The 72,089-nt window shown below is 41.2% G+C and overlaps 1 protein-coding gene across 5 annotated transcripts; it reads right to left on the bottom strand.

The window, feature by feature from the left end:
- Positions 1–12,004: 12,004 nt before the first annotated feature.
- On the bottom strand, positions 12,005–51,005 carry C13H8orf48 (chromosome 13 C8orf48 homolog). Of its 5 annotated transcripts, none has more exons than XM_035541833.2 (9): positions 50,868–51,005; positions 50,287–50,489; positions 48,443–48,701; positions 46,106–46,231; positions 39,620–39,852; positions 37,225–37,377; positions 35,275–35,365; positions 24,303–24,377; positions 12,005–14,073 (listed from the first exon to the last, which is right to left on the bottom strand). In XM_035541833.2, exons 3-8 carry the CDS (start codon positions 48,690–48,692, stop codon positions 24,319–24,321), a joined length of 912 nt encoding a protein of 303 aa, XP_035397726.1. In that variant the 5' UTR covers positions 48,693–48,701; positions 50,287–50,489; positions 50,868–51,005; the 3' UTR covers positions 12,005–14,073; positions 24,303–24,318. The 5 variants fall into 5 exon arrangements, with proteins under 5 accessions (XP_035397726.1, XP_035397727.1, XP_035397725.1 ...); XM_035541834.2 differs by lacking the exon at positions 12,005–14,073 and adding an exon at positions 22,829–23,700; XM_035541831.2 differs by lacking the exons at positions 12,005–14,073; positions 24,303–24,377 and adding exons at positions 30,528–30,558; positions 31,244–31,331.
- Positions 51,006–72,089: the final 21,084 nt, after the last annotated feature.

Below are 72,089 nucleotides of genomic sequence, written 5' to 3'. Positions count from 1 at the left end.
GAAACAATCTGACTTTGCAGGAATGAGAAAGGGAAAACAATTTTTGATCTTGCATCTAGATTCTCAGTAGAATATAACCTAGGTTAAGCATTTACTTGATTTGCACTCACTAGGATAATCCCTTGGGTGGTCCAATGTCACTGCTGGGGAGAGGGAAAGTGCCCAGCTCCAGGCAGCAGAGACAAATGCAGTCACACAAATACCTCCGGTAGATCAGTAAAACATACTCTGCTACAGATAAATTAAACCCTTCCTAAATGAGATGACAATCACTTCCCCTTGGAGAATAAATACATAATCGTTGTGAGGTACTAATGGGAGAGAATTATAGTTGTACAGTAAATGCAAGAAATTATTTGAGAAAATATGTGGAGAAAGCTGAAGCAAGGGTGTGGAGAAAGGGAAGAAGTGTTTTGGGCAATCGTAATGAGCCCAATCTTTTTGTAGAGCCATGCTCATTCTCTCTTCTCCGTGTTCTAAATCTCTTAAACCTCCCCATTTTCCCTGCTTCCCCCCTGCCCTGTGGTCGTCGCCATGGAAGTTGTGGCTGCAGAGGAAGGGGCTGTTAACAAGAGGACTGGAGAACAAGCTGGGAAAATATTTAGCTCTCTGGCTCTGCATAAAGGTAACAAAGACCTTCTAAAGCACAGCAAAAAAAAATGAATAAAATACATGTTTCATGCAGTGATCTCAAAGCACTCTGTACACAAAGTGGTGTGCTTTCTGCACATCAATACACTCAGCCTCGTGACACCTTTGTAAAGGTTGGCAAGTCAAGCTAGGAGCAAAGCAGCAGACAGCAGGCACAAGCCCCGACACTCTCCCTGTGCTGTAATCAGCAAGAGTGCCCCGCGCCCGGCCCCATGAACACTAATGGAGTATCCGGAAATTGGGAAGGTGGCAATGAATTACTCTCAGCAGGGTAAAATGCATGTCTGCAGAGAAAGAATTGTGTTCCGTGCCATTCATAATACAAACAGTATCAAGTCAAAGGTTAGCAGGTGGCTGTTTCCCTTGGAGCTGTAATTAATATTATCTGAGCAATGCAAAGAGATCCAGAGAGTGCCAGGTGTCTCCTCTCAGCAACCATCTGTGAAAAAGCAGGATACTGGTCCTGGTATTAGAAGCTTTTCCCGTGAAGCAGGAAATAGCAAAGTTAGGAGGATAAGGGAAACAGATAATTTGAAGGAGCATCAGTGATGAGTGTGATCCTGTAGCACGTCTCCAAGTATGAAAGGTGTCAGCAACAGTAACCAACAATCAAATCTGACCCTTCAACATCTGCTGCCATTCCTTCTGTAGATGGCAGACAGTTGCTGTGGGGATGCAGTGAATGGTTCTCATGCCATCAAAGAAATGTAATCAGCAGACCTGCCGACTGGGAGGTTGGGGTGTACCATTGTCTTGCATAATTTTCACTAGGACTTCTCATCTGTCCAAGGACTGATGCATAGAAAGCCACCTGTTTCCCTGCACACTTCCTTTATTTCATCCTGCTTCAGCCCAAAAACACCAGAGCACCCTTTTATATCTGCTCTTGGAAACAGCCCAGCCCCTGCTGACTGTCGTTGACATGAAGCTGAATGCAAACCACCTACCTGCAGACTTCGGTGGCACCTACATTACAGAGAATAAAGGTGCTTCAGACTATGTAACAGAGGAGACGGGTGAGAGAGGTTTTCACATTGCTTATTATATTTGCCTGCCTTGGGTGTTCTTTCTGCCCTTTTCTGTTGTCTGTATGGAGAAAAGACCCGGTGCTACAGGACAACCAGAGATCTGCACCAACCAGTGCAGCAGTGGGGCTAAGCCAGAGGCTTCCCCGCACCACCAGAAAGCCCCCTTTAATGCACTGACAGCAAAATTGCTTTGCAGAGAGACTGGAAGGATGAGAGAAGAGTATGTTACTGTCTCAGATAAAAGTGAACAGATCAAAAATGAAAATGTTCTGTGGATCTGACACTACCAAGCTGGAGTTCCTGCTTTGCACTGCTTGAGTAAACAAGCTCTGTATAAAAGTCGCATTTTGATCCCATACTGGTTTTGCCTACAACAAAGTGCTTGAAGGTGAACCAAAAGGCTTTTAACTTACCTCTCAACATGTCTGCATTGTTTGTGTCTTGCTGCTGCTAACATCTAAAACAGTTCAGGGAGTGATTCTCCTTCCTCTGAAAGCGTTCCTTTCAGTTCCACTTATTTGCTCTGTGGATATAAAGACGTAATCCTGCTAATGGCCAGTTTGCAACGAGGCTCAGCGGAATAATTTTCTTAGGAACTTTGGAACATCTTTCACAAGATCAAACTTTTACCTTCTCTTCCCTCTGAGCAACAACCTGCTACTGCTTGACATTTCTGCCTCATTCCCTCCCTCCCCAAGGGGCAATGGAGAGTATTAGGGGCTGAAGCAGCACCGCTTACAGAACAGAAGTCCTGTAACATGGGCTCTGCAGCGCTCTGCCCAGAACCACTTACTGTTCTCATCCCACCCGATTCCAGGGATTGCAGCAAAGCTGCAGCTAGAGATGCCAAAGGCCACATTCCTATTGACTAAAGAAAAATGCTTTTCATATGGGATCAAACTTAAAGGCTCAGGAGAGCAAAAATATTGATCTTGTGAACTATCAGCATTCAGAATAACTATAGTAAGCAGTGCTCAGCAGCTCTTGAGACCATACTCCAAAATTAATCAGCAACAGCAGCAACGAGACTTACCAAACTGAGAATATTGTGCTCAGTTGTCTTGGGAATGGAAGACCCAAGTTCTGCAAATTCCATGGCTGGACTGTGACTGTAAGTAACCTGTTCCTCTCCATTTCTCTTCTGAGTCCTGATTCACTGAACTTTGGCCTCACTCCAAATCAGTACAGTTTCTTCTACTATTTCTCTGTTGTCAAGTTCAGATGTCAGAAAATAATGCCAAATTCACAGTATTGTCATTTTCTTCTGTTTAAAGAAGAAGAAAACTATTTTAAACAAGTCTGATTTCCCTTGCTCTGTATTTGGCAGACCCTGTAAGAGGAAACACTAAGTTAACAAAAAAAATAACTTCATACAGCTTCCCTCTATGCAACTTCTTTCTTCTGTGCTATTTTCAAGAAGCAGATGAGAAAGGAAAAATGTAAATATTGGTTTACCTACCGTTTCTGCACTTTCCTGCAACCTCCTATAGGTTTTCTAGAGCGCAAGCTGTGTATCAATAGGCCTGACGTACTTATCCTGGGTGTGATCCTAAACTTTCTCAGAGCTCAAAATACTCAGTGACCAATGACAATATTTTTCAAGGAATGAGTGAACAAAGGGAAACAGCAAGTGTCCTCTTTTCTAGATGGGCCTGCTTGATTTATGGCTCCCCTGGCTGCCATCATACTGGTTCACTCAGAGCTTCCAGTTAAGAGTTCCAGTTATTCCAGTTCAGGCTTATTCTTTCCACATGCTCCTAGCATCCTTTGGGTGCAGTAGGGGAGCTAGGATACACCTTTCCTCACAAGTACCACCACAAAGCCAGCAACAACCATTCTGACCAACTACTGCTGCATCACAATGCTGACTTCAGCTCCTTACCCAACACCATCCTGTTCCACGGTGGCTAAGCTTGTCCTGCCAGAGCTAGTATGATGCAGAAGCCACAAGGCCCTCAGCCAGTTGTTGAAGCAGGTTTGATCCCATTAAGATCTTTCTGCAAGTGGTCAAACCCAGCATTGTTTAGCACACATGCAAAAAAAAAAACTCCATATAATTTATAACAGATGTGCCTTATTAAAGAACCCGAAGCTCTGTAGTGCAGATTCCTAACGTGCCTGCCTTGGTACTCGTTAAAATCGTTAATTATAACTTTATGCAACAACAAATTATGTAGGACAGCTGAGCTAGCAGTATAGTAATTTGTGTCAACCCCCTATGGTCACATTGCAAAAAGTGTTCTAGGAATGCATATGCCAAAAAAAGCCACTGATTTTCTACTGGCACGTCTCACTGAAGGTACCATTAGCATGGCCAGTGATTGGTATTATTTAGGTAGAACAAAAGGAGCAGCACTTCTGCTGCCTCTCATTCCTGTTGCCAGGATTCTGCAATCATATCCCAATAATGTCATTTTGCTGGCACCATTAGCACTGTTGAAAATGCCCCCCTGAACTCGTAAGGCACCTTGTATTTAGCCATGTTCTTCAAGGGTACAGCAATGAGAGGAAAATATGTATTACTGCTGATCAGATAATGAGACACTCCCGGATTATGACTGTCATTCCAGGCTTCAGCAGGTGCCACTTCACCATGTGCTTCTTTCTGTAAGCCAGCTGTTGGGAAGCAGAGAGGGCACGGACCGTTATCGGCAAAACGCACGTTACTTCGGCTCGAGCACAAACCCATGCATGCTGCACAATCAGGCCTGTAACAGACATTGTCCTCGGTGCAATCTGGACTGCCTGCTCTTCCAGAACCTGCTCCCCAGTGCCCAAAATATCGTACAGCCACCCTATAGGAAAAAGTTTCCACTGAAAAAGCAAATGGTGTACTCAGCAACATCATGCAATTTACACGTGCCACGGAACCTCTCTGCAATGTATGATCACGTGTACACTGCAGCAGTTAAAATAATCCAGTCTGCACCTACGTAACTAGTTAGATAATTTCACCAAATAGATATGAGTAGTTTGGCTTTCCTCACACTTCAGCTGTGTAAATTAGGAGGGGCTCTGTAGAACAGGCACTGCTGTAAAAACCTTGTGAAAGGAGAAAAAAGGACTGGAATTTTTCTATACCCACCAGCTGACATCAGGAATCCAGAGCAGCTTGCTCCCAGCAGCTCTTCTTCCCAGGCCAGGACATGGGAACAGCTCTGGGTCACTGCTGGTATTTCTGTACTCTGACACGAGAGAGTCCCTCTCACCTTCTGGCCTGCTGCAATGTGTCTTCAGATTATCCTGGAGACACCCACAAAAAATGAGGTCACCAGGAGTGGGCTGCTTTACCTGACACAGCTAATTAGGAATAACGTTCCCACATGGATCACCATAGCTGGGCTCTTACTCTCAGGGTACTCATCTGATACACAGCCTCTAAGGAGTTGTGTAGTGTCTGCTTTTCTCTTAGGCACAGATGAAACACTTTCCATGCCCCGTAGCAACTCCATTTCTACACTACAGACCCCAGAGCAACACCTTTAACATAACACAGGAAGCCAGACAGAAGCGGATGCTGCAAGTTTACTCCTATCTTAGGGCGCCATATGCTATACGGTAATATTTTGGGCTTTTAGCAAAAGCGTTGGTTTTCTTCTTTTTTTGTGCGTGCAAGGAAGTGTCTACCACCCAGTAAGATTACTCCACTGAGCTAGAAGGAATACGCCCGAGTATCCCCCGAGAATGATCGTTTTGGTCAAGACGGGGTATTGCATCGCTTATTCTACTCCCTCGCGATGCAGGGGGCACCCAGCAGCCAGCTCTGCAACCAGCTGATGATACAACATGAAAGATGTGCTGGAGGAAGCTTGGTGACTTAAATTCCCCAATACCCACGCCGTGTCCCAAGGTGCAGTGTCCCATTCTGGACAGCAGGACCAATTGCGGCACGAAGGGACGCGCCGCACTGCACCGCAGCCTAACGCAGAGTGACAAAAATGCAAACTCCCTGAAATAGATTTCAGGAAATCGCTCGTTGGAAGGGTGAGCGGAGGAAGGTGGTAATCAGCAGACATGCAGCTCACCATGGACTCGGTGCTCAGCTGTCACTCACCCACTCATGCACTCCTGGGAACTTGAGGAAGACATTCCTGTCTCTTGGAGATGGCATCCCTCCACGTAACATGCAAACGGGCATCCGTGAAGGAAACTCTTCTGCTTCGGTGGTCCTGCAAAAGCAGAGAACTCCTCATCCCTAGCCAACTGCCTCCAAATCTACCCAGAGTCAGGAGGGATTTCTCCTCATAGTTATAAACCTGAACCCCAACCAAAGATCACGTCACAATTCAACACGAGGGTGTTGAGGGGTCCATGAAGAGGACCGTGACATCTGATGACTTTTGCTGGACTTACTTTAAAACATTTGACTATAACCTATATTTATTTATTCATTTATTACTAAATTTAGTTCTACTGAGAGAACTGTATGCCAGTCTAATTCAAAACATTTATCACTGTAGTACCAGGGATACACAGACTACACTTATGCTACAGTAATTTAAGCTCTTTTCTTTGCCTTGCTTATCTTATATAGTACAGATAAGCAATGGATCATTCCTAAACTAAAAGACAAAAGCTCAGTTTTTGCTCTTACTTTTGCTCTTACATAGTCTTCTTTCTTAACATCTGAAATGTCAGTTCATTTTCAGTAATGAACGAAGACCGTGTGCACTTTTTAAGAGGGCTGTTTGAAATGTTCCAACTTTATTTATAACACCAACTAAAAAGCCCTGAATTTGAAAGACTTTAGTCTCTATAGTCTAGATCTGGATTCCTTGTTAAAAAGGAGACCTCAATATATTTTCTCATCTTTGAAATATATATGTGCACAAAGAAGTATGCAGACACTCTCATGTAAATGAGATATATATGAAAGTAACACACATTTGTACAGCATATAAAACAGTTAAGTTTCAGTAAAAAATCTGTATAGAATCTTTCAACGTGGTGTAAAGAGGAGGCCCCGTTCTTAATTACACATTCTCTCTACGGCAGTGATCTAGTGATCCAGAGATCTCCAGTTCCCTTTCATATTTCCCAATTTTTGACTAATAAGCAGGATGGCACATCTCATCACTAAGAAAGCTCTTGCAGCTAGAGTAAATCAAAGTCTGGAGTGAACTAGCACAACATCTGGGTGCAATGATTGTTGCTGTAAAGTTACCAGATCTGGGGGCTCTAAATCCCAAATGTCATACCCTACGTTATTCCTAATATCCCAGCTCCTTGAATCTGAAAGAAAATTTTAGAAGAAATACCAAAACCATGAACTGAGAATATATTAAAGGCTTGGAAATCATCAAAAAGATACGGGCTTATTTTTGAAAATCTAATGAATTTTAAGTTGGCCTTAAGGTTTGTGAAAGGCTGGCAGTGGCATGCTGCCATGGTGATATAAGGAGGTGAAGTAAGGTTGCAGAGACTAAGTGCTATTTTTCTTTTTGAAGGGCATGACAGGTAGGGTGATGTCATTCCCACGTTATGCAAAGTGCAGGGAAAATAAACCAGTTTAATACTAAATCTCCTGGCCTAGAGCAGAACGAAACAGCACCAACATGAGAACACTAGAGGGAGCAAGGACAAGAAAGCAGATGAAGAAGAAGAAAGGCAGGAAAGGAAGACCCACACCAGTTTCTGAAACAGCTGTGAGGAGGGGAGGGATGGACAGAAAGGTTTTGTGTGTCTTGCGCCTTGAGCACTGCATCAAATCTACTGAGAATATAAGAAGAGAATGCTCCTTTCTAAATGTGTACAACAAAGGAACCAGCTGGATTCTCACTTTGCACATACTGTTACGGATTCAAGTTGTTCAGATCAAGCCGAGTCCTCATGCACAGCCAGGTAAACACACTGCTGGCAATGGCTCTGACCACATTCAGCTGCTCTTCGGGAAAGGTCAGATCCAATCTCATTCCCCTGGTGCTGCACCTTGAGGGCAACCAGGAATTTAGAAAAGCACAACACATTTCATTGTCTCTCAGGGAGCTGTGCAGAGAAAATAGATCCATCCTAACTGGTTCTTCTCTTTCATCTTTGAACACCTTTAAAGCACACATGCTAGTTTGATGCTTTCTCACTAGTTTCTTCCAGTCAAAATACAAACAGCAATGCATCCCAACTATGCTCCTCTCTAAATCATCAGAATATGACACAGCCAACCTTTCCACAATTTAATTCTCTCTCTTTTAACGTTATTAGAAGTTATTAGCACTTCAGGACTCATTTTACAGCTTCGTGCTTTGATCCTCAGCTTACCCAAGTCAGTTCCCACTGAGCTGCTTCATAACTTGCTTAATAGCTAATTTGTTTGGACATCATTAAAAGCGTTAAGGCTTCAGGCAATGAGGACATGCCAATTACTGTGTCAAGCGATTTAATTCTGAGGGGCCAGTAGGAAGCAGCAGTTTAAACCGCTTAAGGCTCATACCTCTTGCCACTGAGAAACACGGCGAGAACCCTAGCTGCTCAGAGAGCCTGCCGATTTGGGTTCAAAGAGGTGTGCTTCTGGATCCTTTAGTTTGGGTGCTCAGCAAATGCTGAGGCATGAACTGCGCATGTGACATACCAGCTTAAGCAGCTCTGCCATGCTGAAGCCTGCCTTAGCTCTAACACAACTTGAAACCACTACGACAGAAGGTTGGAAAAACAGCCTTCGGAGAAGTGGCATTCTGACAGGATCTTTTTAAACCACTGACTTTTGTTTGCTGGAATTTTCCTTGGAAAGTACTGGGTCTGCATCCCAACACACTGCAGTTTTATACAGAATTTCTCAGTGCCTCTTATTATTTCAAAAATATTCTGTGAGAATAGGTATCCAGACTCGTCTGCTCCAGGTATGTTCTGGTATTTAACAGACAAAGCCTTTGGAAAGGCTTTACTCCAGTGCTATACTTTATTATTTACATTCAGTTTTGTATTGATTCTTACCAGAAATCATTCGTAAGAACAACGCAATACCTTATGTACTGACAGCCAGAACTATTCGTTACACCTCGCACCCTTCCAGGGAGGTGATGCTGACAGCAGCCAATTGCATCCTTCGGTGGGGCTCTTAAGGCAATCTCCCAGCTGTCCAATGCTCCTTTCGCTGGTACTAATTCCACCTCTGGTAGAAGTTGGCAGCTTGGCAATATTAAAGAAAGCAAACCTCTCAAGTACAGATTCATTTTTCAGGTTTAAACATGCATCCACTAGGGAACCCTCATAAGGTCAGGCCCACATTAGCACTACCTTACCGTGGTAGGACTGCAGTCTTCCTCGCTGGCAAAGAGCTCCAAAGCAAATGAAACAGCACCAGTAAAGCTGTATTTTGTACAAATATAATAAAATTAGCTGCTTGAGGAAAACACGCACCACAAAAAGCCTAGGTTTGCTGACACACGGGCTTCTGCATCATGCATCTTTTCATGTTCTTGGATGACACAGTTATCAGAAACCTCCTGTGCAGTCCTGACGTAGTTATTCCTGTATAAACCCTGTTGTTCCAGCACAAATGCAACTGCATTAAGAGCTTCTATTAGCAAAATAAAAAGAAAAAAATCGTACCATGGAATGACATGGTACACAAATAGCACTTTCCAGTTAGCTGCACGTAACAGCTATACAAAAGACATTGACAGGTTTTGAGTGGAGAGTTCAGACATCCAGAAAATACAGTAGCATCTGGTGTGTGGATCAGTAGGAACAAAGCTTTTCAGAATAAATCTGAAAGGGGGAGAAACGCTAGGGTCTGTGAAATGTAACAAGTGATAGATACGCAAATGAGCCAGCAACACTTTTCACAAGTTACCACCACCAGCATAGGTTTGAAGTTACTTTTTTTTTTCCCCCATGTGAAGAGGAAATTGTGAGTACACAGACTGAGACACATGCAAACATAAATTCAAAGGCTTATGCAGATATAAGGTACATCTAGCACTTGGCTATAAAAATCCATTAAAGCTCCATACCTAAACGGCTTCAGACCAACTGCTGTGAAAAAAAAAAAAAAAAAAAGACAAAGAAAAGAGAAATGGATCAAAAACTCATCACACTTGCTATGTTTCACAGGTAGATAGATACTATTGTGGAATTAAAACTGGGAATTTCCTGCTGCAGCACACCACACACCATGTAACAGACCTCAACACAACTGGCCACAAATCTGACTTTAACTGTGCTCACTTATCGCATAGCAGAAGGAGCATGTAGGTTCAGAGCTGAGATAAACTAGAGCCCAGGATTCAGACTTCCTCCCCTCTCGCTCCTACAAACAGCGAGGATTAGTCCAAACATTTTGCATTTGTAGTCCTCTTTCCTTAGGTGAGACATGTCCACCTAGAACTGTCCCACTGATAAAAACTTCTGAAGTCACTGGCCAATTTAAATCCAGTTTCAGAAGGATTCAGAGAAAATCACATTTCATGAGAACAAGAGGCTAAATAGGGCAAAGAGGCAGTAACTCACCTTATAGCAACATCTTATAGCAAGGAGATTCTGGACTAGGAAAGCAAACTCAGTGTCAGCTCATTTGCTCTATAGCTAACGACTCATGGAAGACAGTGATGAAAATGTACCCCTTGTCTAAAGAAGTATCAACAGAAGTATGGTGTAAGATTGTATTGTGGCTTAAATGACCTTTAATACAAATACAGCATTGCTAACAGAACCCAATAAAAGAGCAGTATGATCTCACTGGGTACTTTAAATCAGTTTCTAAAGTCCTGTCTGGAGCCCTACCCCAATTCCTCTTCTGTGGTGGTCAAATTCAACACTAATGCCACTTGTGCCTAGAATAAAGCCAAAACTGGGAAAAGATTGTTAAGCACTACTGTGATTGAATGCCACTGGCAGAAGCCATTGAGAAACCTTTTTGGTAACTTATAAATATGCATGATAGTTTCTTTTAAATACCCAGTGAAATGATACTGAGCACTGAATGACATCTCTTCCTACAAAGAGTCACCTTCTTTCTGATAAATATGCACATATATCATCACAAGATAGCACATGCAATTTGTGACTTTTCAAAACTCATCTCTAGGGCCATATTTTCTCATTCTCCCAGCTACAAGTCTTCTGCAGCAATCTAGTATTAACTTCCAGAAATGCAAGACATTCACTCCAGCAAAAGCACAGGAAATGTGACATTGGTCAAAGAACACCTTAAAAAGCATTTATGTAGCATTTGTTACACCTAACAGACCGAGTTTTGTACTGATCACTCAGTTCTCATTCTATTCTAATGAAGACTGTCTCAACGATATCCCCATCGTCACAACTGGTCTAAAAGCCAGTTATGTTTCTAGGATATGTTATTGCAGATGATGAAACCCACAGGAGAGAAAGGCAAACCTCTTAGGTAGTGCAGTGTGCTTGGCAAAACACTCCCTCCTGGTTCTTCCTGCTCCTCGTCAACTTGTATTCCACTCCTAGAAGCAATCCTAGATGAGCTCTTTGACCACTGCACACAATGAACACCCAATGACCATTAAATGGAAGATCCGTTAAAAGAACTCAAATGATTTATGCCTTACTATGGTAACGGATCTAATGGTCTTCATCAAGGAGTTAGAAATATATTTTCTTTTCTTTTGTGGCAATATGATGAGAAACAGCAAGAGAAACTGAACTTTTATATTTCATGTAACTACGAACACAAAACTACTGCTAGATCACAATTTCCTTAAGTAACTAAATAATGCCTTAAAATGTCTTTTGTAAACAAATAAAATAAATAAATAAGTAAATGAGGAATGTGGTTTTTTTTCTTCTTACTAGACCTGGGCCCTGTAGTCAAACATGCACCTGCTCACTGTAATGCTCACCATCCACTCTGGGTATTTTGTATTTCTTTAGCATGACGGAGCCCGCGCAGCGATCTGAGTGGGAATTGGATTCTGTTCTGGTCCAAACACAACAAACAGAGCAGTTAACCAAATTCGGATTACAGAATCTTTCCTGCTGCTAACATTTGAGCCAGCAGAGCTCAGTTTGGCTCTCAGATGCCACACTGAGCTTGCAGCCGACAGTTATGAAGAACCCCAAATTTCTGTTTATAAAGTGAGAACAGTGGACAGAGAAACCACAAGCATGGAACCCCACCAAGCTCCTGTTAGGGTTACTCACAGACTATGGACACAAAAAACCTCACAGCAAATGTTTACACTTTGCTCCATTAAACACAGTGGAGAAAACAGTGGGAGTAATCTAGCAGACCAAAAAAGATGACATCTTCTGTAAATATCTCCCTCCAACCACTCAGTTCCTAACCTTGCAGGATTTCAAAGTCCATAACTTCTTTTAGCACACCAGCTGCTTCTCCTTTAGAAATGGTGACAGCAGGCAGTGAGAAAATGACATGACTTGGAGACAAACCAGTTTTATTTAAAAACAACATTTATATATATTACACGCAATATTCCAAGTTAAAAGCGCATTATAGAGAATGCTAAGTCGAATAGCCAAAAGTTAAGAAATTGCAGAATTAAAATCGCCAATGCAACCTTAATTTGAATCTTTTGCATTATGCAGTGCGCTACCGCCTTCACTTACATGACCACATTATTTTTTTCCACAGGACCCTTGCCTCGTTCAGTGTAAAGGGTGGATGATTCTCAGTTAATGAGCAGCTTTTCAGAATTTGTTTTCTTCTTGTTGTTTAGCGTGTAGCCCATTTCTGATGGCTTGCCTCCACAGGGGGTTACTCAGAAACAGTTGAACAACTCCCTGATTGAATGCTTTATTATAGAACAAGATCATTTCATCTCTGCTTAGTTTAACCCACTTTGTTTCACCAAACTCAAACTCTACTCTGAGAGCACATGATAAATTTATTCATGGCTTTTCTAAGGTACACATTAGTAATACATTTTTGATTAATTTATTGTCCCAGCACTTCCATTTTATCTGGATACACTGTTGAAAAAATGATTAAAAAGTTTCTGTGTTGTAAAAGTATTCATTAATGTGGATGTCCAATTTGGAAAATGAGAGCATTCTTTTTGTAGCATGCTTAACATTATATGGTGCTTTAAATGCAGAAAACTCAGTTCCAGCTGAAGACCTAAGTATACAGAGCTGCTGCAAATCAGATATCACCTTAAACTGAGTATCCGGAAAACGGGGAACATGAAGTTAACGAACACTTCAAAAAGATTTCATTTTCAGCAACTTGGCATTAGAATCTCAGTAGTAAAGGCAGAAATTAAATCAAGTTTTCAAGACTGCATTTAACTGCGTTAACAATGAGACTTAGTGATGTGATTATGAAGAGAATAAGCAGTGCAGATGAAAGCTTGGACTTAAGGGCAGGCTGTCCACAAGGCTTCTACGTTGCTCCAGAACACCTAGTTTCCTGACATTCCTGCCGCTGCATAGAGAGAGCTGATTCCTCTACGGTCAATTCAGAGTGCCTAAACCAGGCTTGTCCCTACAACTGCCCTCTGAAGGAGGCTGTGTTTGCCGTAAGTTGTAGGACACTAGCCTATTGATCCTCACAGGCTAACGTTAACTTTTTTGAACAACTCACTGTCTGTACTGTACTAGTATGTGTAACTTGGCCAGACATGCACAAATTTTAATTGAGGGAAAAAAAAGCTAATAATGGTGACAAACGTTATCACTGTCAGCTTTCAGTTCCACCCTTCAGGACTAGAAGCACTAGTACCTTAGAAGGAAAGACCAAAAAAGCTGGAGACATGGGCAGCTGACAGTGTTACGTTTGGCAAACTGTTACCAACCAATTGCAATTGAAAAGCAGAGCTTAAGCAAAAAGCTTGAGGAAAACTCAGGAACAGAACAGTTAACCGATAATTAGTCAAGTGCTAAGGGAAGGCATACAGATCTCTTGGCATGGGAAGGGAGAACAGAGACGGATGCACAGGAAGCAGAAAACACAGAGTTTCTGTTTGCAGACTGCCCCCAAAGCATAAGAGAAAATGTGCTGGGAGGGTGGCATGGATTGCTGTGGGTAGAAGCAAATAGCAGGTACAGCTCGTTCAGTCTTCAAAAGAAACGATGCAAGGAACACTAGAATACAAACACACAGCTGCTCTCCAGAAGCAGAGGAGAATTAAAGTGGTTTGAGCATTCTTGGTACCCTAAATCTGGGCTCCTCTCAAGCTGGTGCAATCAGAACAACCACTAAACCCATCAGTGCACAGCTTTCCTCCAGAGACTGTCACAGAGATATAACAAGTTCCTCCTCTGTTAACTAAGACAAAATGTTAAACCCTCATTTCCAAATACATGGGTGGGTAGAAGCAAGATAAAGAGACGGAGATATGGAGTTGACCAGAACTCCCTTTTCCTGCAGTCCCATCCCAGAAAGCAGCTCTGCAGAAGAGGCCGGCCACAATGCCTCCTGGCTGGGCTTCCAGGCAACGTCAGCAGGGGGGTGGCTGCTGCCGGTCTCCTATTGAAACAGAAGGAGAAAGACTGTTAGCCTCAGTCCGCCAAGTGCTGAACATGGCCTTCTCACGCTCTGAAAGCTTCTGCATTTCCATTTTAAAAGAGAGGCGGAGATGGAGAAGAAACAAAACATGGGAGGGATATGTATAGCACACGGAAGTCCACTGACAAGAGCAACCATCTACTTCATGACAGGGAGGTATTGTCCAGAGACACGACTGCTGTTTAAATTTAACCGGCACTCTACAGGAGGCAAGACAGGCAACAAAAGAAAATCCAAGAAGTGACAAGGTAGAGATCTATTCTGGGATTTCTCCATTTCAAAGATCATAACAGCTTCTTTAACAGTTCTGACCTTTGCAATACAGCAGTGGGAAAAAAGATGTACCTATCCTGCGTGCATTAGAGTGTGCTTATTGTATTGCACACTTCCAGAACAGTCATATATGATTCAAGCTGTTTTCAGAAGAGTTTTGATCTCGTAGAAGAAACGCGTTGGCTCTTTACCTGCTAGGCCAGGACTATACACAGGAGTTGACCTCACTGGCAAATTCTAGATTTATACCGTTGTTGCCAAACGCGAAGTTATTCCTCACCTAGTAGACATGAAACATCATGCAATGAGGACAGTCCAGAACTGCTTCACGGTAAGAAAACTAAAGTCACAACACAGATCAAACGTGTCTGCGTAGCCCAGTGTTCTGACACTGGTCACTCCCAGATGCTTTAAAAAATGCTTTTACGCTTACAGAGAAAAGCCAGAACAGGAAACCTGCCCAAAAGGGAGTTTGCTCTTTCCATTTGCAAAGCAGTATGCATCTTACAACTGGAGGCCACAACAAAGATTCCTGTAATTATGGATGCTCTCATTACCATGTTAATATTGACACTTTTACTGAAATCCTTTAAGGCTTTCAACCTTAGTGGAAGTTCGTACCAACCAGTTCTACAGAACAACATGCTACGTACAGAATCATTTCCTTCCGTTACTATCATCTGTAATGCCTTTCAATTGCACTGAATTTCTCCCTACCCTCCAAAAATGGTACTGACTAATTAGGAATTCCTAATTTACTTCCTCAGCTTTACTTACTTGATATACTCCTACCGTACCCTCTTTTGCCTGCCTCCTTTCTGGAGCAAAGAACTCAGGGACTGTCCGCCATCTTCACGAGCCCCTCACAGATAGCTGTGCACAGTGCTGGCAGCACAGCCTGCTAACCCAACTGGCCATGCCTCTGAAATCTCAAAACCTGTTCCATATTCTACAATCAGGTCGTATTCAATTAAAATTAGCGATACCGATAGATGTAGCAGCAGTACCGTGGTATGCCATTTATGCTCACCAAGGAAATAGACTGTTAATTGAGTTTTTAAATAAATTTTTATCTCTCCTCATAAAATCAAACTTCCTAGTTAGGACTGAAGAAAAGAAAGCACCGAATACAAGCACCAAGACTTTTTGCATAATACAGATTCATTTCATTATGTTTGGTAACAAATGTTGCTCTTTGCTCTTCCGCTACAGTCAATATTTATAACTTTATCAGATGAAGAGGAATTTGATGGCCTGGCTTCAATGAGAAATTTTGCTTGTAATAATATATATATATATATATTTATTTTTTTTTAAATGTATGCCTGCTCAGTTCTAAATCCGTTCTCACTGCATCAAGGTGAAACGGTGACCTATTACATGTAATGGTCTTATTTCAATCTCTCCATAATGAGATCTTTTACAACAATATAGGCACTGAAGGTAGGAAGAGAGAAAACATTACCTTGGGAGTAATCTCTTTGTATCTGGTACCTACATTATGTTGGTATCTGATGTGCTTCAATTTGTCACTGTAGTTTAAATTTCTAAGAGAAAGGACAATCTGGAAGCATGAAAAATTACTAATTATAACATTTAAAATAGAAGCAGCAATGGAAATGTCAACAATATGACTGGGCCATCAGAGATTTTGCAATGATGAATAAGGAGCATTTCACTGCAGACTGGGGGAGAAGCTTTGGGCCATTTTTCAAAGCTTGAAGAAGTTCTCAAGGAGTTACAAAAGTTCATTTTTCTCCTATCCCTTCAATTACCATCAGAACGTTTTGTGGCCTTTCCGATGGCTCCGATGAACTTCCAATAGCATTTACTGTCAAGAGACACACAAGCACAGAGATACTTTGGCCTAAGTCCTTTTGAAATCAGCGGGAGTTGGGTGTTTATATGTCACTGCTGACTTGGATCTGTGGGCCTAACCATGACATGAAGTATTTACTGAACCACTGATTTCCTGGAAAATGTGTCTTCCTGGAGGAGACAGAGCTATACCACATAGATACTGGTCTTGTACTTGGTCAATAACCCTCTGACAGAGCTACAGACTTCATAATGTCTGATACGGTTTCTGACTGGTTACAAGCCTTGAAACAGAAAAGATTCAGGAAGTGCTAAATCTGACAGCGTGAGAAATTTCAGTTTATTAGACATACTGGATTAAGGACAAGTAGCTGAAAAAAAGACCTGATATAGCATTAAAATATATTAGACCATTTTCAGACATTCCATGCTGGCTTACTTATGAGTTCATAGGCAAAAATGTTGGGGAAAGTTAAATATAAATAAAAATAGAGGAAAAAGCTACCTTTGCACTAATACAAACTGGAAGAAATTTGTATTGCCTGGGCTTTGCATATATATATATATATATATATATATATTGATTGACTGTGCATGCATATATATGTATATGTGAGAGAGAGAAAGCTCTATGTACATTTACACACACATTTTATATATATCTTTCCCAGCTGACATAAGATATTCGCTAAGAAGCTGTGTGTAAAAAGAAATAAAAAAGGAAGCTTTCTAAAACACATGAGAGAAAACTTCAGTCAGTAAGAAAAATAACTGGGGGGATGAAAATATAAATAAGGATTAACCAGAGCTGTAAAAGCCTGTTAGCCACGTTTTCTTATTTTTCATTGCTATCTGGCAAAACAGAGAAATTATTAAAAAATAAAACCAAAGGAAATATCTCTAGCTACCCTTACAGAATGGATGACAACTCTGTTGAAAAGCAATTGTCTGTCCACCTGAAATGAAAATTACACATAGAGGTCAATCTCCAGGTAATAAAACCCAGGTTCTCTGCAAGACTAGCTCAGAAATACACCATTTTTGAATTTAAAGCCCAGGGACAGTTTCAAGCTGTGTTTTCAGTACATCTATATTGTAGTAAAGATGTAAAGTGCTTTTTCCTACACTCCATTGATTTGCCCTATAAAGGAACCAATCGCAATTCTTCTCTCCTCCAGCCTAAGTAGCTGCACTCCCCCGATTCCTTTAAGAGACCCACAGTAAGCAGGCAGGGCAGGGGAAATGAGAGCGAGGAGCCTCAGCTGCACCCTAAGGATAACACAGCAGAGAACTGCGCTGCACACCAAAGAATTCAGAGTTCCATATTTTGATTTATGCTGACATGAAGGCTGCTTTTCTTGGTGTGGTATCCTGACGGATATCACCTCCAGTCCAGAGGCTCCTACAGGCTGCACGGAGCCCTTCATTAAGATGTTGCCAGGAATCAACACTTTGACTGTTTCAGCCTTTAAATACCAAAGCTGGCTAATTTTTTCTGCAGACTGAAGGAAGGATACCTACTCTGTAGGCAGGTGCAACTCGTTAGATGACAGTCATTTCTGGGTGCGCAGAAGACAAGCTCTCCTGTAGCTTTACACTAACTGGACACGTTGGACGTCATGCCTTCACAGTGGCAACCCACCTGGCTACTGCTTTTCCCTTCGTCTGGTATCACGCGTCTAGCTTCTTTTGGGCAGGATGCTTCTGTAAGCAAAGAACAAGATAGCCTACTTTTCCAAGTTAATTCCTTTTAAAAAATGTGGACAACGAGGAAGGTGGCAGAGGGTGGGATGTGACGTAAAGGCGGATGGAAATGCAGAAGAACAGTTGCTTAGCACCTATGAAAGTCAGGCCCACTTCTTCACAAGATATATATGTATTTCCGTAACCACAGTTAGGAACCCACATTTGAGTTTTGGCCTCTAAATAACCTGAATCCATCACGGGCTTTTTGAATGTGCAACTGATAATTAAATAAACAAAGATACTAAAAGTCGCATGATTCTTCCTGCTGCAGTCCTGGCAGCGAGCAGCAATTCAGCACTCAGGGACAGCTTTTGTTTTACCTCTGCTCCTGTCGGGAGCTTTGCCATCTATTAATGAATGACAGACGGATCAGAAAAAGGCGCTGTAGAAACTTAATTTTCAGCCAGTGGGACAATATGGGATCAGGCAGCAGCCTTCCTGCCTTTGTCTGAGCTAGAGATAGAAAATAAAGCTTGGAGTCAGAAACCATTATCCAACCCTAGGCTGTTTCATGTGGGCACGAGTGTGTTTTGGAGTGGGTCCGTAGCATCTATTTATCAGGGACTAAATCGATACAGCACAGCAGGATAGAGACAAACCAGGCGTTTGAGGTATTAAAAAAAGCCTGTGGAAACGCCAGATTGACAGCCAAGAGGAACGTGCTCAAAATCATTTGGAAGCCAAAAAGATTTCTTTTATATTCTGCTCTATTTCTTACTCAATTAGGAAAACTCACCTGACAAAAGGAGTAAGAGATTACCCTGCTTAATGACACAGAGAAGGGAGGAAAATAGAAGCATTTAAATCCCATAAGCATCTCGTCTTTGTCTCAGCTTGCTTTTTATGCCTGGATTATGCTAACACTATTAATCTTTGTGCCTGTGACTAACTCCCAGGTTTTTATGTTAGTGACCTGATTCTGCACCGCCACGCTCCTCCCAGTTCGGTGAGGCTCCCCATGTGATCCGTTCTTCCCCCTAAATAAAGTTGAAAAATTTGGCTGGGAGCAGCGAGTGCTGCTGAGGCAGCGGGTGCGCGGAGCCGTTCCACCCTCCCCGCATCTGCAGCACAGACCAGGCGCCCGCTCGGCACTAGCTGCTTTCAGGACCGAGGGGGATGAGGCTGGCCACTTAGCAGGGGCGCGGGCTACCTCCATGCCAGCCTTCATCAGGGGCTCCCAGCCTTGCCGCCCCCTGCTCGCGCCCCCCTTTTGAGAGTAGCCCAGCAGGCTGAGGACGATGTGGCCGGAGAAGGTGAGTGCTGCATGGCTATGATGAATCCTTTGTGCGGAACCGGAGCCTCGTTGGCAGGAGGAGGAGGGAGGGGGCAGCAGTCGCATTTTTTTTCTTTTTTTTTTAATGGACATAGTCAAAAGCCTCCTTTCCTTCCCCGTTATGCCGAAGGCGTGAGCCTCTCTCCGAGGGAATCCACCTAACGAGCTGCTTTCCCGATGAAGCTGGTTTTCCCAGTACGGGGCGCAAAGCGCAGCAGCAAAAAAAAGCCCAAGCGTCTGAAGGCGCCTGCTGCAGACCTGTCCTTTGCCCGGCTGGGCAGGCAGGTGCCTCGCCGGGCACAGCTCATCCTGCTCCAGCCCTTCACAGCCTCCCACCGGGCACAGCACAGCACCCGCTGGGTGCCCGACGCGGTGCCCAGCACGGCATGGGGCAGCACGGTGCCCAGGACCACCCCACCATCCGGCTGTCCCCCAGCCCAGGAGCCCCAGCCTGGCCGGGGACCACTCGTGCGGCTCTCCCCCGCTACCAGCAGCTGTCCGAGCAGGAGCCAGCACGCGTCGCTCCTCCCAGGGCCGCCGAAGGTGCTCGCTCAGGCACCCCACCACCCCTATGCACACGCTCCTCTCGCTGCGCATCTTCCTCCCCGTCCCTCGGGGGGCCGCAGGTAGCCCTCAGCCTTTCCCGTTCATCGCCACCCGCTTCTCTGCACGCACGACAAGCCTCCCCCTCAACCACCCATGGCACTTGGCCCCCCGGTGCACAAACAGGAGCCCCCCGTCCCCTCCACGTGCCTACCTGGTAGGTGCAGCTCGCTCTGTGCGCATGCAGACCACGCGCTGGGGTGCCCCTCAGGCCCCCCGCACGCCCCGTGTCCCCTTCCAGTCACGGCTAAAGCCGTGCACCCACTGATCTCTGATGCATTAACTCATCTCAGAGGCATTTCACACAACTTCTCCCCTGTCTGGGTTGTGATTTCAAGCTAAAAGGGAAGTCAGTCCTCACTAGTAAGTGCTGAATGCCCGAAGAAAGTCTCCATTCCCTTCTCCCCAATGCTCCTCTAGCCTCAGTGCAGGGACCAGCTCCCTGCACACTGGCTCGTTACCCCCAAAAGTACCTGTGCTTGAATTCTGTCAGAGGGGAGAAGAGGGCAGGGAGGAGGATGGGTGCTTACTGCTTACCTACAACTCCCAGATTTGACAGACACTGTCCCAGTCCATGTTGGGAGGAAATAAATGGGATCTTAGTCCAGAAACGTACGAAGCAGCTGCATCTAAAATGACATTCATCACTCCACTGTCTATCCCTCCCTGCTTCCTCCCACCTTTTAACTTAGTATTTTTCTTGCACAATTTTAAAGATGAAATTCCCTGCGTACTGAATGTATTGTAGTCCTAGACTGTGACTATTCTTCAAGAACAGACATACTGGCTGGAAGGAGAAGAGTTTCTTTTTTAAATGAGTTGGATGAACATTTGAATGTTCAAGCAATCTTTTGCTCCTTGGCATGTTTAAAAAAGAAAAAAAAAGAAAGCTATCCCTGCGGGAGCTTCAATCTTGGCAGATTTCAGATCCAAGACAAAGGCTGCTAAGCATCCCATCCATTATTACATTCCTTACTAATAGTAGGGAAAGAGAAAAAAAGCAGAAAGATTAAAAAAGGAGGAGGGAGGGGGATAAAAAAGCAGATGTCTTTTGTTCATCCCCCTGTTATAGCCAATTAGCCCAGAATCAGAACCTTCCTTCACCTGCAAAGAAAATGAGAATGTAATGAAAGGGCCACTGATTGTCTTAAAATCTTATCTTATGAAGCTTCTTAGGATTTTGTTCTGTTCATTTTAATTCAGCTCTAAACTGCTTTCAAGTTTTCATTTAACCTGTAACTCAAGAGAACAATTAAACAATACACTTGGACCTGGACTGGTGAGTACTTGTTCTGACCCCAAAACTGTAATACAGAGCATTATGACAAAGTGACCCTAGAAACAGACAAAAAGAAAAAAACACTGAGTGAATTTAAGTACCAGTGTAGGCTAGGGAATTGTTTGTACCTCAGGATTTGTGTTTTCACAGAGTAACATTTAAAATGTAGACTCATGGAAGAATTTACAGCCTGCCTCTGCAATCACAAGATGTAATTGCCCCTGATTTTGAAAGGCGTGTGGGAAGAACAGGGTAGAATGTTGTGTAAAGGAAATGAACATGAACTAAATTAGCAAAAAGTTAACCACGAAATAAATTTCAAATGGAAAAAAAGAATCCCTATTTCATAGGATACACTTTTCAGTTGCTGCTATAAGATTGCCTCCTCTATTAGGAAAAACAAAGGGTGGCTTATCTGCAAAATCCATCCTCTGAAAAGAGGTATATTGAGTGCTGCTTTGAAAAAAAGAAATTTCAACATAGGCTTCACTGCATTTTAAAAAACTATTTCAAAGTGAACCTCACAAAGGAACAGATCCGTTCAACTGTTTAGAGAACAGCACCATGATACAGCACTGGTTTCCAAATTCAAGAGGAAAAAAAAGAAACCCTCCAACCCCTCCCCCAAATATGAGCACCTGAAGGGAGTAAGACTCTACATCTCTCCCTAACATGTTTTATTACAGCATTCATAAGCCTCAGTCAGTGTGCCTATTGGGAGCATTTAATACACAGTTTCAAAGCTACCCCAAAAACAGTATGCTAGGATTTCATTGATCATGATGATAAACTTTCTTTACACCACTCTATAGACATGGCATCTAAAATATGTATCACAGGTACATTTTGCTAGCATTGATTTGAGGAGGGAATTTGTCAAGCATTCAGTCTACAACATGATTTACTTGCAGTTTCTTCCTGGTAACAGGCATCAGCAGCATCCGTAAGGATTTGGACTTTGCACACACAAAAACCAGTGTTTACCGAAACATGCAGTTTTAAGAAGGCTGCAATCACACCTGAAAAACTACTGGTATTTATCAAATTATAGTTATACCAAATCAGCATCTTACACTATCACGAGAAGTCACCAATAAAATCAGTGGGATAAATATCAGTTTCAGAGAGTTTAAGTCTACAACACAACAGGTTTGTTGCTTCAATTACCCTACACTTCAGCAAGGACTTAATTAAAATGAAAACCTTGAGAAAACAAACAAAAAAAACCAACACACCAGAAGTAGCTCCATATAGGTTCTCTATAAACTAAATGCCCAGGCAAATAGTATGTAAATAATGAATGTAAATTCGGTCCCAGCCCACATTAAGCACAGACACCAGCCCACAGCAGTTATTCTGAAATAACTGAAAAGCAAATGTCCTGAGTAGTGCTCACAGCCTGCAACTTCCATCTGAATCCATGGAGGCTCTTTTGCTCAGCAACCCTCAGTGCAGAGGTAAGGGGGTATCAGGATCTGGCCTGAAGTCACTTGCTTTTGTTATACCCAGTCTGTCCCTCAAAGTTATCCGAGCCTATCACAGCTTTAAGGAGAATCAGGATCCCAGTGGATATCGTTCCTTTCACAGGAACAAGTTTAAATCTTCTGTTGACTTACAGATCTGATCAATGCTGGAATGAATTTTTGCCAGTGCTTCCAAAACTTGCAGTCTTTCCCTCCTCCTGAATCAGGGAGGAGGAAAGCTCAAAACAAAACCACCAGACAGTCAGGAACACTCACGTTGTATTTCCAGAGTATCATGAAGACAGAACAGGATGAACAACTGCTAAAAGCAGAGTTTTCTTGCTCACCAGGATATAAATAGGGTAAAGCATTTTGAGAGACTAGGGCAGAATTTTACAGCCTTAATTAAAAGACTAATTGACTTGCTTAAATCTGCATTTAAGTTGCCTGTTATATCATAGCAAGGGTATTATGCAAATTAAGTTTCTAAGGAACGATTAAGTATAAAATTTAGTCTAGATCAGTTTGGGATTTTGGTTTTAGATTAAGAAGGAAGACAAAGCCAAAAGCCAGGTCCTTTCATTTTAGGATCTCTCCAATAACTCTACAGTGTTTAACACCTACAAATCTGGTTACACATTACAAACATACGCGAAGTGGGCTGCTGTGCTTTACCAACCCAATGTTTATTATTTAAGCCCATACCCTCAAGGACACAGAACCTACTGGGAAGTACAAAGCCTATCTGGCTCTCAGCTGAAAGCTGAACAGCACTTTGCAGACTTGAAAGCTCAAGATTTCCAAATGTGTTTTAAGCACCCAAAGATAGACAGATCTGTACCAGTACACATAGGCATTTTGATAACGGCTATGGTGGTCTTATACACTTATTTAAAATACCCATAAAATCTGGCCCTTGGTTCTTACACAAGAGTTTCTAGAAGATGCAGTAAAAAAAGTGAGATATTTCAGACTTGCTACTTGTGTGCTTCTTGAAGTCCTTCCTCCCTTCTATCCTTCTCCCGTTCCTCCCTTCCTCCTTGTCCCCACTTTCATTTGCTCTCACTCCCACTCTGGCTTTCATCTCCAATTTTGTGCACAAGTGTATTAGTAGATGTCTTGCTACACTAGCTCTGGAGGAAGAGAAAAGAATCATTTACATATGAGGTTTAGAACATGATACATTTCATACAAATGTTTTCACATCAAAAAGATGCAAATCAGGAGAAAGGAGGCACATTCTTCTGTAATGCAATAAAAAACAGAAAATACACTTTGAAAGGCAGCAGAAAAATTTACAAGCAAGCTGAAGGCAGAAAGAAAGCCTGAAACTACATTAGAAAGCCAATACATATTAAAGATGATATAAACGCTAGAAGGAATTCAGCATTTGATTTGAAAATGCAGTATGTGTGTATGCATGAGTACTTGAGAGAGAGACATGCAAGACAGCAACCAAAGATTCTCCTCCTACTGGAATCAGAGATTCTTAATACTAATTCACAAGGAGCAGGTCTATAGTTTTATGCCAGTGATCTTTAAAAAGATGTTTTTGTGTTCATGTGAGAACAGTATCATAAAATTTCCTTGCTCACTACTGGTTTAAATGTGCTTGTCAACCTTTCTTCCTCAATGAAAGAAACCGGAAAGTCACAGACAAGAAGTCTGAGTTAACCTGAAGGTTAGGTATGTACAATCGGCTTCCTATTAAAACAATAAAACCACAGCACCTCACCTGTAATTTCTGGCCCTCATCCTTCCAACGAAGCTGAAGATTTTGGACGTTCACAGAACTCAGTCCTTCCTTCAACTGCAACAAAGAACCAGAAAAGAGAGTTATCCTAACAGAAAAAAGCATTGGCAACTAGAACTCCACATAAGCCTGGCTTTCCAACCCAGTATCTTGATTTTATTTGTTTTTAAGGATTCAATATAAGTTGTCATTATTCTTTTTTATATAACACAAATAGTATTATTATTAATTACCAAGTCACTATCAAACACAGAGGCAAGTTTTGCCCATATAAAATGGTAGGAGTTTCAGTGAAATCAAAAAAGCTGTTGATCCACATTTGTATCTCTTTCCAGCAATTCAGCATTTGATAGATATGCCAATAACCTGAATTAATCTTTGAGATCAATTTGTCCCTGTAATTTCCTTTGTTTCTCTCATGTAAATTGCATGAAACTTTCAGAGATCAAACTCAAAAAACAAGGGGAAAGACAATGGCCACCATGAGGACATTACAAAACAAGGAGCAGATTTTGGCCTTCCCAGCTTATACCAAGTGGTACTTCACTTTACATATTTCATACTTCACTTTACATATTAGCTTGCTAAAACAGAAAGGTATGAAAATATGAGCCACGGTAGCAAAGTCCATCTCTAGGTAAGGGCACATACCATGCATTCAGCTTACAGATAGATATTTTAATACACTTTCATGAAAAGTTTCTTCCAGGACAAAAAGCATTTTTTTTTTGGAAATACCTGAACCATTCTAATATGTTATTAAATGTTAATGGGAATTAAATATGCACATTCCTGAGATATTAGTTTGCATGTTCTTAACACTCAGACAAAATACACTGAAGACTTATGACTCACACATAAAAACAACCCAATAATGTAAGAATAATTTACTATCTATTTGAATTAAATTAGGGCATAGCTGTTGAAGAACATTTGGTTTTTTTTAATGGAAAGTTTCCTCACGAGAACGTGTTGACACTGTGGATGGAAACTTGAAATGTGCACTCTGTGTATGTGTGTGTAAGTACAATGATTAAGGATAATATGAAGTCTTCTCTAGATTTAAGCACACTACAAGAGGTCCACCTCTGTCTCAGAAACCGAAATCTCAGTAGGACATTGCAATCTGAGCTATGCTATTACATTTACCTCTGCCGCTACTGTGGTCTCTCCAGAGCTGTGTAGAAGTGACTAACCACCTCCCCAACCTGCTGAGGATGCTCCTCCTGATGCAGCCCACAGTGCCACTGAACTTTCCAAAAGCACACTGCTGGCTCTTGTTCAACTTGGCGTCCACCTGGGCCCCCGGGTCCTTTTCTGCAAAGCTGCTTTCCAGCTGGGTGGCCCTCAACACATATTTGGGCATGAGGTTCAGCTCAGTTTGTTTAAACATTCCCTAACTCAGCACTCCCATACCAAAGTTACGTCCTCTCCGTGCCACACTTTCCCACTGGTCTCAGGGGGCTGGGATAGCAGAGGGAGACTCTTCCCCGTAAAGACTGAAGTGAAGAAGCCACTAAGTGCCTCTTCATTGCTCACCAGGCCCCCTGACCCATTCAGCAGTAGCACATCCGCATCTGTCCTAGCCTCTCTTCTGCAGAAGAGGCATTGTCATTTACATTCTTCTCAAGATTCATCTTCTGATGAGTTTTGGCTTTCCTAACCCGACCCCCGCGTGCTCAGATAGTCGCTTCTCTCTGCTTTTACCACTTGCATGCCTCCTTTTCTGTTCCAGCTTTGTCGGGAGCTCCTCACTCATCCACACAGGCCTCCCGTGTCTTCACTTCATTTCTTGCACGTTGGGATGGACCATTTCTGAGTTTGGAAGAAGTGACCCTGGCAAGTCAGCCAGCTCTCCTGGACTTCTCTCTTTAAGACCGTCTTCCATCAGAATCTTCCAAGCAGGTCCCTGAACAGGCCAAAGTCTGCTCTCCTGAAGACCAAGGCCGTGATCCTGCTATTTGCCTTGCTCCCTCCTCTCAGGATACTGAAACTCCAGCACCTCATCACCACCACAGCAAAGGCTGCCCCCAGCCTTACCACCCCCAAGCAGTTCTTCCTTGTTTGCAAGTATGAGGTCCAGCAGAGCCTCACTGGCTCCTCCATCACCTGTGTCAGGCAGTTATCATGAACACAGTCCAAAAATCTCCTGGACTGCTTGTGGCTTGCTGTGTTGCTCCTCCAGCAACAGAGTGCTTGAAGTCCCCCATAAAGACCCATGCCTTTAAACACAACTCATCCTCCACCTGCACGAGGAAGGTCTCTGCAAGAGCTTCTTCCCTACCAGGCAGTCTGTAGCAGATACTCACAACAGATACAACAGACACAACGCCACCTCTGGTGATCTGCCTTCTAATCCTGACCCACAAGCTCTCCACTGCCTCCTTACACATGCTCAGCCACAGCTCTGTGGGCTCCAGCTTTAGGATTCCTAGCATTTAGAAAGACATTCCCAGTATTTAACATTCCTGAGGGCCTAGTATCCATCCACGGCAGCACCCTGCTCATATAAGCCATCTCTGTGAACCCACTGAGCTCACCGTCTTGTAACTTCACAAAGACCTCAACCCTTACATTTCTTCTCCATGCTGTATGCACAAGCACCCAGACACTCCTGCATCAGCACCCAGACACGCTCATTTCCCAGAAAAGCTGAGAGCTTCTCCCATAAAGCTTTCTTGGCACTTGCTCACTGTGTGCAGACACCTGAGAAGAGCCCCTTTTCAGTCTCTGGTCCACATCACCCTGCACCCTTTGCTCACCAACCTGGCCCGCTACCACTTGCCTGGGGGTCACCATCTCACTACCACCTCGTTCCTAGTTTCAAGTTCTTCCCCTGGGCTAGACAGTCTTACAGCAAACATGCTTTGGCCTCACTTGGTTAGGCGGATCCCAGCTCTCCCTAGCAGTCTTTGATCCTCAGATGGGGTTCCCATGGTAGTAATAACCAAATCTTTGCTGTTGGCACCTGTTTGTGCAACCAGCTGTTGATTTGCAAAATCTGTCAACTTCTCATCAAGACCTTGTGGTCCTTGCACGTGCGATACGAAGTGCAGCATGGATTAGAAAGCTCAGCTTTTCTTTCTTCTGCTGTTCCATTTCAAATACAGCACACCACACCATTACTGCAGTCTGAGGCTCTGGATGATACTGTAGCTCTCACTGGATAAGAACACAGTAATATCAGGATTGGGTGAAGCATTCTTTGCCCTCAAGAGGTTTAAAAGTAAAACATACTAAAAAGTAGTGGTAACAGATACTGATTGGTTTGGTCATAGTCTGCAGCAGAGCCGCAAACTGAACCCTCAGTCAATCCCTTTTGAAGCCCATCAAAGCAGCCTCCTTCTTCCCAAATGCAGCTTAAGTACAAGCAATACTTGGCAGATTTAGATTTTAAAAGCATTTTGGTTGTTATCTGAAGAAATGTGTACCTGAGCTGATAGTGAAATTGAGTTACAAATAACATCCACTCGCGTTTTTGGAACCTAATGATTTTACATTTTCCCTGTAGGAATCTGATAGCTGTGGATACAGATGAGATGAGGTACAGGTTCAGGCAAGTATGACAAGATCTGAATTTCATTAGTGCTGAGACATTTCACCCTCCTGGACTTTCATGTGGGTGGTAGACACTTAGCTACTCCATAAACCACAAGTGCATTTACTCAGTTTCTTCAATTCTTTACTTGAAGTTTCTTTCTTCAGGCTACCTGAGAAAGCTGCTGGATACATAACAAACCAACAAACTAGTAGTAAAATATTCTATTGCCCATAACCTCCTGATATACCCCTTGCCAGTAATACAATATGTAGACATTCATTAAAGTTATGGTTTGTTGCACTTGTTTTCTTAAATGTAAAATTTTCTATCAGCTTTACAAACACGTATTTTTTTTGTCTTAAACTACAGTAAAATCTGGCTTTTAAACTTTCTTTAAAATCAACAGTTATTTTTGACTATGTAAACATATTGTTCCAAACTGGCAAGAACTGCTCATTTACATCTTTTAACATCAACAGAATGCTAATTTATAGTAAACAGTCTTTATTACAAACAAGAGTGTGCTGCTGAAAATGCTGCTAATTAGTAAAAGAGACCTTAGCCTGAGTGGGATGAACCACAGACTTCTATAAAGAGGATGAATTACAATTGCATTCTATCACACAGAGCATCTCCGAACAAACAGTTATGCTGCAAGTTCTTTGAAACCTAATTTTGTCCTCAAAGCATTTGGGAGTAGGGTGGAGGGGGTTTAGAGCAATCTGTTATTTGAAATAAATAGCTTTGAAAGTGTTTACAGCTCCTCCAATTAAAATAACCTGGGGCCAAATCCTACTGTCCTGAGTGGACGCAGAAACCAGTAAGAACAGGCCCAGCTGTATTCCTCACCGGGTTTTAATCTAAGATGAGACCTGCAACATGGGGCAGAGGGCAGACCCAGCTCTTTTAGCTTCCGAGCTGCTCAGATGAGTAATTTTTTTAGAATTCGTCACACACAGCATGTATCAAAGGCAACTGACTTAAATGTGTTTGAAATTCTGTCAGAATTATTGCAGCTCGCTGCCTTTAGGGGAGCTTACCTGTTAAGTAATACTATGCCATCTTTTACCCAGGTCATTTTTCCAGGTTCCAGATTTGCAATCAGTGAGGACATCTCCTAAACTTCAGTATAACAAGGACAAAAAAAAACCCAAAGCAAAATCCTCTCTGGACAAGCCAAGTCTGAGGGCAAATAACAAAGAAGTGGGAAAAATTAAAAACAATCATTAACATGAGAGCTCCTGTTTTGTAGCTGATTTTGTTAATGCCTATAATGTTCGCAAAACCAAGCCTGCCCCTCAGCAAAAAAATCTGCCTTTGATTTCACACTCTTTGGGGAATATTTGGGGGAAGAAAAAGCCTCTTACTGAATGAATTCGTAAGATATAAACTATGCTTGTTGCAGAGCTTGTTTTTCTTTTAAGCCTGAGGATAAGCCCTGCCACCACAATGTTACTGGAAAATTGATGTGATTTTCTTCAATTATCTGCTCAAGAAAACAAAGAATCCCAAACTGGCAGTCAACTAAGCAGCCTCTCCCCAAAACACCTCTCAACAAAGCAGACAACAGTGCACGCAAGTTTCTGACTTACACAACTCTGGGTGTAGATGACCTGTGCTGTACGCTCTGCGACACATACTGCCATTCCAACGCTGCCTGGCTTCAAAGGCAAACAAAACTTCTGAGCCCCATCTATGCCTGGAAAACCTGAGGAGAAAACTGCCTTACGAATGCCACAGGTGACCAGGGAATCATAGCTCTTGCTTCTTCAGAAATTCTGACCGAGTGAGAACAACTACTGAATCCCAATGAGGCCAAAGTTCAAAGAAGTTCCTGTACCCACGCTTCTGGCCTCAACAGAATATGAGAACTTTGCTAAACTAAACACAACAAGAGACACTGAAACGAAGCAGCTAGAGGGGTCCCTCTCATCCACTATTGCACTGATAATAGTGCTGGTTATTATTTTCTCTTTGGTAATGACATCCCTAGTGACCTACTGTTTTCACAAGTGGAAACTGAGAGGTAAAAAACTGCAGAGAGCCCAAGAGGAGTATCAGAAAGACCACGAAAAGAGCATTTTTCAAAGTACTCCTGGACTTGTTTCATAAAAAAAAAAAATCCAACACAAAATATTCTTGCATTACCTGAAAATAATAAAAAGAATGGCAACTATGAAATTTCCAAGCAAATATATCCTTGTTTTATCTCATTTCTAAGAGTTGTTAGCAGTTTGGAGATTTCCTACAGCTTTATTATATATATTTATATATTTAGTCTCATTTGTGCAAAGCAAAACCAACACAATCATGTATTTTTAATCTCTATTGTATTACTGAAACCATAAATTAAAATCTAGTACTCCCATCCTTTCAAAAATCCAGAGGCCCATGGAAGGCAAAGGGTCAGATTTTGGTTAATGCTGCCAACACAGCTGCTAAAAATCAATGATGTTGTGTTGTCTCGCACTGATCCGATCATCTGGTTGAAGATTTTGAAACCCAGTTGTAGTCTTCAGTAAATCAGATTCACAGATGTTCAGCGAGTAGCAGCCTGGTGCTGAAGGTCTGTAGCTGAAGAGCTCTCCGTGTCTTCAGCAAGGGGTATGTGCAGAAAGTGTGCAGGATCAAGCCCCAGATTTGCTAGCAGGCAGTAAGTCAGTCTTTCTTTCACTGAACGTTCAGTGCTGAGAGGTGCTAGTGGCATTCCAACCACAAGTGGATTAAGGACATCCAACGTTAGTGGAACCTATCTTACCAAGAGCAAGCCTAATGCACTTTTTTAACTAGGCTTGTAATTATTTTTAAACCAACCATACAATGGTGTGTTTCTATTTTCATAGCCTGTAATACGTCACAGAAAATGACAGCTCTATTGTGAGTAGCATATATAAGTAATATTTTCTAACAGAGTGATGGATGTAATACTAATATATGTAATCGTTTTAAAAAGTACAAAACATGTAAAATTACAAAAACCCTGCTCAAGTATACAGCTTGCTTGCAATTACCATTGATGCTCTATGTATTTTTAAACAAGCTATAATACTGTGATGATGCTGTAAACTTACTTCTGTAGGCAAAAAATGTTTTATTTAAAAATGTCAAGATGAAGGATGTAAATGTTCTTAAAGTGCTATCAACTAAAAATATGAGTTTTCACAGAGTATTCTAAAGGATTCTGTTACATGCTACAGATATATTTTACAACGTATTTATGGATCATACACGAGTCTATGTGAGAACAAACGGTACTATTTTATTACAAAATAAATAAATGTATAAATAAGCAATGAATATCCATGCCTAGATGCTGGATAATGTTTTTTTAAGGCACCCTGACCAATTCTATAGACACTTTGAATGACAGAGGAGCTCGTACCTTACTGACAGCAGGAAAACACGCCCCCCTTGTCCCAGCCTCCCCCACAGATCACATTGCTGGTGGTGCTGACGAAGATCTCCAGAAGCTTAGTTGCACAGCAAAAAGGAACAGTTAGCTAGTTGCATGAAAACAATGCAAACTTAGTATTCATAAGATTATTGGATGTATTCCCCACTCCCTTTTTTTTTTTTTAAACAGTGGCATTCAGAACACCAACTCTGTTGCATGCAGTAGCAATTTGCATATATTATAGCTAGCATCTAGGTTAGTTCTTATTGAGTAGAGACAATAAAAAGTAGTTTTCTGAAAATCACACGGAGTATTAATAAAATCACAATCTAAAGAACACAAGTATATTTCCAAATGTTTTAAAAATACACAGCTGAAAGCACTCTTCTTCATACCCACATACATAATTTAGAATAGTCGCATGAAAGCAACAATTCAGATTTTTAGTGAAGAAGAATCTGGGTACTGTGTCAGCTAACAGCTTCACAGAGAGACATGATCCCTTCCAGCAGCAAAACTCATCCTCAAGGCCACCAGTTCAGTTTTTGTCAAGCTCCCAGTACGAATAAAAGGGTTCAGATCCTCTTCTTGGAAGCTGATCAAATTGGCTGTGCTTAAAGACAAAAAATTCTCGCTACGCAACAGAATTATGACAAGTAGATGGATTTATGAAAAGGCAGTGGCTCCAAGGGAGCCTGAAGCATTTCAGTTTCTAGTATAGCTTCAAAGAAAAGATTCGAGATTAATGTAAGGATTACTGGGCCAGTGGGACCAAGGCCCACCTGCTCTACATAACCCTGCTCAAGCCGTGGGTGGGTATGATGCCCTTCCCACCTCAACCATTTGGTGACTACATATTTCACAGGTAACTGGAAATCTCTATTTCTCTAGTAACCTATTTTGAGTGAGATTCTGGGGGAGAAACAAGTACAAAGGCCTGTTCCCCAACAGATGGTTGGGAACAAGACTAAGGCATGACTGAGCCTGGAAGCCAGGTTCAGTTTTTCCTCAGAGAAATCTGGGGCAAGCCAAAGTGGAAATTACATTGCCAAAGTCCGCAAGAAACTGATTCTAACAGTAATTTGAGGAATAAAACTTTATACTATCTTTCTTACTGGCCATTTGGATAATGAAAACCAGTTATCAGCATATATATAATATCAACATATATATGAAAAACCCTTCCACAGCTGTGCGAAGTTCACACGCTGTACCACATCACAAATCATTCCGATTAACTAATGCCAATATGTGTAGCATGAAAGCTAGAAGGCAAAAGCTCCAAGAGGACTTCTAACAATAGACAGATCAATTTGTTTCAGTACTTCAGCTGCTTAACATACGAATCACCCTTGATCCACCTCACTCCTTTTGTCCCAGCAAGCACCAACAAGGGAGCAGATTAATAAATATTTCTTGATCATAGCTTTACAGTGTTTCTTTGGATCAAACCAAAAACCCACTGCTGAGGAAGGTACAGAAGGGGGAACCTCCTGTGAGCAGAAAAAGAAGCGACATGATCTACTTCCCCCAACATCCTGCACATCAGAATTTTTGGATTTCTAGTCTCAAGCACTTCAGGATTATGAAATAAATTATTTAGAGCCCCAGATCATTCATTTTGTTGTACATCCTTAATAGCTGCTACAAGAAAATCAGAAGACAAACACTCAGATCTGAGTCACTCTCAATTTAAAAAAAAAAAATAATGGAAACTGTAGTGAGCAGTAGGAAAAGGCACACAACAGACATGAGCAAAATACGCTTTGACTTTTTCAGAGGAGCTACCTGAGATGCCTTTCTGACATTTATGCAAATGAACAAGAACTGTATAGCCTCTGTGCAGTGGGAGTATGAATACTATTTTACAGACACAAATGTTTTCAGACACTAGTCCAAATAACTCATACTTCAATGTATTTACATAAAGGTTTGACAAAAGAGTTGGAAATAAATATTTCAGTATTTTCAGTAAGGAACTATGTACTAAAAGCAAAATATTATGATATCTTTTTTCCTATAAAACTAATCAATTTATCTTTAGAGTCTCAGAACTTACTGTTTTTTGTTGTTGTTGTTTTTCTAAGGGCTGAAAGATGTGTTCTTTGGCAATAACAACAAAATTACATTTTCAAAGAATTCAGCTCCCAATTACCACTTCTGTATGTGACAGCCCTCACGAGGATTCACAGCGAATGCTGGGGGTCTTTAACCTAGCGTTAAGCACATCACAAGAGGCTTTGAAAGATTCAAGAGAAACAGGGAGTGTAGTCCAAAGCTAAATAAGGAGAAGAGATGGGGAATATAAAATGAATAGGCTTAAAATATTGGAAGGTAGGAGATTTAAGGGATTCAAACATTTCTGATGATCAGAGAGTAATGAGAAGAACCAAGCAGGAGCTTTCTCATTATATAAGCAGCTATGCAACCTGCGGTGACAATTTAAAAATTAAAGCCAAGCTTTGGGGAATATTCAATGGACTACTAAACCCACCGGCTTACAAGACAACAATAAACTGCAAAGGAAGCAGTGAGGACAACCAGCTTTGTGAAACACCAGGCTGCATTGCTTTCACATTGGGCCTGACCTGCTCAGGATGAACCCATTCAAGACAGGTTTTTAAGCACCAAAAAGCAGGTATCTGCTATGAGACAGGTGGCCTATTTGTACATCCCAACATTTCTTTTTAGGTTTTCCATTCGTTTGTGGGAAGGGAAAACAAGAGGCTAAACATCCCCCTAGCACTCTTAAAACAATATGAGCATATACAAGAAAATAATTAAAAGGATATAAAATACAAAACCAACTTCAACAATACATATTCTTGCCTAAAAAAGTTTTTAAAATGTTTTTATCCTATTTTTCATAGCAAAAAATAATTGAGCTATTAAGCAGTGAAATCCTTTATTCACATGGTTCATAGACAAGGATATTCTTCAAGATTTCCACAGCCATCAAGAGATCTAAATTCACAGAAATCAGGAAACTGAAGACTGATGAAAGTCAGTACCTGTGACTCGTGCAAGTCCAGTGGCCACAAGGTCACTGCACGAACAATGCAATGAGCTCTTGCTGTCAGCAATGGTCAGAAAGGTGGGGTGCATTTGTGCCCACACAGCAGCAAGCATCTTTCGAGGCTACAATGAAGATAATGATTTTGTTCCTTAACCCATTGAGCTCCCCAGCATAAAGCCATTTTATTTGGATGTGTACTGAATACTTAAACTTTCGTCTGGATATACTATTTGAAAGACAGTCTTTGCCATTTTGAAAATAGCATAAAATAATAAATACCAAATTATATTAAAGATCTGCCAAAAATATTATTTGACACCTTATGCCATTTTTAACCTATATTGTTTTATCTCCTTCTAGACAGCTATCCCACACAGGTTCTAAGATTAATTTATTACCATTTCTTGTCCTGTTGGCATCCTCGCTGTTGCAGATTAATTTTTGTTACAGTCTCATTATTTCAGTTATATAAATACCCTGTTTCATTTTACTCTTTTCTACAGTTACTTTGCAACCTTCTTCTCCTTCACCTGGGACTCTCACTTTCAATTTGACATGATACAGTGGGCAAAGATTGAGCTGAAACACAGTAATTACAGCTCCCTGCCCCAGAAAACAGAATCATTTATTTTTCTTATGGATGGAAGCTGCTCTGAAATCCCACAAGCACCCCCCCCCCCCACCCCCAGTAAATTACTTGTCAGACTAATAATAGAAAATGCAGGCTTTCGTAATTTGAAAAACATATTTAGTTGGATTACAATGAATTGCAACATTTGTATTTGGGGATGAGTAAGAAGTTGAATCTTAACCCAGACTCCAGCACACTGGGCATATCTGGTTCCACCTGCAAGAATATTAAACTGTCATTCCATTCATCACTGCCAAAACAAGTTATACCCACAATAGCTGGCAATCAGCAGGTAGCTGCCCAAAGAAGACTCTCCCACTACTTTATGTCCTTGTCTTATGTTTATTATTTTCAGGCCTTAAGTTTTCTGACCTTTGTCTTTCAGCCTTTGCCATAAGTTCCTGGGATCCTCTGAAAGTTTGGGAAAACTTCTGAGTGTTTCTCCTATAAGTGTAAGCGCATCCTGAAATAAAAAGGAAACAAAATTATTTGGATTTGGATTCCTGCCATTTGACACGGCCTGTGTCACAGGTCTGCCATCGGCAGCTATATCCAGTCCCTCAAGAGCAACTAGGTAGGCTGTACCCATCAGAACAATTTTGCCGGGTTTTTAAAACATCTTGTTTAAAAACTTTGTTGAACAGTGTGGCCAGTGATCTGCCCCATACAGCAGGCAAGCAGAAAGCTACGCTGGTCACTAGAGACCACATGTCATTTCTACCTTCTGTGGATGGCTGCCAAGAGAGATGACAAAGAGCTCAGTAATGCCATGCAGCTCATACACTGCACTGGCTACTGACCAAGGGTTTCTTCTCCAGGGAGGGGAAGGAAAGGCAACTGGCCTTTTCAGAGAAGCTAGGAGAAAAAAAAAAAAAAAAACAGAAAAATGAGGCCTTACTTGAGACTGAAGCTCTCAAATTTCATATATGGGGTAAATAGATATAAAAAAATAAATAAGGGAGGAAAAAAAAAAGAAATCAGCATTATTCGGGGAAAAAAAAAAAAAGCCTGTGGTACAACCCACAAATTCCCACCCTGCTCGTAAACACAGAGAAAGAGGCCTTGAGGCTTCAAAGAGCACTTCCTTTCCATTGCTCAGAAACAACTTGCTTTCAAATCTCACTCCCTGACAAAAAGTGGGAGAACTCTTCCTTGGAAACGATGATCATCCTAAAGAGTAGTCACAGAACAGCCAGGGAATTCCGTAAGTTTCAGCTTACATTATATACAATCTACTCCAGAGGGCTTTTGTAACAATAAAGCATGAATGTGTGACAGCAGACAAAGACAGAAGACAGTCCTTCAAAGAGGAAATTTCACCATACCCACAGAGAATGCTACAGACTAGCCATTTCCCAAGCCCAGTATATGCAGAAACACAAAAGAGCACGGCAGTAACGTGTGAGATAAACTATTCCTGAAGAACCGTCAGAAAACTTGCTGCAGAGCCACAGTTCCTCTCCTCCTCTGTAATTCCTCACAAATGTTTAACTGGACCTGACTTTCCTCTGCCCAATTCAGCGGGGAAGAAGTGACAAGCACCTGGCAAAATTTTAAACCAATTTAGAAGGGGGAAAAAAGCATACGCCACTAGAAAAAAAGGCCCACATCCACAAGCACATACAAAGTAAAAGCTCTAAAACTGATGTCACTGCCCCTGAGAGCAATAAAGTCTTAGGAACTCAAAGTGAGTGTGTGTGTGTCTCTGCTTGTATCGTGACAGGAAAACTTTGGCACTCAACTGCATAACCAGTAACAACATGCTGCCTTTACAAATGGTCAGATCTTCTACCAGAAGCCACCTTTCCAGTTTGCTCACATTCAAGTGACAAAAATGACATCACTGCCACGCTTAAGAAACAGCCTTAGAAATTGTCTCCAAGCAGCAAGCTTGAGCCTGAGCCTCCACAACTTGGTGCTGCATCTTATTCTGCAACTCTTAAGCCAGAGGACTGGGAGAAAGACCAGTACAGCCACACCTACTATCACACGGCTTTGTTATTTACCATTTTGTCCTGGACAGCCCATCAGAATTAAACTGTGGAGAAGTAATCAAGATGTACCCAAAACAGTTTCAGGACATCATGAAGAAGACCTTCAGCTTCTATAAATCAGGCAAGCTCAAATTACTTGATCAGCATGCTAGTCCCATGTCTCCATAACGACATGGAGCCAAATTCTATTTTGAATTGTTCTGCATTCAGATCAATCTGATTGCATTACCATAAATTAGGAGAAAATCTGGCTTACAAATTCTTTAGATACAGTACATATAAAATGCACCAAAACACTTTTTTTTTTTAAAAAATAACATTTGCTTACTCTGGAATAAATTTGTTCTTCCAATTTTTCCTGGAGTAAAGCGCTTTCCACTAGTGCCTTCTTTTGTCTGAGAAAGGTGATCTCGGCTAGCTCTGCCGCCTTCTTCGTACAGTCAGGGCACTGTGAAGATTGGTGCACTTGAGCTTCTGTCACCTGAAGGAAGAGACTTTGATGTAATGAGCAGCGTCTGTCCCAGCAAGATGACCACTCCATTAAAAATAATCAATAAAGATACAGACAGAGTGGCTAAAGACAAAGGTTTGCTTTTGTAGGCAGCTGCAAATTATTTCATCATTTTTGTCACTGTATCATCTCGATGAGCCCGTCTGAATGTCTTCACACTAAAAATATTTGCTTTTTCCCACGTATTGCCCCCTCCAGCACCGATAACTTAGTTTCAATTAAAATCACCTATCTGTATCTCAGACCCATTGCACTGAGCTGTAATACGCTGGTGCTTCTTGTAATAGGCAAGCTTTCCCTGACACTTGAAGCTATGTGCACACTACTGATTTCTTCTACAGTAACTAATGGTCAAAAAAAAAAAAAGTACTTGAGTGCTACCAACACGTAAGCAGCCAAAACCAATATTGAAGATGGTTTTAATGGGGAAAAAAAAGTTTTAATTAGTATAACTCCTTTGACTTGGGTGGACGCTCAGTATAAATTAGTTTTATCAGTGTAAATCTATCCATAGTTTGCTAGTATCAAATACATCAGGAGCACCAGCAGCCGTTAGTTCCTCTTGCTTAGTAAGTAGTTGATGTTCTAGAACGCCAGTCTGTGCGTGCTAACCAGCCTTCACGACAGCTAATACACTAATTCCTGAAGGCTTGATTCAGTGAAATGAAGATGCTTTATTCCACGTTTCCAACAGGCTAAGAGAGTACAAATACTTCATCATCACAACTCTGTAACAGCAACTGTTAATCAGCAATAATTCCACCGTATGTAACTGCCTGTCTGTAATGAGGTTGTCACCAAGTTCCTATGCTGACAATCTACATAAGGCCTTAAGTACAAACCATGAAGGTTATGAATATCTTCACAAATTTTAAGAGGAAAATTAACTCTGAAGCAATTGGTTCAAATATCTATATGCATCTCTAAGACAGAATACAAAGTTCAACAAGCAGCTGACTTTGTAAAATAAATGATACTTATTAATTCCTAGTTTACCTACCATGAAACTTTGACTATATTTAAAATTATAAATAAGCATACTGAGTTTTGTGTAAAGTATCAATAATTTTTATCTGATTTAATTTACACAGATTCCATCGTGTTATATAGACCTAATAAGAGCAGTGGAATCAATCCTAGAAAGCCATGACTCAAGCCTCTGTCGTCTTACTCCTTGATTTCTTCTCCTCCGCATAGAAGTATTATTTATTTTTGTGTTCACCACCACATAGACGTAGCAGTCAAAGTCACCTTTCTTAAAAAATGTATTACCACACTGTAATACAAATAAAGAGGCAGTAAGAATTCTACAGAATGGTGGGTTGGTTAATGCTAATAAAATAAAAGAATGTAGATTGCTGAAGTTGCAAAACAAATTAAATAGGCAGGAAGCCTGAAAGAATCATTATGCCAGGACTGACTTTAAAGCATTCTTCCCTGCTCACCTGGCACAGGCTTAACAGAGGAATATGTTAACAGTCACTTCAACCATGTTATATGGCAATAGATTAAAGCCAGCATACACGATAGAGAGAAAGTAAAATAAATGACTGTAATTACTATTTAAAGCTTTTTTTTTTTTTTTTGCTTTATCAGAAATACTTTCCCAGATGCAGACATTCTGTACCAATTTCAAACAAAGCACAGGCATTTGCCAAGGCCCAGATTTATGGGTAAAGGCATCTGTAGGTGATGACTGCTGTAACTACATATTCAAATCCCTCTACAAGCACAAAGCAAGAATGCGAGTATCACCAGCCAAAACAATACCAGTCTTGACACTCTTGAGAGATGCCAAGTTGAAGAGAAGACCTGTGTCGGAATGCCTGTCCTATGGGGGGGAAACAACAATGAGCACCATGCTGGTGAAAAAGACAAAAGCGCTTCAAATTGTGTAGGTGATATAGATGTTTCCTAATAAAGGGACTGATGTGACCACGATTCTGTTGGACATGCTTTAATTTTTAACGTTACCTAATATTAAGGGGGGAAGTTTGTATCTTCTGAATTACTTTTAATGCTAGAGTTAACATGCGATGCCACCTAATAATATGCAGAATACTTCTATAAATAACAGGTGCAAATGTAACCAGAAAACAAGACTCCTTCCTGCAGGCCCCCTTGTTCTGGGGCTTATTGTGGACTGCAGTAACTGCCCATCCCAGCCTTGTTCAATAACAGAAATCATTACCATTTTGTCACCAAACAGTACCTGTTTAACGGTCTCCCTGATGTTCTTCAGGCGGATTCTATTCATTAACTGACCAGGAACTGTGCAGTTCAAGTCACTTGTCTCTGATTTCTTTGATGTGAATCCATGCTGCAGCTTCCTTGACCTGACACCACTTGCCTGCTTAGAGATCAGCCCCTGATGCATCCTTCTGATCTTAACGGTGCAAAAAGACCGGAGAGCATCCAGTTCTTCATCTGGTAACTCAGTAACTTCTGTTAGCCACACATCAACAAAGCAAGTGTCAATTACTATAGCAGGGGAAGAGAAGAATTACTGGTCCTCTATCTGTGCAACCTCATATTAACTATTTAATAAAAAACAAAGCCAATGTCAAGCCCAGAGGCAATGACAGTAATAACAGAAATATACAATTTAAGTCAGAGTGTGGATAACAACTGCAGAAACTTGCACAACAAATGCTTCTTTGAATAGTCCCCAAAGACGAGAGGGGATAAGAACCCTAAAGATTTGGACAACTTAATGATACAACACAAATGTATTTGTAAATTTAGTTCTCCAATTCTATGAGTATTGAACCAGAGGCAGTGGCTCTTGCAGTAACTCTGGAAAACACCTTTAAATTTGTAGGTAGGTTTTGTTTTATGTGGTGTGTTTTTGGGAAGGGTGGTTTTTTTGGAGGAGGGGTAATTATATTAGAAAATATTTTCCCCTAAACCATCAATGATTATTTAAGGAATTTGTAAATGACCTTGTTTAAACAAGGTATTTATTTCACCACCTCCTCCTTTCCTAGTGACATGTAATAATAAAACCAAACAGACTACACTTCAGATGGGCACGTATGGATGGATTTAAAACCAGCCAATGCTCAGAGGAAGATTTTCCACTGACTTAAACAGAGCCAATCAATACAGACAGCTAACACAACTCAGTTTTTTGTGTTACTATTTCATTATTCCATGGGCTTAACTGTATAACAACGCTGTGCTGTTCTACATGGTCTTATGAGATTTTCAACTATTTAAAGAGGGGACAATACCTCTCTACCTTTATTATACTAATTTTGCTTTAATGCAAGTACTGAAGCCTAAGCAAACGCTTAAATGTGCATAATTAAACGAGAAGCAAGGAGGAGACAAAACATTCCAGTAAACATTACTGGAAGCCTTGTAGACACCTCTGCATATAGCTCATGCTAACACAGCACTCCCTTCTCAGGGCTCCACTCTGACTGCCAAAAAAAAGTAAGACAATAATCACTACACAGGTACGGTATGGTGAGTTTTTTTCCACTCGAAATACTCAGCTGGAGAGCATGATTCTATCACTTAAACTATCCTTTCCTTACTACCTGCTTCAGCCATTTTCAATGGCTTCCCTTGAATGAAATTTTACTTTTTCTAGAGAGGCACTGCCTATTTCAGGGTGCTTCTGTGACAACCCGTACATTGTCATTCGGGTCCTGTGGCGTACCGAGACATAACCACAATGTTGATCTTTAGTACACTGAATGATATAAACATAAGCCATCTCCTAAATATGCTGTGATTAATTTAATCTAAAGTAGGCAAGCCTTTGCTGTGGAATTTTGTAAGGAAACCAGGCATGTCTTCAGAGATGCAGTCAATCCTTATAAAGATTAAGTGGATCTACAGTTAAGACTAAGCAAAGTAGAAGTCGGTGAGCTTTGCCTTACGGACAGAGAAAATGGGTGATTGAAGTGCAACTGCCACAGTTCAGAATCAATCATCGTACTGCAATTTATTCCTCCTTACAAGCTGCTGTACCAAATTCACTAAAGACAAAGACACAGTGATACTTTATAGACAGATGAGTAAGAATTACTCATATATACATCAAATACTTGAAAATGCAATTTAAACATTTTTTTTTCTTGGGTAGGATCATGAACATTTGCATGGATAAACTCCATCAGGTCGTTTTCCTTGCAAGTGTAATACACACCCCCTGCAAAACAGTTTAAATCATGTGCCAGAATTGGGTTTAACTGCACTGATAAAATGGATGCATATTCATCTATGCTGCACATAGACTGAATAAAAGCATTAAAAAGCTACTGTTGTGGAAGAAAAAAAAGCAGAACAAAGCAATTTAACACCCTAACCTGAGTACTCAAATGCACAAGTAAATACATGGGGTCTGCTGAACATTTTGTCACAATTTAGTGCCAGCCTAATTCATTCACTGAAGTTTCTTCTGACATACAGAAGCACAATTGAATTTAGAATTGGTTTCTAATAATGCACACATGAATTGTGTGCTGCCAGACACCCACCCATTGGCTCATATACACCCGCAGACATTAGAAGAGACACTAGCAAAGAAAAACAGAAATTTTTAACCTTCAAGTTTAACAGTAAATAAGCTCAGAAAGAGTAAAGGTGTTCATGGATCTAGACTAGTATTTTACTGAATAAGAACTAAAAGTGATGAGAAAAGTCAGTGCACAGTTCAATTCAGAAAAAAAAAAAGTCATTTAACTGCACAATGATTATTTATACTTTCAGATTTTCTTCTAGGTATAGAAGTTTTGCTGGTCCTTCATCTGAAAGAAAAGAGATGCATACAACAGGATCTTTTTTGGTGTTAGTTTCATTTCTTGTCTTTCACATATTCTTTCCGTCTTTAGACTCACATTACATGCTCAAATGCTCAATCTCCATTTGTGGTGGCAGATTTAAATGTCACTGCACGTCTGTCTACAGAGAATCCCTGCCAGTGCCAATTATTGTTCCAGAAGCATGCCTTGTTGATGCTTGGTTGCCCTGAATCGTGCTTTCCCACACCTTTTTTCAAGAAGAATAAGGCAGGGACAGGTGACAAGAAGAACAAAACTAGACACTGGAACAGATATAAAATCAGAACCCTATATCCAACAGCAACAGGGCTACAAAGCACAGAATGTTTAGGAAAAAAAAGCACAAACTGAAAAAAAGAAGCTTCTCTGATTATAGAAGTAGTCAATGTGCACCACTGGAGATAAACTAATCTCCACATCTACATTATAAATCCTGCTGCGTGGCTTATAACTAAATGACCTACATAGATTTTGGGATTCTGTATGCAACTACATCCTTATGTGTAAGATTTTAAATCTATACGAGTGAGGGGAGGAAAAGAAAATCGACTGTTTTCTTGGGTTTCCTTTTCCATTGATGTCTAACCGATTAAACAGAAAAAACTTGGCAGGCAATTTGTTATTACTATGCTCTATCTTCTATTTTAAGAAGAAAAATTGTGAAATGAGTGAAGGAGAGAATTATGAAAGGCAATAACTGATAACTACTCTTCAGAAAGATTAACGCCACATCTCAAGACAACATTTTCATAATTATCTAAATTGCATTGTACAACTGAGTGCAGCAGTTCAGATTAACACGCTGACGGCCCAATCAGCAAACACAGCTTTTGTAAGGTTTGCGCAGATTGCTTGCATCAGTTGTGGGCTACCTGAAATCAAGCTATTTCATACAAATATGGATTCAAAGCCAGTGAAGTTCCTGCAGCGTGGTGCAGGATAACCTGTTTCCAATAAGCTATGATTAGAAGAGACAACACTAAGAGTCTTGCAGAACCCATGATTTCCAGAAGAAACTCATTCTTTCTCAGTTCTGTAAAGACTTTATTAACCAAGAAGCTCTTCACTAGCAGGAGTTTCCACGTGGATGCTGCTGGTTGAGACTTCCTATATAGGCTGTATCAACGCTGTTTTACTACAATAAAGTTTTTGCAACTTTTGCAACTACAGAAGTAAAGTTTTCTAATAGACTGGTAGGAAACAAACTAGAAGAGAACTCTGGAATCAAGGGTCTAAGCCTATATGAATCCCACACCTTGTGCATTTTACCTAGCAGTAAGTTTAGGTGCTGACAAGCTCAGGAATAAGAAAGAGCCAGCACAGACTAATGGATACCCGCTCCCTTCCGCAAACATAACGCTTAGATGATTTCTTAATTCTTATAGACAACTACTACTACCTTTAGTACACACTTTTAGCAAATTACTATTTGCCAAGACAATAATTAAATGCTTGGACATGCAGAAATTTGTTCACACCTTACAAATACCTTGCAGACAAAGGTGAGTGAATCTCTGAATACAGCACAAGTCAGAGCACTGAAAAGCCCCACTTGAACTTTCACCCACCTCTGAGCTGAACAACTGTGGCTTCCTGTAGTACATTTTAAAAACGACTAACACTCTTTGGAATAATTGACAGGGAGTTAGGGACTTCAAAGAATAGCGGGGTTGTGTGTGTGTGTTTGTTTTGTGTTTTCTGTTGTTTCTTGGTTTGTTTTTTTTTCTGTGATGCATTTGTCTAATAACAGCTAGTTACCACAAAACTGAGGTGGAGGTCCAAGGAAGAGACTAAGAAGCAATTATGATAAAAATTTCTCACTTTTCTTGAGGTCAACATCTAGGTTTTTCTTCTTTCAAGCCATAAATAAAACTATGAAAAACAAGAACCATTTTCCGGGGCATTCCCATGGACAAACCTGGATTTTCTTTTCCTTATTTAACAGTATCAGTAGTAAGATATGTAAAAACCCTCTTATTTTATTAGCTGCAGATGAATTCAAAAGTAACACGCATGCTCAGTGCATGCACCATTCATTTTGCTAAACTTACTGAAGGGACCAACTGTGCAGCAGCCTAGCTCTAGGTGCGCTCATCTTCTATTGTGCTTAAAAAGTTTCCAAGTTGATAAAATAATAAGGGGCTCAGGGTCCACTGAGCGATGAATTATTAAGTCAAAGAGAAGACATTTATAGATGTCAGCATATGAAAGTTGCTGTGCTTATGTTGGATATATGTCAATAGTCTGCTGTAAAAAAAAAAAAAAAGAGTAATACACACACAGCTAAGTACAATTGATGCTGATGAATTTGGAGATGACCCGTCCATCACTAGACTGTGTTCTATGTTTGCATGAAAGCAGCTTAAGCAAGAAGCTTCTTATTGACAGTGGTTGGAAGCACAGTAACAATGAATGTGCCTGAAAAGTGCTTAGCTGCTCCAATGACAAGAGACAGGACAGGTAGAAAACAATGCATCACTTCATACGTCACCACAAGCTAAGGAAAGAGCTGGCTTTTCAAGACTCAATGACCAGTCTGAGTCTTCCCATCCAAAGTCCATAAACCAAAAGCAGAATGTTTGTATAGCAGTACAGAAATACAAATTTCAGGAGGAAGTCTTCCCAACCAACTCTCAAAGAAAACCCTATAAAGAAGGAAAACCTCCTTAACGCTATCCTGTTGTTTTGTATTCGTTAAATGAATCCAAATTCATCAGGACCTCTTCAATTTCTCTGCATATCAAACGGTCACAAGATTCAGATGTATTTTAGGAAGACAACTGCAGAGGAGCTGGTCAGAAGAAGCCTCACTACTAGAGATGAGATAATCTACATTAGCTGCCTCTTCACTTGACTACGTGAAGTCCTAGAAATCCAGTAACAGGAAGATAAATGCTGAAGATGAGTCAGGAACTCATAACACTGACTCACCACTGTTGTGAATGAGCTATGCAATTAAGAAGAGCCTAAAAATAATCTCAGGTCATGTTCTCCTGCAGTACATGGAGTTTCAGGATGTTTGTATGTGAGTGCAATGCCACAAAGCACCTGGGCAATAGGACCTACTTGATTAATTAGTCTTAGAAGGGCCCTATAAAACCTCTGAATTTCTTCACTTTTCATACACATGAAGGAACATGAGGAAGATTCCTCTTCTGATTCAATTATTTTTTGCTCAACTACAGCTTTCTTGCTCTTTTTTTAATTAAAAATAGTATCTCTGACCCACTTTTCAGAAAGATTTGAGCAGGACTTCCATCCCACCATCTGCTCTCACAGCTCCTTGTATAATCAGTGCATGCGAATAGCATCCTTCTTCCCTCCCAACCCCTCTCCTCCTCCATGCACTACATCATTGTGTTGGTTAAAGCTGTTCCATTGTTCTTGTCGAAGTTGGTGCCCTGCTGCCTCCTGCAGCTTGGGAAAGGAACTAGAACATGGCAAACACGTCATTCAGTAATTAACACAAATGATCAACAGGGGGAAAACATTTCGCACATTCTGAAGGCATGGTGATTTTGGAGCAAAAAAATACAACCCTAGTACCTGTACAGCTATAGAGAAAAATGAGAAAAAATAAATAGCCCAATAAAATTTTGAGGTTTTCAGTTAAATTTAAGATGTAGATACATTTTTATGTAGATTTATCCACACCTTGTGGTAATGCATCACTAGTATAATGTCTCTGTGTCAGGAGCAGCAAAGCCGTGTGTTACAGTAGACAAACTGTTTTTCCAAGAAGGCATAAAAGAGAATCTTCATACTTAATTACGTGGCTAATTAAGTCAGGTTAATTACCTGGCTTAACTTAATAGCTTATACATAAAATTTTAGTCATTAAAAATTCACATCCCCTTTGTCAAAGAAAGAAGAATTATAAATTCTACTAAAGTTAGTGAACTCACCAGAATGAGTTTTGCTGACAGATTTGCCTTGCTTAATGGCAGCTTCTTTATTTTTTAGAACATCCATCCATTTTCTCACGAAATATCTTTCCACAGCTGCAGAACCAACTACTTCAGACTGCTCATCTACAATGGAAAAAAAAAAAAGTAGCTTTGGACATACATTGTAAAGAAACCAGGAATGAGAAAAAACAAATCAGGAGGTAACACAAAACAGGAGGCAATCACACTTGAATGTCATTGAGTTTTCCCTAGTGAGGGAAAAGAAGCCCCAAGCCATCGGCCTTTACAGTTGACATCAGAGTTTGAGGCTGAAATACAGAGCAAGCTTCTGTCACTCCACTGAAAGACTAGAGGATAAGCTGAGAAAACGAGACTCACACATTCTGTTTTGTCTGCAATGCTAACAACCTCAATCAACTCCCCCTATCACTCACTTTCAGCCCTACACAGGCTCTTCTCTTATGGCAGTACAAGTACTCATGGGAGCTTTGGTGAACTCTATCAAGGTATTGATCCAAGTGAAAAAATAATGGGAAGGAAAGGCAGGAGGAGAATGAAAATCTATATAAATTCCCTGTTCTTCAACTTGTTCCAGTACAACTCCAGTTCTGCAGTAACTAAGGATCCAGCAAAGACGTGAAAGTGAAGAGCTGGGTAAAGAAAAGACTTAAGAGGTCTGACAAGCCAGTGCCACTGACAGGAAGATACACGGTTCCAGTTCAAAATACTGAGCACACTGAGCAAGCACCTGACCTCTCTACTCTGTTTTCAGGGTACTAATAGCAAATTGAGAGGGCTTACACAAGGAAATAATGTGTCCCTATGGAGATACCAGCATGACAAGTCTTCTATAGTTCTCATTATGTATATATGCTGCTCTCTGTAAGATATATACTGCAGAGAGATATCAACTTCACAAAATATTTCCTGTGAATTATTCCCTGGTTTCCTCACTTAACTAGTAGCATTCAGAAGACTCCATAATTTTATGAAATATTAACCTTATAAAGATAATAAGTGTTAACACTTATTAAAAGCACCTCTATACACACAAGGATTCCTCCTAGCACATGCTTCTGGATGCCAACAATATGGATTTTAATGGTTAGACATGGAATAATTTCTAAAAGTTGCTATATATCAAGAAAAAAAAGGTTTATTAATACGTAGTCTTTGTAAAAACTAAAAATTCTGAGCCAAACTGTTAAATCTAATCCATTAGACACTGCTCAATTACATAAATGTAGCATGAATAAGACATCAAGGCGATGATAATCTCTTTATTCAGATTTTTGAAGCACTAAGGCTATACTCCATGCTATGACAAATAGGGGTTACATACACGTATATATATATTTGACAACAAGTTTTGGCCTGCATTGTTGAGATTTCATGCCTAAATGTTATTTTAAAAGGACTCCTAAAAAAATTGTGCTGGTTATTATTGCAGAGGTGGGGAGGCATAAAAAAAAAAAAAGCAGTAAAGCAGTAAGGTGCTGGCTGGGTGAGGAACAGAAAGAACATCTCTACTGAGCTTGTCTACAGTAAGAACAAACAGGTTGTCATTTTTAAGTATAGACAAGGTTAATTATATATTGGTATACAGCAGCTGATCAAGTTGGACAAAGAAGAATCAGATTACAACAATGCCAGCTAACAGACATTACCATATATCTCAAGTCCACGCTGTTTTTAAAAAAGATATTAAGTGCCTTAGTTTTAAAAACTATACTGTTTATACACGCTGACAAGCTCCCGAACTAAGAACAGATTTTTAAAAATCATGTCTTCAAGTACTCACAGTATTTCTCAGACCAGATTTGGAGAAAGGGAAGAAGAATGACAGAACCCCACAGACACAAAGGGAAAAAAGAACTAACAAACAAGACATTGAGACAGTTAGCTTATTTCCTGCTGTCTGCTTCTTTATCACTGTGATGCAGCTTTAAGGTGCTATCCAGCCCTCTTAAGTATTTCAAGTCTTGGATCTTTCCCTCCACCCTTGGAAGAATTACTACATAGCCCAGATGCTTCTCATACCTGGTTACGAAGTCATAGTATCTTGCAGAAATTTGGAACGTGCCAATAGAATTTAAGCATCACAAGATTACTAAGGAAGGGTTTTTATGGCCAATCCATAACCCTCCTACATGTAGTCATCAGTGAATCCTGAGAAACCAAGACACAGATCTAAGCATGCTGAGGTTCTTTTGCTTTGTACAGTGGCCACATTGCATGCAATTTTTTAAGTTTTTATTTTTGCCAAGTCATATCTCTACTGCACAGATCTAAAGCTGTGCAAGACAGGTCTCAAGCACGGTAAGTTCTGCATACCTGTGTGATTTTGGCCTGTTAGACATGACGTGCTTTCCAACCCATCCGACACGGCAGAAGACTCTACATCCTCTACAGAACAACACAGTTCAGGTGGTTCGCTCTCACGCTGGCAGCAGGCGGCTTCCTCCTCACTGAAGGACTCAAACGTATCTTCTGAGTAGTCAGAAACAGAGCTCCTGGAACTCTGGCTCAACTCCACCTGCCCCTTCTCACAGCTACCAGAATTATCCACTGAGGTAGTAGCCATGGTGCAGCACTACAAATGAAAACAAAAGAAAACCATCAACAGTTTCAGTTATACAGGATAAATGACCAGATTACTTACAGCTGTGGCAGGCATACAGAGGAATATCACAGCTCAGCTCAAACCCAGTTTAGGTGGCTGAAGTAACTGTGCTACATCAAGGCAACACCCGTCAAAGCACTACTGCTGATTAAAGTGATGCATCATTAAGATCTGCTGGGTAAGCTTACAATAACACTTACCACTGGGCATTTACAATGAATTTTGATCAGCACTCCTTTCAAGTCTGTTGTGAAATACAGGTAACACTTGGACAAAGTCATTTATGAAAACAAAAGGTGATTTTAAAAAAAATTGTTTCTTTTGCCTTAAACCTCTCACCTCTCAGAAAAGCAAAGCCTCCTTGTTCTGCTTAGATTTTGTCCAGAAAATTAGAAAAAAACGTGACAAGTATCAGCCAGATGATGCTCTCAAAATGATGGTCACACTCTCAGCGTGAAAAAAAATAATAAAACTCTCCAGAACCAAGTTCCAGGAATAAAACAGGCCTCAGATAGGTAGCTATAATGTAATGTGGATACACTTTAAAGCTGTGTGTGTGTGGTTTTTCTTTGCCCCCTCCGTTTCTTTTTTAAATTAGAATGATGTACTTCCCCTTCTTCCTTTGAATCTAAGGAGGTAAACAACTTTGTCCTAAACAATTTTGCCCTATTTTCTCCTCTACTCTAATAAGGTAAGAAGAATAAATGTGAGGGTGATATCCCTTTGGAAAGGTACCTGCAGCGGTGACAACTGTGGTTCCTCCATCAGAAAAAAAGGGAACCCAGTAAGTAATCAAAACCACTTTCTCTCATGCCTGAAGTTCACCTATGCCACTCTGCTTTGGTGTTTGTTAACAGTTTTTAGGCAACTTTGCTTTAAAGGTGCTGACCTTAGCTGTTTCTCTACTGAACACACTATGCTGCCTATTGGACGTGCCATGTTACTGCTGAGGTCTGTCTGTGCACTGAGTAAGGACCCTGTGCCCCTAACGCAAATTCAGGCCTTCCTTCCCAAGGCTAGACTCCAAAACCAATCTGTAGTGCCAAATTTCTAGGCCCGTAAGTTTAATTTTTGTTTTAACACGTGCCAAAAAGTCAAAAATAGTGCTTATTAATATTTACAGGTTACGTCAGAACTACGCAATTCTTTTTATTCACTGTACCAACCCTGAATAGGCTGGAGACTGGTTAATAAGATCAAATCTCCTGGAGAAAACCAGTAGGAAATGCAAACAGAGGCAATTAGTGCTGCAGCCTGCAGCTGGCCTGAGGAGCTGAGACTGCACAAGCAGCAGGGGCAGAGAGGTGGAGTGGGGCGAGGATACTCAGGTAACGGGACTGGCTGACTGAGGGAGCAATATTTCATAGTATCAGATATGCATGATAGTAGCTCATTTTCACAGTGAAAATGAGGTATTTGCTCCAAAATGAACATAAAAGATAACTTAGAGTACGTAAATATACTTGTAAATAATAAATAAAACACATTTACAGACTGCTTCAAAGTGCCACCTGGCGTCCTGCAGCTTTTACTCCTCACAAGGACAAGTCCGTACCTCACCAGAGTGCAGAAGGCGAGCTCAGCCCTGCAGCAAGGGCTTTGAAAACAGCACCTGCCCGAGCTGCTCCTCCAGCAGCCCCCGGGCTCCGGGACACACAGGGACACACAGCCTCGTCAGTGGTGTGCTTCCGGAGTGTCCCTGAAGAAAAAGGGCAGCGTCTTTGGAGAAAACCTGAGGGAGAGAAGCTCCATCTCCTCCTAGGAGGCAGAAATGTGAAAAGCTACGTTACCATCAGAAATGGGAAATTACCAAGTAACAACATTACCATAAGAAATGTGAAGTTACCGCCAAGTAACAACTAACTAAGAAACCCCTCTGCATCCACCTTCTGCTCAAAACCCCACAGCAGCAGACGTGGCATTTCCCTTACGTTACACACAGAGTATATTTTTACGATCCTTCATTTCCTTTACATTACACATAGAATATATGTTTTTACGATCCTTCGTTTCCAGGACAAAAACACAAGTTTTCCAAAACCACTTCCTCCATACTTTAACGGCCAAACCCCCTCGTAGCAAGCCGCCGGGGCCGTCCTACAGCGGAGGGCCGGCGGCCGGGGCCCAGCTCCTTACCCACGGCTCGCCCCTCCGCCAGCTCCGCGCTGCGCGGGCCCGGTCCCGGCTCCGAGCCGGGCGAGGCCGCGGGCCCGGCCCCTAGCGGGGAGGGAGCCGGGGCTCCGAGCCTGCCGGCGGGCGCTGAGGGGAGGGCGCGGGGCGGGCGCTGAGGGAAGGGGCCGCAGGGGAAGCGGGAGGGCTCCGCCGGCCCGGCCGCCGTCTCTGTCGTGCTCTGCCTGCGATATCGTGTCGCGACAGCGGGATCTCGCGGTGGAAGGCCGGGAAGAGGCCGGCGTTGCTGCTGAGGCAGCCAGGCCGAGGGAACAGCTGGCAGAGACAGTGCCCTTTGGGAGCACGTCGTGATATGAAGTTAGCTCGTGTCCTCTGCGTGCTGGATCCTGCTTTAATATTGCTATTACAAGGTAGCTGATAGCACTATATTTTCTTTTAGGGAAGTCATTTTATCAATAAATACATATACTTCAGTTCTAGGGTGCGTAGTGTTTTCTCTGTCACATAGAAGTCACTGAGGTATTTTACCACAGTAAGCACCTCATGCTGGATTTTGGCTGGCCTGCCCAAGGTCTATGCTTGATTTTAAGATCTTGTTTTCTCTCATGTTTCATTAAGTGCAGCACATGGTTTTTGCAGCTCAAGCGGTCTTTCTCTTGAAAGAGAGACGCCTGTGTGTTGCTCTTATAAAGAAACAGTTTGGACAGGGTAAGGAGAGAAATGCACACTTGCGGAAGAGTAAATAATTGCATTGATGCAATGGAGTGTAAGGCTAAGAGGAATAAGCACTTCATATTGTTCCAATGTTTTAACATTCAGTGCTTCTTTGCTTTCTGTAGAGTGGACTGCTTGCTGCTGGCCCTCTTTGTTTTCATTTGGCTAGCTACGACATATTAAAATAATTTACATGTGATGAGTATTTCTTTTATATTCTCCATTGTTGTGGTTTAGCCGGGCTGGCAGCCAAACACCACACAGCCATTCGCTCACCCTCCCCCCTCCCTCTCCGGGATGGGGGGAGAGAAACGGGAAAGTGAAGCCTGTGAGTTGAGATAAAGACAGTTTATTAAGACAGGGAAAAGAATAACAATAATAATAATAATAATAATAATAATAGTATTAATAGTAATAATGTGTACGAAATAAGTGATGCACAATGCAGTTGCTCACCACCCGTTGACCGATGCCCACCCTATCCCCGAGCAGCTGGCCCCCCACCCCGGCTAGCCACCCCTATATATTGTTCAGCATGACGCCAGATGGTATGGAATACCCCTTTGGCCAGTTTGGGTCAGCTGTCCTGGGGCTGTCCCCTCCCAGCTCCTGCTGCATCCCTAGCCTGCTCGCTGGCAGGACAGAGCAAGAAGCTGAAAAGTCCTTGGCTTGGTGTAAGCACTGCTCTACAACAATTAAAACATCAGCATGTTATCAGCGCTCTTCTCATTCTAATCCCAAACATAGCACCCTGCCAGCTACTAGGAGGAAAATTAACTCTGTCCTACTTGAAACCAGGACATCCATCAATAAAAGTCATAGCAGTAATAAGAGAGGTATGCAGCTGTGAACAGAAGCGGCATTTACCCATCCTGCAGGAAGTGGGAGTCAGCTGAATACCAGTCAGAGCAGAGATCTTTACAAAACTTCCTTTTCTTTAAGCTGCCGACATTATGAAAGGAGGAAAATGTAATTAAGAAAATACCTGCCATTTAGATGAGCAAAATCTGCATTGCGTACTAAACCTCTCCAGCATAAAGGTTCACCTTTCATTGATAGCTTTTTTTTATTTTTCTTCTCAGGAAAATAATGTTGGAAACAAGCTAGCAAGTACCCAAACTGAATAAAAACAGTCTGGAAGAATCTTAAGAGGTAGGCTGACAGTTCTCATGCTCTGGGTTATAAATGACTGTGAAATAGGGTAGGGAGAAGCATTACCTTTTCTTTAAAATTCTAATCAAGATACACAGAGAATAATGCAGAGTAAGTAAGAATAACACAGATCCTCACAGGTCTCACTAAATACCTTTCTGGCAGCTTGATACTTCATTATTTATCATTGTCCATTTTTTATGGTAACAGTTGACAGTAGATTATTACTGACCTGGTTGGTATTTGAATTTATTCCCCTGAGGTTAAAGACTTTGTAGTTTCGTGTTCTCAGTCCTTTTTAAAATTCATAATTTTAGAGCATGGAAAATATATTTTTCTATCAAGTTTATTTCTCTGACATTTATTCAGTGGAAAGTGTGATCCTAATATTAAAGGCATTTGATTTGAAGCCCAGGATACAAATAATTCTTTTTAACCGATCTTCCCTAAAACAAGTCATTTTATCACTGCAGTTCCTCTCATTGGTGTCTTGGAAGTTAATATGTTGAACAGCATAATTATTTGAACCAGTATTTGTTTCTGAAGGATTTGTGGGTGATAATAGATGGACCAACCCAGTTGTGTCAGAAGGTATTAAGATTTCTGACCGCTAATGTTGTGGTGTTGGTCCTACACAGAGCCATAAATAATATTGTGTGAGAAGCAGCGACAGGCTTTTACTCCAGCTCTTCTCTTTATCATGTTATATTAAATTTAAACATAATTGTTGAATTTCTGTGTGGGTAAATTCTTTTTCATGCCTCCTTCTATTAAAGTTGTAATATTCCTTTTTTACTAGAGGGCTGCATAAGAATTCATACTTGCTAGGTGTGTTTCTCACATAATCGTAATCTCGTTAATGTTGCCAGCAGAAGAACTAAGTGAGCTATCACAGTGAGGTTCGTTACCCAGTTGGAGAAGGATGGTGCGAGGCCAATGGAATTAAGCATATTCTGATGATGGCTAACACTGATGTGACTCATTAGTGAAGTGCTCCTAAAGCGTTATTCTCCGTGAAAATGCAGGTGTTTAGACTCTGTAAATATGAAGGTCAAATGCAAGAACTCTTTTGAAATTTCAGAAGCAAGTTGTTGATGGTTCAAGATACAATAAAAGTTTTCTCCTTTATCAGCACTGACATTGAAAGTACTGCCAAGTAGCACCTAGACACCATAAATCATTGATGAGAGTGGATAGTTTGAAAATATTACAAAGGAAATGCTGTAGGGCACAGGGCATGTAAAGAAGTCGTTGTCTAGGGCCTGCCTTATTTACAATGGTCATTTCAGTTCCCATTAATTCACATCTCTAATTAGGAAATGGATTGATCTCTTGCTTAAAGTTGCTAGTGACTGGCTGGTGTCCATGGCACATCAAAAGCGTGCATACAAATGAAATGTTAAAAGTGACCACTGTCATATAAGTTTAAATATATATAAACTGAATGAAAGCTGGGGGCTGAGTTTCACAGGCATAAACAAAATATATTTCAGACCTATTTTTGCACATGGGCTCTTGTTGCTTATGCCCTGGTTTGTGGTAGGAAACCACAATCAGCTGCATTTTCAGTAGCCTTCCTGGTGAAGAAAAGAGAACTAAAAATCTTTTTGGAAAAACAAAAGATGACTCCCTTGTCCTTGGTCACAACAGTATCTCTGCAGGCAGGTATAATTTCATCTGTGTCAGACCTGGTAACCATCCTGGGGAGAAATATCTAATGAAGAGCCAGGTTGTAAAGAGCATGGCAAGTGTCTTTTTAGGGCAATTTTTGTGCACGGTGGTTCTCTGAGTTGCTGGTTAGCATTGTATTCCAGAGGAAGTTTGTCCTTAGGATGAGACATAAACAATAATTAACACTTGTGCCTGTGAAGGAGCCACAGCTGTATTTCCAAGGTTTGGTATTAGTGCATAGGCTGGATTCCAATTAGCATAATTACACTCTGTCTTCCTAATTTTGCTTTGTACTTTAAGATGGATAATTATTCTTAATCACTGTGTGTCCTAATGTGCTGTTAAATAGCAATGTCCACCTTCCCACCTTTGGGTGCATTTCAATGCAAACTGCATACATAGTTTGCAGACTGCCTTGTGAGCCTTTTCTCATTAAAATTGCAATAACTACAATAAATTGCAATAACCTTAAGAGAAAACATCTCAAAATGCAACAAAGTTCCATTGGCCAGCATTCTAAAATGTCTATTCATGTGTGTGTGGATGGATGGATGGATGGATAGATAGATAGATAGATCAATCCATGCAAACTCCTCAGCAGAGACACAAAGGCCTGTGGAGAAGAGTTAGAATGAGATCCACTTGTGATACCTTGAAATACTTTACTTGAATTTTCTGTCTACAGATCTCAGTTGTATTGCTGTATGGGTTGGGGCTGAATCTCTTTCCTAATAGTCTTGATCTTTTTTTTTTTTTTCTGAATAAATTCAGTGCTGCTTACAGCAGCAGCCTGAGCTCAAGAAAGTTCCCATGTGTGATCGTTTGCATTCTAAGACACGCCAAGGTGTTGTTTGTTCTCTTAGTCTGCATCCTTATCTACTTATTGCATCAGTTCATTTTAATTTTTCCCCATGCAAAGTTATTGTAGGTGCCTTCAAGGAGACGCTTTAAATAGCTGGGAATTTCAGACAAGTGCTTTAACAATGTCATTCTGAGGAAAAATACATTCCCTTAGATGGACAGGTTGGGGTTGTTTCTGAACATGACATTAATTCATGCAAAAGAAGTGAACTGAGAAACTCTTATAGTAAATGTTTGAGATTTTCTTCATTTTGTTTTCCCTTTTTATTATGTTTGCTTAATGATTTCCATGTGGACCATCCTGAGAAATTGCTAGTGTTTTGGTGTGGGAAGAAATTTCCAAGGGAAAGGCAGACTCATTGTGCACTTTCAATAGATCGATACTAGACTTATTAATCAGTTTTCTTCGGTAATAGGTTGACTCTTTTGGGAATCTTTCAGAATATATTTCAAACTGATGAGTCATTTTGACATTTCAGAAAATGCCTTCATTTAGAAATTGCAGCTTTTCACATCAACATTCTATTTAACCCATCATGTATCCATCTGTTGTAAAAGCACGGTATTTATTCATTTTTCAGCTAGATTTTGTGATGCTAATTGTTGTGTTACTGAAGCGTCCTGCAGGTGTTGTAACTTGTCTTAGCAAGGTTCTTTCTGTTTTTCTTCTTTTAATTTTTCTTTGCTGAAATATTATTTCTACTGGTAGAGGTGGAGTGATTTTGTGGGTTGTGGACAGTGTTTTGAGATGTTAGTAATCTCCTCTGAAGATGGGTTTATTTCTGAGAAATCTCATGCTCCTGGAAGAAGAAATATTGGTGTTGCTGGTAAGGAATGAGTTGTTTCAGGTGGTTGTATTTATGGAGAAAGATCTTGTGTCTTAATTTTCTGGGGCTGTTTGAGATCTCAGCAAATGAACGCTCATTTTAAGTTTGGCAACCAGTTAGCACTGTGTGTGCATGTAGATGTTTGAGAACTTTATTATCCTAGTCTAAGGCAGACCTTAATAAATATAGGCTTTATAAACTCAAATAGTGATTTTCATTGTATTGGTAAAGCTGTTGTTTTTCTAACAGCATGCATATGCCTAAATTGTCATTAAAAACTTAAAATTACACATATGGGACCATATTTTGCACTGACTCATATAATTTCAAAGTGCATTCAGAACATTATTTGCTTTTAAAAGGCATGTAAAATAAATATTAGTGCTGCTACCCCATAGATAAGAAAACAAATGCAGAAAGAATAAATGACTCCTTTCAGGTCAGACAAAATGGCAACCAAGGTTCCTGGATTCTTATCCTGGCGCTTCTTGCTGGGATAAGATGTATCCTCTTATTCATCATCTCTTTCATTCTTATCCTCTGATAATGAAAAGTGGTCTCATTGGTTAAGTTATCATTTGGAGCGAATCGTCATGTCGTGGCATTCTCAAGTATGTACAAGATCAGGACTGTCTTTTACACTCTTTTCCCAAGCTCAGTGAGCTCACTGATGCGTGTTTATGAAATAATTATGCACCTTTTCTGTTTTTGAAGCAGCTGCAGGGGGAGGAGATAGACGGAAGGAAGGTGACATTGAGTTTGGCAGACAGGTTAACTGATGACGTGCACAGGGGATTTCCAGTGTCTGCATGAAAGAGGATTTCCAGAATAACTAAAGAGTATCTCACAACTACTGGCAAATGCAGTTAATGTCTCGTTATGTCAGCCAGGGAGATTTATTCTCTCTCTGTTATAGAAACTGAGTGTAGGCAGACCATAATCCTCTCCCTTTGGTATCGTATTGATCTTTGCTATCAGAGTTTGGGGATAGAGGGCACTCTGTAATGACAAAGGAGGGGAAAAGCAAAGATTGTATCTTCGTGTTTGATACAGTCATCTGGAGGCTCTGTGTCTGCTTGGATTATGGAGGAAAATTAGAGTCTGATTCTTTCTGACTCCATACATGGGCATAAGCCAGATTTCTCTCGGTGGGAGTTGCTAGCTCATCTCTAGCTACCAGAAGCAGTGCCCGTGAACCTTCTGCAACTACCGAGCTTCTTCCAGGCAGCTGGAATATCAGAAGTATTCAAAGACTACAGGCTTGGCTCAGCCCTGATAGGTGCTCTTGAGTAAATCATTCTATGCCATGCCACTAGACCAAGTCCCCAGTAGAAAATGAACCTGTTGATGTGATTCTAATTAAGTTCTTGATTTAATGGCAGTAATTTTATTTTCATGGTGGCAGTCATTGTCCCAGCTAGCTAGAATAATAGAATTGTTTTTTCTTAAAGCGCCATTTATGATGTATCCTCTGTTGAATCTTAAGAAACGAAAAGAAGCAGCCTATATGGCTGTTTCAAAATTATGGTGTTTGTATGATTAAAAATGTCAGGATATCTTGCCTGAGACTAGTGACTGGGAATTGCTAGTAGAAGAAAATGAACACTCATAAACTTAAAATATATTCTGAATTGATTCCTCTTCAGTCTAAGAGGGTCTTCTCTTTTTTAATTGTTGGTTTAAACACCTGGAAGTTAAAGTTCTCATAAAATTAAGAACAGGTAAACAGAATCTTTAAGGAAATTAAGCAGCTTGGGATGTGATATGTTTAATTACACCAGTATAAAACCAGAACAACTCCACAGAAGATAATTAAAAGCAACTGAAACAAACTGACTGATCTCCTTAATAACCTAATGGGCTGTGTCATTAAAGTATTCTATTTCAGTTACCTCAATTCCATATGCTTTTGAAAATTATCCTTAAGCTGGAGAGCTATAAAAACATCTAGCCTTAGTTACTTTCCCTTTCAACTTCTAAGGGTTTAGCTCTCCACAGCCAGATTAGAATTGGATTAGGTATCTTCACACCGCAGTACGTGTTGTATTGTAGACTTGAGAGCCTGGCAGTCTTTACTTGCAAATCCCATCCTGCTAGCAAATGAATCTCCTGAATCATTATAACCCACGGTTCATTATCAAAATGTTGGTGAAGAAAAAGAGTGGTGCTGCCTGGCAGGTCCGTGGTACAGGGCAGATATATGGAAAGGAATTTGGGGTGTATCAGGTCTGAATAGGTACGTTGGAAGGCATGTTGAACGTGGTTCAGTGGAAGGCAATTTTTTTTTGTCCCCATTAGCTGCACAGTCCATAGATGGATTCAGATGGGGAAAGTTACTTATCCAGCAGAACTGAGGGGTTTGGATGGTCTGCCAGCTTCTTGCCAGGTTTTAGTCCCTTTCGCCCTTCTTTTGTTCTGCATTAACTGGAATTATCCACGGTTGTTCCCTGCACCTATTTACCTCTATGAATCCTTCGAAATAAGGAACCAGTAAGAAGTTAGGAGGCCCTGAGCTTTCAAATCCTTTATTCATTGAACATCAGCTGACTCCTGTGATAGCTCAACGTAAAAACTCTGTTAGATTGACCCTGAATTTTGAAAAGAAACGTGCATTTATAGTCCCCTCGTAGTTATGAATAATAATTTAGACAGACCTGCTGTGTACTTCTTCACATATTAAGCATATGTAGTCCCTTGAGGAGCATTTATGAAATAAGGGTTACATTCATCCAGTGTTATCTTTTGTGTATCAATCATGAAATATTTAAAGTAAAATAACTGTAAGGATGGAGGATGCATTTTGAATGGAGCTTGTGATGAAAATACATGAAGTGGGAAAAGCATTACACTGCAATGTGCTGCTGGTTTTAATAATAATAAAATAAATAAATAAATGTAAAGAAGTATATTCTATTAGGAATTTGCACTCGTTCTGAAAGGTTTCCAAGTTCTGAACATGTTTAGGTCATGTACGCTCATATCCGTACATAATTTGTATGAATAGCAGTGAAGAGACTTTCAGTTTGCAATGCTCTGTTATAACCAGCTAAAGTGTCTCTAGCAATGTATTGCTCTGAAGTGCAGTTCAGAAAAACAACAAAGAACAAATCATAGTCAGAACAGAGACCAAGATATTAAAGCAATAATTCAGCTACAAAGTTGACAGAGTAAGATGAGACAGTGAAACTGTGGCACCATTAGCAGGTAACAGGAGCCCTTATGTGTGTTTGAATGTACTCTGCCTGAAAAGAATTGCTTGTCCTTACAGCGGTGTCTTATTATCGTTTTGGTCCTTTGCAGCATCAGGGAGCATTGAACAAAAGAGCAGGTTTGGGTATCTAAAAAAATAAAAAATAAAAAAATAAAGTGACTTTGATCTAGGCTGATATAGTGCCAGGAGCTATAGGGGTCTTTTTTAAAAGTTCAGAGCTCTTTAAACCTTATTTTCTTCCCTCACAAATAAATGAAATATTGACAAAGTCCCTTTAGCTGGCTGCTGCGATGTGCCAGCTGAAGAAGCTGGTCTATATCCCTAGCTGCATTCCTGGCAGAGTCCAAGCCTTCCGATGGATCTGCTCGCCCAGCTACCGATCCGGTTGGCAGAAGGACAGGCCTAGAGCTGCTTTCCACCTGAATTGCTCTGGTGTTTGCCTTTAGTCATGCAGATGTCCTAATCTTCCTGACAGATCCTTAGCAAAATTTCAGTTGTCTCCTACAAATTGCTTCCGCTACTGGACTGTTTGAAAGAAATCCCCGTTTCCAGGTGAGAATTATAAGGGCTGAGGGGTGCTCTCTGATTTCTGACTTCCACAGCAGCTCTTTCTGCAGCTCGATGGGCTAATGGGATGCAGTTTGGCGTTGTAGACCCTTTCTGGTCTGGTTGCTGGTTCAACTCCTGTTCATAACAGTATCAATTTAAAATCCTTATAATGCAGTAGTGTCTCAGCGAAAGCAGCTAAACAAGTCAGCTGTGTGAGTGTAGTGCCCAGTAGACAAATGCACACGATGAATTCAAGCCATGAATTAGGAAACCATTGTGATTGCATGGGAAGACCGCCCCTGTTGGCCTGATAGCTACAGCAAGAGATGGGCCAGCTCAGAACTGGCCTTGAAGAACAAACTCACACTGCAACAAAGCATCCCGCAGGGCTTGTGTTACACAGACAGCCATTAACTGCCTTCCTGGGGGGGGATTTCTGCAGAGGAACTGCAGCAAGGTAGGGCTGGTTTGCTCCCTCCGGGCAAAGGGTAACAGAGGGGTTAAAGAACAGTGGTGGAAGAGTGCAGGTAGTGAGGGCCGGCACAGCTGCTTCCCACTCAGTGCTGGTGTTGATGACAAGTGCAGAATTTGCTGGCTGTCTCCAGCAATGCCAACAATTTCCAGCACTAACTCAGCCTTTCCTTTTTGTTTTAAAAGTGGTATTTTTGCCAAGTTGCTGTGGATGCTTTCTACTTGGCGTACAGATGGAAATAATTCAAGAATTGGAAAAGATCTTTACCTTTTTCAGTACTGGGATCTTTGCCCAGAAGTAACATTGAAAGTTTGACCGGGGAACCTTTCTTATTGCAATTACAGCTATTACTTTGGAGTGCGGTGTCCAAGTAAGATGTGCCATTTCTCTGGTTTCCCCTGCTGACTGACAGGTTTGGACAGATGTTTCTGCAGACACTGCTGCTGCTGCTGGCAATTATGATCTTTGCAGCTACCTCTGAAACACTTTCCTCTAATTCATGCCTTACCTATGTGAGTCTATCAGACCTGATATTCCTCCCACGCCTCTTAGCACTGCTGCAGTCATGTAGTCAGTGTTACTACTACAAACACGTTTCAGTGTCTTTTAGTTATAAATATAAAGACATTGACTGAGTCACGGCACATTACAAATTAAGTGTTGCTTCTGGACAGAGATTCCAATGGCTTCAGGTGCCCATTAATAATTAAGTTTGCAGTTTTATTATTCTGCTGTTCAGCGGGCAGGGCTTTTTTATATATGACCAGTAATATATTTGTTGTCAGAGACTGAAAATAATAAAATCTGTCCTTGGAACGGCAATTTCCTCTTCATTTGCATCTGATCTCACCTCATTTTAAAGGTTCTGGGTAGACAAGAAAATAATTTATTCAGTGATTGTCGTGGAAGGATAATGAGTAATCCAGTTGACTGTAAATTAATGGTTGTATTATTTGTGAGGACAATTTGACAATCATTTGCTCACTGTTATTACAGAACTTCCATAGTCTCTTACAACTTTTTTCTTAGACATCTGTGCTTGCAGGTGCATGTTTGGATATTAAGAGTGCTGTAGCTTATGTGCCTCCAGTACTGGCCTTATGGGACTCTGCAGCATGTCCCAGCCAAATAAGATATCCACGTGTGGACCGGTGTTCATTAGCTGTGTGGTACCAAAACTGACAATGCCATACATTAGATATAAAGGGATAGATGGTGGCTATTCTCTTTCAATACAGACTGAGCACAGACTAGATTCTTGGAATTTATCTAATTTTGGATAGGGAAGGGTGTTAAACTTCCAGTAACATTCAAGCAACATCTTCAAAAGAGTGTTTGGCAAATTTTGCAAGAGCAGAAGAAGAAATTACCCCCATAATTTAAGAAGTCCCTATTTCCTCCATAGATGGTGGAACATGAGCTTACATCGGCTTTCAATGCTCCTGGTAATGAACAAAACATAAGGGTGACTGTCCATTCAAGTATTTGGAGATTTGAGAGCATCTTTCTGTGCTGTGTTGACATGCAACTCTCTTGGGACTTGTCAGTAACTTGGCTGAAGTTTTCAACTCCTTCAGATTTTACCTGGATGGCGGGCAGTGACAGGTGACTTTATCAAAGGGACATAATTCAAGACCTTGTTTAGCTGCAGATAGAGTTCCTCAGGCTCTGTCTTAGGTTCCTGTGCTCCTACGTCTCAAATTATCTGTCAGCTTGGAATAAATTTCCATTTTTATGTTGGCCAATCTCAGATAAGTTTTTCCACCCTTTTAGTAGTTTTTCTCAGCTCTTCACAAAGTCATCTCTTCACAGCAGTAAATAGAAGCTACAGCTGTATTTCTTGGTATTACAACATTGCGCATGTCCTGGGCTAAGCAGGAGGAGAATGAGATAGGGAAGTTGTAGTACAGATGTGTAGATACAAAACCTGTAGGTAGTTATTTTGGAGTATATTATTAATCTCCTAAAGCAATTTGCCATTCCTTCGTGATACCAGTCTGCATTGAAATCAGATAGCACTTGTGCTTTAAGATAATGAGTATCAGATACCGGCCTATAACAAAATAAAAGTATAGTAAAAAGGAAAATAAAAGTGTCAGGAGATATTCTAGTTTAAAATGAAAATGCCAAATATCGGTGATAAAAGGCAAAGTAAATATTATAACTTATGTGGACTCAGTCCTATCAGGTGCTCTGGAAACTTGGATGTTGTTTTAGAACAGATTAATTATGATGATACTCCTTTAAACACTGGCAACAACAGTCCTCCGTCACATCCTGTTGTCTGTGCTGTGTTCCAGACGTGTGGTCTCATGTAAAAATACGCAGTAGAGGTTTAAACGCGCTGCTGCGGATACTAATTGCAGAGTAGGTGCGGGAGCAAAGGCTGTACCAGACTGCAGGAGCCGGTCTTAGGGCTAAAAAAGGCAAATGACTTAGGTCTTAGGGCAAGCAGGAGCCTAAGCAGATTAATGTAACAGTGCAAGCTCTTGAACGGCAGCACATCCAAAGTGACCTGATTTACAGAGCCGTGGATGGTGCTGGGGAGATTAAACGAGTTCTCCTACATCCATAAATGCCAGTAATGGACCAGGATTTACAGTCCTGCCACTGTGCTCCTCATCCTGTCCTCTGCTGCCAGGACATCCCTGCATCTCGGGTAATTTCTCTCCGTATACATAAGACATTCCATGTGTTAGGGTGCTTGAAAGCCAGAATCAGGTCTGATCAGACTTCTTCAACGTGCTAAAGTAAGACTCCACATCTGAGCAACCCCATATTTTGTCATATCCAAATTTTAACGCTGTGACTTGAATGTATGTGTTTTTATTAAGCACAACATATTAACAAAGTTGCTTAATTGTATGTATCCCTTCTACTGTTGGTGCATTCCTAGCGTGAAGAAAACCAGGGAAACTGCTTTGCAATCCTAGTTAACTATTTTCCTGTCCATGTCTGCTTAATCCTTGGCAAATTACAGAAGAAATGGTAGGGTTGACGAGCGCAATTTATCAAAAAGCTAACAACGCCGTCAGTACGGAGCTGGCCCATTGACCTGTGGGTACGGCACCTTCAACATCTGATGGAAAAAGGGAAGTGCTTGGGATCAGGGTTAAATGCTAGGTGCCTTGGGGAAGTAATCCAGTCTACATTAAGCATTCATTTTAGGCCAACTTGGTGTGTGCTCGGTGGCACAGCAGGGGGAAAGCAGTGTCCTGACAGCGCCCTTCCCCATGTGTTTGTCACGCAATCTAAATCAAACTTCTCCCTAAACCACCAAATTCCCCTCTTCTGACCACAGTTGCCTCTGCAGAGGGGTTGCAATGAGCACTGTTTGCTGTAGTTCTCCCAAAGAAACTTTGTCTTGGCAGAAGAAATTGAAGCCCAAGCAATGCTGTTAGCCACGTGAAAAGAAGTCTGCTTCTTTTCTTTGTGTTGTTATGGATGTTTCATAATGCCGAGAGGGTTCTGTACAGCCACCTGAAAATGTTTGGCAAGATCAGCTCCAACGTTTGGTTTCTTTCTCTGATTCATTAAAGAAGAAAACCTTCCCTGGCTCGCTCAGACGACTGACACTGTTTGGATGATGATCGTGTGCAGACGTAAGAAACTCTACAGCATTGTTATCATGACAGCATATAGGGGATCGTGTTAGTGTTAGGATTATCTTCATTTATTTACCAGTACGACAGAAGAATGTGAGGGTATTTGTTGTATTAGTGGTGCTTGCCACAAACAAATGATCATTGTGATCAACCTGAAGTGACTTTTTTTAAATGCATTGGACCTGCGTTTAGGAGGGGGAGAGTCCGTAGGGAACTTTTTCATTGCTAGATAATTTAAACATGGACTGTTCAGGTATTAAACAGATACAAAAAGAAAAATGTTGTTATTCATTACAGTGGTTAGGTTTTACAGCACACTGTTGCTTTCTTTGATTGGGATTTTACATTCTGATGATACAAGCTTCATTTTTAAGCAAACTTTCTCTCTAAGCCAGTATCTCCCCTAGGGAAATTTCAGCCCTTTGGCTGGATGATAATGTGATTACAGATGTTTTTATTTTTATTATTTTTTAAACAGGTTACTAAGGTGGCTGAATGTGATACCAAGATTTAACAGTTGGTATTAAGACTTCTGTTCCTGCGTATCCGAGATGGGAATTTCATTTTAATCACTGCAAGTTAGAGTTATGAGGTTCAGATAAAATAAGTATTTGCAATTATGTGGCTGGAGCCTCCTGAGGGATCTAAAATTCACCTCGGACTATTATTGGGTAAACATACTTCCCAGTTCTCAACTTGCAGGATCCTCTCTGAAGGAAATTGGGTGCTTCTACAGCACTTTGCCAGCCCCAAGAGAGCTGATGATTTATGCAGATGCAGGGGGATCTGTGTAACCTTCCCAGCCCCTGCTCACTCGTGTAAGTTTCAGGAATAATCTGATCTTTGGGATGGAAATTTTCCAGACAGCCTGCCTCATTTATTTTCCTGCTTTCCTCGTCCACATGTTGTAATGTTTGCAGCAGGGCTTCTACTGCAGAGTTTGCAAGATCGGGTTCTGCATTGCTCGGCATTGTCAGCCTGCTGCGAGTGACCTACCAGCAGTTGGTCTTGCGATGGCTGAATGGGTTACGTCCTGTTGTGGGCAGAGCCAAGTAATACAGAACTGCTCAAAACCTTGACTATGAGAATATTTGGGGGAGCTCATACAGAGGGATTTTTGAATGATTTTACTTTAAAAAGTTAAGGAGTTAAAAAGCCTAACTGTTCTTAAGGGAGAGGTGGGTGATGGTGTGCTCATTTGCCTGAGTGGGGAGAAGATGCAGGAAAAAACCAGCTTGCCCAGAGTCACTTGGTAGCAGACAGAAGCAAAAGCTGGGCTGTCAAACAAGCTGGGTTGTCAGATTAGACTGCCTGAAAAGTGGTTTCATTTACAGCACTCTTTGAATAGAAGCAGTTCATTACTTGATGTTACACAAATGCCGTTGTACACACACACCACACACGAGGATTCGTGATGCTCAGGCTGGTAGGTAGCCCCTGGGATGGCACAGCTGTACTATCGCGTGTTCTGAAGAGGAACAGAAGAGTGCAGGTCTCTTCTGAACAATTTCCTCTCCAGAGCTGCCCCTGCTGCTCATAGGACAGCTTGCTATTGTTATGCCATATTCTTATTTTTTCTTCCTTTTTTTTATGGAAGTTATGGTAGATTTCTCCTGTTCTTATTTCTGTTCACTGATATATGCCTGAGGGAGCCGAAAGGTTTTGTCTTGTTCCTTCTTGTATATGGAAGACAGTTAGTGTATCTCACTGTCAGATTAGATGTAAAGTTACGCCTGAGAAATTTACACATTTAAAAAGCACTGAGAGGACTGCCCCCACACCTGGAACTAATTCCTCTAGAGATCAACAGTGGAAGCAACACCCTCACAATAAAATTTGAGGCCTTTTTTTCTTTTTTTTGCATAATGACATAGACAATTAAGACCACTCTGCTGACCAGGGGAAGAAGAGATGTAACTATAACTGCATTTCTTGGGTTTGGGAAGGAGCGATGAGCACCACGTGTTCTTCTGGTCAGAAGCCCTGTAGGTTGGGAGCTTGTAATTCTGTTAGCATTTTAGATGAACTCTGGAACTTTTACAGATTTGCATTCTTGCATGCACACGCTCACACATAAATGCTAAAATATCTTCTGTTTTCAGCGCCAGAGAGCTCACCTCCGGTAAGCAAAGCACTAGGGAACAGAGGCACCACTTAGAATAGATTAAATTCCAGCCACAAAGAAACATCATTTGGATTTTTCTTGCAGGAGACACTATGCTCTGTTTCTTCAAACCCCAGCATATGAATAAAACTTGTATTATTGAGGCAAATAGCTTAGGGAGTTTCAAATAAGGATTATACAATTATACGAATAAGAATAGGTAGGATGAAAAGAGAAGGGCCATCAAGCTGTCTGCGCCTGCTTATAAATTCATCACCAGTATGCAGGTAAGGTAAAAACCCCCTAAGTGTTGCCATCAGGGAGAAGATCCCTACATGAGCAGAGAGATCTCCTGCAGCAGTGGCTTTGGACGTATTTCTAGGCTGCTACCTAGAGATGTTTTGAACAGACCCCGTTTTCAGGAGGTGGTTGTTTTGCTCGTTCTGACACTCATATTCCGTTATTATGTTAAAAGATGATGCCTCAAATAGCTAAATGCCTTTGATTACCTGTCTCCTATGGAAGAAGCATGTTGCCAATCACCTGGGACTGATCTGAGCTCAGAATAGATTGTTTTTATTCCTAAGTTTTGAGTTCTGCCTTATTTGTAATTATTCCCTAGCATCAGAGGCGAAGGGAACCTGGACCCCTCCACTCTTAGCACCATGCAAGTGTTAGGTGTGCTACAAGATCTGGAGGAACAGTTTTGGTCTCTAAGTTTAACTTTAGGCTTACCTAAAGTGCCTAACTTAGTGAAATAGCAGGCTGCTCTTCTGAGGCAGGCAAAGGGTATGCAAACCTCTATGGGCTATTCACAGTAAAAGCATATCTTGGATGGCTTAAATCACCTTCTAGAGGTGTCTCATTCTTTGCAATGGCTCTGGAGAGAACCAAAGGAGACCGAATATCCAACTGAAGCTGTAATTCGTCAACGCACGGGCTTTGTTGGCTCTGCCTGCGTACACAGTTCCACGCTCGTGCCTTGCAGCTCCTTCCCAGCTCTGCTCCATCTCCTGCTTGTGCCAGCTCAGCTCTTTTTGGGACCATACAGGAACATGGCTCAGTGTCTTTTTAGGATGTTGCCCAAATATGCCTGGCATCACACAGTTCTGTTTTCTTCGTCAAAGAAGATGGTGGCTTATATGGAAACAAATTTGTAGATTGATGGGCGCTTCACAGATATCGGCAGCATGCCCACTGAGCCTAGTCAGATCCTTATAGTGCAAAAATAGTCTCATCCCCCCCTAAAATGGGGATGCTTTCCAAATAAAAGGGGATACATTTCCATTAGATTATGTCATTGTAGGAGCTGTGACACATAGATGAACAGTTTTGATTCTTTCCAGTAGAAAGAATTAATGCACATACACACTCAAGTGAGAATGACATCGCTCCCTCTGCGTTTTGTGAAATGGCCGTTACTGAGAGGATAAACCCAGGATGGCTCTAGATAAATCTTTATCTGAGTTAGCAACAAAGAGTTTCTCTCTTTGTCTCATTTCATAGACCATTGACCGGTATTCCCATGCAACCATCTTTTAATAGAAAAGAAATATTTCCTCCTAGGCAAGGGAAAAATAAATGAAAAGATTATTTGCTTGGACAGATCATCTGGAGCAGGGAAATCAGTTGGGATCATTTATTCAGCAAAAGAAGCAGGGGAACCAATGAGGAAAAATGACTTATAGCTCAAGTATCACACCCTGTTTGCCAAAATGCTTTTTGTACATACGGGACCTCTGCTTTTATTTTTTGTGGTTGTGATACTGAAATAAACGTGGTTGCCTTTATAACAGCCAGCTCTGTTGTTGTCACCTAGTGGAACTTCTGTGTACATCAGGGTTGCTGGAGGGGTGTCTTCACTCCTGAATTCTTCTCTGATTGAAACTGAGGACCGGTGTGTGAATTATCTCAGAATAACAGATGCCACCCATCTAGCCGATCAGCGCATCCTGTAGCGCCGAGACTGCCTTTCACCAGCTGGGGGGGTGCCAGGTACTGCTGGAAATTTCCCTTTCCTTTAAGATCTTTTCAGCACCCCTCATCACAACAAGCTGATGTGACTGGTTAGATTAGCAGTGCATTGACATTTTTTTCCTCCAGAACTAGCTTAGAAGAAAAGAGTATAACACATAGTTAAATTGCACAATTTCGAGCAGCACCTGCAGAGATAATCACTGAGTGTGTGCCCAAAAGCAGGTTGGCAGAAAATCTGTAGAGAATTTCCACTCAGAAGCAGTCATCAGCCCTAGATGAAGTCTGCAGAACACGTTCTGCATTCTCCTGTGCTAGCTACTGTAAATACAGCCACATAAAACCGGCAGTCCATATTATTAGGCAGACACTGATGTGATCTCTCACTGCTATATACATCCCCATCATTCCGCAAATGAGAAGATAGCTCTGTATGATCTATCTGTTATTTTGCAACGACATCCTTCAGCATTGAATCTGGGCAGAAGTGATTCATTTCGTTCTTCGTTGTAGTTAAGCCCCTTCTAGGGTTGTACTGCGATATTAGAAAATATATATATATATATATATATGTATATATAATGCCACTGTTTGGGCAGGAAGGAGACAGATGCAGACTGGTGAGCAAGGGGGTTTAGAGGCTGGTCTTCTCTAGCAGATGTTTGCCTACAACACCAAGATTCAGATTCCTCTGGGAAGCTCTGTGGCTTTTTTAAAGGGAGTTTAACAAAACCTACTTTCGCATTTCATCCTGTACTGGGTAGTTAAGCCACTAAGCACCTCTTGTTGGTCCCCAGGAGCCAAAATCTGGAACCTGATTGCGGTGCTTTGTGGTCCAGTAATAGGAGATAGATATTTTAAAATGCTTCTCTTTTGAAGCGCTATTTCTACAAAACAGGTGGGTGCACACAGCTTTGAAGCGATACGGGGCTTTTCACCTGGGCACAAGGTCTCCTTCTTCCCGAAGCAGAAGGGGAAGGGTGTCCGGTCCAGTGACTAGAGAAAACAGTGCGGGAGCAGGGCTGACCCTTCGCTGCTGGAGCGGGGAAGCCATGCAGGCACGGTCAGGGGGAACCGGGCTGGAGAAGCAAAAGGAATGGAGGCAAAAGCCCAGAGAGGTCCCCCAGCAGAGGTCAATAATCCCCTGGGATGGAAGAAGACATCCAAAGGACGTAAGACTAGTATCACAGGGCAGTAATAGAGGTATTGAATATTTCTGGTATTATCTAGCGTGGCAAAGGTTTAGAACTGCAATGATTTGTTGCAGCAATACCTGCACGCAGCAGATGACGGTACCTGACCATTTTAGAGCTACCTTAGCAAGAGGCATGCGTGTCATTCATGGGTAGCCAAAGAGCTAGTCTGTGAACTGAGAAATGAGTCTGCTGTCATCAGTGGAAAGCAGAGTTATCACAGAATCCCAGAATGCTAGGGATTGGAAGGGACCTTGAAAAATCATCTAGTCTAAACCCCCATCTCGCACATGATAAAATCAACTGCTTGTTGGGAATTTTTGTGCAACCTTCCACACAGAAAGGAAACTGTAATGTAAAGGTGGGCCTTCTTTTCTTCTAGAAATGTTGCCATTCACATAAAAAACATATTAATCTTAAAACAATACAGAAGGGAGGGTCCAGTCTTTATGTATCATAGACAAGTTTACAGACAGCCGTAGAAGGTTCAGGAAATTGTACTGATTTACCAGAGAGAATCTAAAACATTAAAAATAAGGTTTTTGTTCTGTCCAACGAAACAGAAGAAAGCTGTTTTCCACAGCTAACAATTCCTGCCTGATTCTCACATGCTTCTAGTTGCATGAGGATGAATAACCAGCTCAAGTTTTTTAAGCACAAACAGGCTTCACAAAAGCAAGCTCTTCGGATGACAATGAAAGTTATCAGGAAGCTCAAAAATTTCACAATATGAGTTGCATATGGGAAACTAAATGGTAATGAATTTTGTAATCCCTGGCTGAATTAGGCTGTTTTCAGAGAGGCATAGAAAAGTGTAACTTTTCCCTGGCTGTATATTTCCACCAATTCATCTGTTTTTATGCATAGCATTTTTCTAACAGGAGATTGATGACTACAGTTTCATATTCATACAGGGAAAAAAAAAAAAAAAAGGACCTGTGCATGAAGTACTATCCTCATCGCTTTAATTGTTAAAAGAAGTCCCAAGGATGTTGTCCAGCCATCACCTTTCAGAAGTAGTGCTCCGACTAAAGTTACATAGCTGATGACTGTATTGAAAATGTTTCTTTGCCAGATCTTAATTGTGTTAGGTTATTTTGGTTTGACTTGGCTTTGTGAAAAACATGACAAATGAATTGTACCTACCTGAAGGTGCTGTCTCACAGCCAGGATTGCAACTTCTTGGTAACTTCATTATTGCAGAAGTTAGTCCGAAAGCCAAAGCATGCTGACCTACAGCATGCGAAACATTAATAGGATATTTAATTCATGTACTTGAGATAAGCTATGAGATAAACACAAAATGAGGATTATGTTTAATTTGGGTGAATGCATATGTTTATGCATGCAACCACATCTGTTCTCTTCTGGAGGGAATCAAAACCATCCATCTGTTTATTTTAATAGCTTCCAGTCTGTGTATCTGGATTCTCTTTTATGCTGGATTTCAGGGCCTGTTTTTGTAAGCCAAGTGATTCAGAGAATGAGGTTTGAAAAGCCCTGGAATTCCAAGAGCTATAATACGCTATATATTTACATGCCATCGTTTCAAAATTAAGTCAGGTATGTTGAAAACAATATGTTGATTTGAATGATAGAGGAGATTTAAGAAAGGAATGCTGAAAACTGTATAAAACTACTGCCTGGCATAGCAAATACTGTCTGTTGTGTGACAGAAGAGATGCTGCACAGCCTGCACCCCTCTCCTTATCCGCTTGACAGCTGCCTCCAGAGTGCCTTGTCTGTTCCTAAATATACATGAATACATTTCTTCAAGTAATAATGCTGTATTTCCACTCCTATGTAAACTATAGTCTGAAAGTTGGCACAAGTTCATTACATTCGTGAATTTTATCAATGGAAAAATCATAGAAGAAAAGTAAAGCACAGGGATCACTGAGACACAGCTTGTTAAAAAGAATAACATCTTAAAAATTTCTAGATAAAGCATCCACCGTCTTTGTCAGATTCGCCATCTCTAGAAGGTTCAGCTACGGTTTGATTGGAGATCCCATCTCTGCTCCTGACAACACAGGTATGTAAGGTGGCCAAGCCATAAAGATGCTCTTCTCCTCAACCTCCTTGTTTGAGCTCAACAGCCCTGTTTTGCTTTCACATCTGCTGCTAATGTTGAGTTAGTGCCCCCCAGCACATTATCGACAGCTGTTGTGATAGGTAAGGTGATTCCTTTTTAGAGTCACCGCTGGTTTTGGAGGTAAGTCCTGAACACTCACGCTCACATTGCAGATCCTGTTATACTTGTCTGCTTACAGCCATCCTGAACCACTGTACCTGTCCTCTGCATTCAGTCACCATTCCTCAAAGACTTTATTATCAATGTAAAAACCTTGCTTAGGTTAGAGCCAAGGTCTTTGGCAAATTATCACTCTGTGTCCAATCTCACTAAGAGAGAATGTTGAGGTTGTATGTGTGGATCGTCCTGGTAGCACTTCTGACTCATGTTCTGCTAAAAGCCATACACAGAGACAGCCTCCCTAAAAATGTTCCTCAGGAGACTACTGCTGCTTGTGAATTGACTGTTTAGATCATATTTTTCTGGAACTACTTACTTGCATCCAAGTGTACAGATCAGACATTTTCAGTCTTGATCATGGGGATTAAGAAACTGTAAGAAATAAGGGACTTGGCAGAAACAGCTCTTTTAGTGAAAGCGAAGCATAAAGCTATTAAGTAGGGCAAGAGAATTCCCCCCAGGTTCTGCTGAAGGTCTCGTGGGTTAAAGGCCAGCTTGCAAAGCAGGGTCATCTGTGCAGTCTTGCATTTACTTTTCCTCCCTGGTGCAATATCAGTTTGTAAGTTACCCACACTATTTGAGCCACAGTGGTTTTGCTTTCAGAAATCCGATCGTTGCTCCTTAACGAGTGCAAGGAAAAT

This window comes from Cygnus atratus, chromosome 13 (assembly GCF_013377495.2).
Source record: "Cygnus atratus isolate AKBS03 ecotype Queensland, Australia chromosome 13, CAtr_DNAZoo_HiC_assembly, whole genome shotgun sequence".
Lineage (NCBI taxonomy): Eukaryota > Metazoa > Chordata > Aves > Anseriformes > Anatidae > Cygnus > Cygnus atratus.
The sequence above is the reverse complement of the archived record's forward strand: the minus strand, read 5'-3'. Positions and strand labels throughout refer to the sequence as shown.

Coding starts and splice junctions, on each gene's coding strand:
- C13H8orf48 (XM_035541830.2), bottom strand. CDS start 48,692: ATGGCTACTACCTCAGTGGATAATTCTGGTAGCTGTGAGAAGGGGCAG. Junction 39,853..46,105: donor TGTCAGCAAAACTCATTCTG/GTGAGTTCACTA, acceptor TGTGGCTAACAG/AAGTTACTGAGTTACCAGAT. Junction 35,366..37,224: donor AAGAACAAATTTATTCCAGA/GTAAGCAAATGT, acceptor TTTTTATTTCAG/GATGCGCTTACACTTATAGG.